Source organism: Aspergillus oryzae, chromosome 7 (genome assembly GCF_000184455.2).
Source record: "Aspergillus oryzae RIB40 DNA, chromosome 7".
Lineage (NCBI taxonomy): Eukaryota > Fungi > Ascomycota > Eurotiomycetes > Eurotiales > Aspergillaceae > Aspergillus > Aspergillus oryzae.
The window spans coordinates 523,556-578,253 of NC_036441.1; the positions used below are offsets into that span (position 1 = coordinate 523,556).

At 48.4% G+C, this 54,698-nt stretch overlaps 21 protein-coding genes across 21 annotated transcripts; 8 read left to right on the forward strand and 13 right to left on the reverse strand.

Moving 5' to 3' along the window:
* Positions 1 to 1,061: 1,061 nt before the first annotated feature.
* On the reverse strand, positions 1,062 to 2,312 carry fhpA (flavohemoprotein; the record flags this gene model as incomplete). The annotated part of the gene is made up of 1 exon (XM_001825822.3): positions 1,062 to 2,312. The coding sequence occupies one exon, from the start codon at positions 2,310 to 2,312 to the stop codon at positions 1,062 to 1,064; it is 1,251 nt and encodes a 416-aa protein (XP_001825874.1).
* A 1,481-nt stretch (positions 2,313 to 3,793) lies between these two features.
* AO090011000203 (aquaporin) lies at positions 3,794 to 4,627 on the forward strand (the record flags this gene model as incomplete). The annotated part of the gene is made up of 2 exons (XM_023232840.1): positions 3,794 to 4,138; positions 4,175 to 4,627. The coding sequence occupies 2 exons, from the start codon at positions 3,794 to 3,796 to the stop codon at positions 4,625 to 4,627; spliced, it is 798 nt and encodes a 265-aa protein (XP_023093407.1).
* A 1,605-nt stretch (positions 4,628 to 6,232) lies between these two features.
* AO090011000204 (putative GABA permease (Uga4)) lies at positions 6,233 to 8,273 on the forward strand (the record flags this gene model as incomplete). The annotated part of the gene is made up of 8 exons (XM_001825824.3): positions 6,233 to 6,323; positions 6,400 to 6,545; positions 6,604 to 6,651; positions 6,707 to 6,854; positions 6,903 to 7,435; positions 7,498 to 7,584; positions 7,644 to 8,028; positions 8,095 to 8,273. 8 exons carry the CDS (start codon positions 6,233 to 6,235, stop codon positions 8,271 to 8,273), a joined length of 1,617 nt encoding a protein of 538 aa, XP_001825876.1.
* A 365-nt stretch (positions 8,274 to 8,638) lies between these two features.
* On the reverse strand, positions 8,639 to 10,045 carry AO090011000205 (uncharacterized protein; the record flags this gene model as incomplete). The annotated part of the gene is made up of 1 exon (XM_001825825.1): positions 8,639 to 10,045. The coding sequence occupies one exon, from the start codon at positions 10,043 to 10,045 to the stop codon at positions 8,639 to 8,641; it is 1,407 nt and encodes a 468-aa protein (XP_001825877.1).
* A 519-nt stretch (positions 10,046 to 10,564) lies between these two features.
* On the forward strand, positions 10,565 to 12,835 carry AO090011000206 (uncharacterized protein; the record flags this gene model as incomplete). Its single annotated transcript, XM_023232841.1, has 4 exons — positions 10,565 to 10,609; positions 11,672 to 11,697; positions 12,312 to 12,347; positions 12,634 to 12,835. The coding sequence occupies 4 exons, from the start codon at positions 10,565 to 10,567 to the stop codon at positions 12,833 to 12,835; spliced, it is 309 nt and encodes a 102-aa protein (XP_023093408.1).
* Positions 12,836 to 17,935: 5,100 nt separating this feature from the next.
* On the forward strand, positions 17,936 to 18,548 carry AO090011000207 (uncharacterized protein; the record flags this gene model as incomplete). The annotated part of the gene is made up of 3 exons (XM_023232842.1): positions 17,936 to 18,336; positions 18,439 to 18,477; positions 18,500 to 18,548. 3 exons carry the CDS (start codon positions 17,936 to 17,938, stop codon positions 18,546 to 18,548), a joined length of 489 nt encoding a protein of 162 aa, XP_023093409.1.
* Positions 18,549 to 18,830: 282 nt separating this feature from the next.
* AO090011000208 (putative short-chain dehydrogenase/reductase family protein) lies at positions 18,831 to 19,802 on the reverse strand (the record flags this gene model as incomplete). The annotated part of the gene is made up of 1 exon (XM_001825828.3): positions 18,831 to 19,802. The coding sequence occupies one exon, from the start codon at positions 19,800 to 19,802 to the stop codon at positions 18,831 to 18,833; it is 972 nt and encodes a 323-aa protein (XP_001825880.1).
* A 900-nt stretch (positions 19,803 to 20,702) lies between these two features.
* Positions 20,703 to 21,614, reverse strand: AO090011000209 (SDR family oxidoreductase; the record flags this gene model as incomplete). Its single annotated transcript, XM_001825829.1, has 4 exons — positions 20,703 to 20,870; positions 20,922 to 21,078; positions 21,139 to 21,246; positions 21,307 to 21,614. 4 exons carry the CDS (start codon positions 21,612 to 21,614, stop codon positions 20,703 to 20,705), a joined length of 741 nt encoding a protein of 246 aa, XP_001825881.1.
* Positions 21,615 to 22,312: 698 nt separating this feature from the next.
* Positions 22,313 to 22,864, reverse strand: AO090011000210 (uncharacterized protein; the record flags this gene model as incomplete). Its single annotated transcript, XM_023232843.1, has 2 exons — positions 22,313 to 22,335; positions 22,483 to 22,864. 2 exons carry the CDS (start codon positions 22,862 to 22,864, stop codon positions 22,313 to 22,315), a joined length of 405 nt encoding a protein of 134 aa, XP_023093410.1.
* A 1,554-nt stretch (positions 22,865 to 24,418) lies between these two features.
* On the forward strand, positions 24,419 to 25,327 carry AO090011000211 (uncharacterized protein; the record flags this gene model as incomplete). The annotated part of the gene is made up of 3 exons (XM_023232844.1): positions 24,419 to 24,821; positions 24,877 to 25,184; positions 25,268 to 25,327. The coding sequence occupies 3 exons, from the start codon at positions 24,419 to 24,421 to the stop codon at positions 25,325 to 25,327; spliced, it is 771 nt and encodes a 256-aa protein (XP_023093411.1).
* Positions 25,328 to 28,020: 2,693 nt separating this feature from the next.
* AO090011000212 (uncharacterized protein) lies at positions 28,021 to 29,487 on the forward strand (the record flags this gene model as incomplete). Its single annotated transcript, XM_001825832.3, has 1 exon — positions 28,021 to 29,487. One exon carries the CDS (start codon positions 28,021 to 28,023, stop codon positions 29,485 to 29,487), a length of 1,467 nt encoding a protein of 488 aa, XP_001825884.1.
* A 1,407-nt stretch (positions 29,488 to 30,894) lies between these two features.
* AO090011000213 (uncharacterized protein) lies at positions 30,895 to 31,917 on the forward strand (the record flags this gene model as incomplete). Its single annotated transcript, XM_001825833.1, has 2 exons — positions 30,895 to 31,149; positions 31,216 to 31,917. 2 exons carry the CDS (start codon positions 30,895 to 30,897, stop codon positions 31,915 to 31,917), a joined length of 957 nt encoding a protein of 318 aa, XP_001825885.1.
* Positions 31,918 to 35,220: 3,303 nt separating this feature from the next.
* On the forward strand, positions 35,221 to 36,187 carry AO090011000215 (uncharacterized protein; the record flags this gene model as incomplete). Its single annotated transcript, XM_001825834.3, has 2 exons — positions 35,221 to 35,550; positions 35,609 to 36,187. 2 exons carry the CDS (start codon positions 35,221 to 35,223, stop codon positions 36,185 to 36,187), a joined length of 909 nt encoding a protein of 302 aa, XP_001825886.1.
* A 2,506-nt stretch (positions 36,188 to 38,693) lies between these two features.
* Positions 38,694 to 39,331, reverse strand: AO090011000217 (RidA family protein; the record flags this gene model as incomplete). The annotated part of the gene is made up of 2 exons (XM_023232846.1): positions 38,694 to 39,100; positions 39,325 to 39,331. The coding sequence occupies 2 exons, from the start codon at positions 39,329 to 39,331 to the stop codon at positions 38,694 to 38,696; spliced, it is 414 nt and encodes a 137-aa protein (XP_023093412.1).
* Positions 39,332 to 39,441: 110 nt separating this feature from the next.
* On the reverse strand, positions 39,442 to 40,239 carry AO090011000218 (fungal specific transcription factor domain-containing protein; the record flags this gene model as incomplete). Its single annotated transcript, XM_023232847.1, has 1 exon — positions 39,442 to 40,239. The coding sequence occupies one exon, from the start codon at positions 40,237 to 40,239 to the stop codon at positions 39,442 to 39,444; it is 798 nt and encodes a 265-aa protein (XP_023093413.1).
* A 156-nt stretch (positions 40,240 to 40,395) lies between these two features.
* Positions 40,396 to 41,291, reverse strand: AO090011000219 (fungal specific transcription factor domain-containing protein; the record flags this gene model as incomplete). Its single annotated transcript, XM_023232848.1, is given in 3 exon segments — positions 40,396 to 40,419; positions 40,434 to 40,643; positions 40,698 to 41,291. 3 exon segments carry the CDS (start codon positions 41,289 to 41,291, stop codon positions 40,396 to 40,398), a joined length of 828 nt encoding a protein of 275 aa, XP_023093414.1.
* Positions 41,292 to 42,601: 1,310 nt separating this feature from the next.
* On the reverse strand, positions 42,602 to 43,180 carry AO090011000220 (gamma-glutamylcyclotransferase family protein; the record flags this gene model as incomplete). Its single annotated transcript, XM_001825838.3, has 1 exon — positions 42,602 to 43,180. One exon carries the CDS (start codon positions 43,178 to 43,180, stop codon positions 42,602 to 42,604), a length of 579 nt encoding a protein of 192 aa, XP_001825890.1.
* A 301-nt stretch (positions 43,181 to 43,481) lies between these two features.
* On the reverse strand, positions 43,482 to 44,874 carry AO090011000221 (uncharacterized protein; the record flags this gene model as incomplete). The annotated part of the gene is given in 2 exon segments (XM_023232849.1): positions 43,482 to 44,221; positions 44,241 to 44,874. The coding sequence occupies 2 exon segments, from the start codon at positions 44,872 to 44,874 to the stop codon at positions 43,482 to 43,484; spliced, it is 1,374 nt and encodes a 457-aa protein (XP_023093415.1).
* A 142-nt stretch (positions 44,875 to 45,016) lies between these two features.
* AO090011000222 (uncharacterized protein) lies at positions 45,017 to 47,179 on the reverse strand (the record flags this gene model as incomplete). The annotated part of the gene is made up of 1 exon (XM_023232850.1): positions 45,017 to 47,179. The coding sequence occupies one exon, from the start codon at positions 47,177 to 47,179 to the stop codon at positions 45,017 to 45,019; it is 2,163 nt and encodes a 720-aa protein (XP_023093416.1).
* A 781-nt stretch (positions 47,180 to 47,960) lies between these two features.
* AO090011000223 (uncharacterized protein) lies at positions 47,961 to 49,607 on the reverse strand (the record flags this gene model as incomplete). The annotated part of the gene is made up of 5 exons (XM_023232851.1): positions 47,961 to 48,241; positions 48,299 to 48,467; positions 48,537 to 48,655; positions 48,717 to 49,309; positions 49,360 to 49,607. 5 exons carry the CDS (start codon positions 49,605 to 49,607, stop codon positions 47,961 to 47,963), a joined length of 1,410 nt encoding a protein of 469 aa, XP_023093417.1.
* Positions 49,608 to 51,098: 1,491 nt separating this feature from the next.
* Positions 51,099 to 51,880, reverse strand: AO090011000225 (chitin binding peritrophin-A domain-containing protein; the record flags this gene model as incomplete). The annotated part of the gene is made up of 2 exons (XM_023232853.1): positions 51,099 to 51,537; positions 51,774 to 51,880. The coding sequence occupies 2 exons, from the start codon at positions 51,878 to 51,880 to the stop codon at positions 51,099 to 51,101; spliced, it is 546 nt and encodes a 181-aa protein (XP_023093418.1).
* Positions 51,881 to 54,698: the final 2,818 nt, after the last annotated feature.

Here is a 54,698-nt window from a genome sequence, read left to right on the forward strand (position 1 = left end):
GAGATCGAAATTCAAAAGAAAGAAAGTGTTTCATTTATTTAGCAGAATTACCCCTGGTTCATGGGGTTTCTTTGTTGACAACACAGTTCTTTGATTTAGGCACTGATGATTCGTTATTTCCGATCCAACCAATTCTTTGGGATTGATTCTAATCGAACACAGGACAAAACATCTACATAGGAATATCTAGGTTCAGAAATATCGATTTATTGAGACTTGATTACTGTATTTATAATTTATACAAAGTATCTTTTTCCAGAAAAGTTAGATTATAGAGGATCAATTCTAGAATCTAAAATTATCAAAAGTTTGTTAAAACTCAAAAATACTCTCAATCATACTCTCTACACAGATTTCAGTATTTTCGTCAATAAGTTGGTCGCCTTTGGAAACGCAAGAGTTCCAATAGATAAAGGCAATTTTGTACATTCAATTACGCGCCAGTTTCTTTGACTTCAATATTTGTTGTCGTTGTCTCTCGTCGCTCGGGAATATATATTCAAGAGGATGTGAAGGAAGAAACCGAGGAAAAGTTTGACGAGGCCGACCCGAAGTGGCCAAGCGGACAACACCTCTGAGAAAAGTCAAAAAATAATTCAAAACATAATAATAATAAATAAATAAAATTGTAGTCACTCGCAGACATAATAACCACGAATTTGACATTGAGAAACCTGGAGCTTCCTGTCAATGCTGAGTCCATAATATGGGGCTTTTAGGGTCCTTAGCCGTGCAGATCGGCGAACACCCACTTCCATGGTACGAGCCCTGCGAGCTCTACTATTGTGAGGCTATTGACCTAGCACATACCATGAGAGATTCTTAAGAGCATTGTCGCTCTCAGAGAGATATTGTATAGTTTGACAGTATGTTTAGTAATCCGGATCACCTTATGATCATAATGACAGCGCTTCTAGTGTAATTGACAATAAAGATAAGTTGAATCGATATTGAAATTTGATTATGCTATATCGTAACTCATAACGGTAGGAGAGGAGAATCTAAACGATAGACAGATGGTCTAGGTATGGTCTAAATCTAGAAAAGAGAAGCGAACAAAACTAAGCAGGAACACCGCCGGTGCCGAAGAGCTCCAGCTTGATGCGATCCGGGCTGACGCCCTCAGCGGCCAACGCAGCACGCGTGGAGGTCATGAAACGGTCGGGACCACAGACGTAGTATTCCGTCTTGGGGTCGTCGAGGAACAGATCCTTGGACTTGTCCAGCTTGGAGAGATCGACACGGCCCTGGTGGTCGTAATCCTCGCCCTGCTTTTCCTCGGCTGCTGGGTGGGTTTCGAAGAACGTAGCGTGCAGGTTGGGGTACTTCTCGGCCAGGGAGTCAACATCCTTCTTGAAGGCACGAGTCGCTGCGGAGCGGGCGCCGTGGATGTAGTGAATCTTGCGCTGAGGGGCATCGGGGGGGTTCGAGGTGAGGGTCTTGAGGATGGAAGTGAGCGGGGTGAGACCCACACCGGCGGCGATGAGAACAATGGGGCTGGGGCTGTCTGCGTCCGAGAGGTAAAAGTCACCGAAGGGGTGGGAGACCTTGACGACGTCGCCTTCCTTGATATTGGCGTGGAGGATGTTGGACACGTATCCGGGGTGAGCTGGAGCGTTGGGCTCAGCGGTGTTGAGACCGGCCTCCCTCTTCACACTGATACGGTAGTAGTCTGACCGCGGGGCATCACTCAGAGAGTATTGGCGACATTGGGGGAACTTGAGCGAGTCCACGAAAACCTGCACGGAGATATACTGGCCGGGGCGGAACTTGGGGAGGGGCTTGCCATCAACGGGCTCGAGGTAGAACGAGGTGATCTCCGAGGACTCAGGGACCTTCTTGGCGACACGGAAGTGGCGGAAGTCCGTCCATCCGTCGGCCTGCTTGTACAGTTCGGCCTCACGACCGATCATGAGGTCGGCAAGCTGCCAGTATGCGGTGGCCCAGGCGTCCAGGATCTCGGGGGTCAGCGCATCACCGAGGACCTCGCCCATGGCCTCCAACAGAAACTTGCCCACGATCTGGTATTGCTCGGGTTGGATATACAGCGACGCGTGCTTGTTGCAGATTAACTCGACAGCGGGCCCAAGAGCTCCCAGGTCATCGATATGCGAGGCATAGGCAAAGAGGGCACCGGCCAGGGCGCGGGGCTGATGGCCGTTCACCTTGTTGGCGTTGTTGAAGACGGCGTTCAACTCGGGGTGGGCCGTCAGCATGTTATTGTAGAACACGGTGGTGATGGTGGTGCCATGCTGCTGGAGGACCGGCACGGTGGCCTTGATGAGCTGGATTTGTTCAGGGGAGAGCGGCATGGTGAAGGGATAGTCTGAAGACTTCAATTGATCAAACAAATGAGGGGTGGAGATGTGACGTTCTTAAGTAACTAGGACTACCCCTCCTGCAGACGTCAGTCTCGACCGTGGTATTTATACGGCTGATGAGCCCATGCCCCTGGACAACGTGTCGCCATATTTCGTGCCGCTATTTTTTTTTTTTTTTGGGTAACCTCTTTTGGTTCCTGGTCATCGGCCGAAGGTTGAACACCGGGGTGTGGATATTGGGTAAAATTTTCTCTCGAAGGCCGATAGTTGCCCTCTATCTCCGCGGCTCATCGCACATCTCCGCGGGGTATGAAAGACTGGAACGTCTGGAAGAGTGCAGAAGAATGTTTTGCTACAGGGAATCAGGGCCAAGACAATGATAAGCCACTATTCCTGATTGGTCGATGCCCTTCCACCTCATATCAACCCCATGACCAGCAGGGAAGATATTGCATGTTGAACAATCGCCAGGATCCCCCGTCCGTGGTCTTTCTTGTTCTCCGCATTGAGTGTCTTTGAACGACACTCGTGTTGTCTGGAAGCGAACTGAGGCCACGATCTTCGTAATTCTATCAGCCCATTCGTCGGAAATTTTCGGAAAAGTGGTCCGTGTTCGCTGAATTCTCGGCGTTTGAGAGAGTGGGAAGACTTTTCTACAGTGGCACCATCCAGCGACTACGGGGAAAGGAGTGGCCGAGCCGGAGCAAAAAGGAAGATAGTAAAGACAAATTGATCATCCTCATCGTTATGTGTATCACTGTAGGACCATACCCCAAAGGAGAAGGTGAACAAGTGGGGAGTCATGAGATCATAGGGTTTCTGGCGGGCAGCCCACATTTTTTGAACAATCTCGGTGGACCTTCACAACGACAGCTTGGCATGTCATCGATCTACTTCGTTGATCTAGTGACTCGGTTCTTAATCTTAGAGCCATGCTGTGATATACATGAACCCTTGAATAAGAGGTAAATAGTAACGATTCTATCTCGCATCCCCGTGAAGAATTTCTGATTGATAGCAACTTCACCTGCTTTGAAGGTCTATCTCTACAATACGCTCACCGCCGAGGGTCTAGACTTCGGCCAGTCCGACCAGTTCCCTCGGTCAGTGGGAGCAGGAAAGGACTTTCTGCCACAGAGCTCTTGATGAGGCAGGCTCTCCGGACTATAACCGTGGAAAGCCTCCTGCGGCTTGCCTTCCATCGCTTCCATTACTGGGAAATCTGGCCGTATGCGGTCATTTTCGGCCGGACAGAGTTCAATTGCAACAAAGACTCCGCTGAAGTCATGACGTGCTCATCTGTAACCAGATATGAGGCTGCCCAGCAGTATAAAAGCTAGCTTTACCAGGTGAAGCGGTGGGTGAGAGTATATCAATACGGAAGTTTCAGGCGGGAGCTGGTCGGTCGCAAGAATCGTGCTGTCCTCCACCACCAAGTGAATAAGTAGACTCGAGGCTATTCACACAGCAAGATGAAGTTTATGAATCATGGAGCTCGCGCTGATCGCGCCGAGCACTCTGGCTCGACCCCAGTGTACAGCTCCACGCAGAAGCAGCTCCCCATGTTGCATCTGAAGGACACCGCGCGGAACAATGTCATTGCCGTCATCGGAGAATTCGTCGGAACCTTCTTGTTCTTGTTTTTCTCGTTCGCGGGCACCCAGGTGTCCAATACGCCCAAGCCGGTGGACGGTGCGCCACCGAATACAGCAAACTTGCTCTATTCAGCCTTGTCGTTCGGGTTTTCCTTGATGGTCAATGTCTGGGCCTTTTACCGCGTGACGGGCGGTCTCTTCAATCCAGCGGTATTATGGCACGTTTGATATCTGCGATATCTAGGCTAACAGCAGCAGGTCACACTGGCGTTATGCCTCGTGGGAGGCCTGTCTCCCATCCGTGGAGTCCTCGTCTTCGCAGCTCAGATCGTGGCCGGCATTGCGTCGGCCGGTGTGGTCAGCGCATTGTTTCCGGGCGACTTGAATGTCGGAACCCGTCTAGGAGGAGGAGCCTCTATCTCCCAGGGGCTGTTCATTGAGATGTTCCTCACCGCGCAACTCGTCTTTGTGATCATCATGTTGGCGGTGGTGAAACACAAGTCAACCTTTCTGGCCCCGGTCGGAATTGGTCTCGTCTTCTTTGTCACGGAGATGATCGGTAAGTTCATCCTTTTCCGCTGTCATCGCACCATTTGTCTGACACGCATCAATGTAGGCGACTACTATACCGGCGGCTCCCTCAATCCCGCTCGCTCTCTCGGCCCGGACGTCATCAACCGCAGCTTCCCGGGCTACCATTGGATTTACTGAGTCGGCCCATTGCTTGGTTCCTTGCTGGCGTGCGGTTTCTTTGGTCTCCTGAAGATGATGGAATACACGACCGCCAATCCGGGACAGGATTATAACGAGTGGGAAGCCAAGAACGGCCCCGGATCCTATGATGTGTCGGGAAACCGGCCGTCGGTCCAACTCTCCGACACGTCCACATTAAACCGGGCGCATTCGCCAACTAATGGTCACGGCGTGCAACCGCAACATGTCAACGGTGCAGAGCAGGTTTAATCGCGGTCCGCCAGCCTAGCTGGAATCAACTCAGCCATAATCTTGTCATTGGACTCGACGACACTCTTATTGCTGATGTTGGTGCTAATCTACCTGGCTGTTTCCCATCTGCGACAGAGCCAGGGGGATGTGGAATCCTGTAGTCATTTTTATTGTTAATATGTGTTGTTACATCGCAAGCAAGGATTAATAATTCGGGGAGAGAGTCCTGGGTGGAAGGTTACATATTAGTTAATGGTGGTTGGGAAAGGTTTGAGGACAATCACGTTGGTCTCCTAACCCTTTTGGTCGATAGTTCGGTTGCATTAGTCCCAATTCAGATTAACTCCGTTCTCGCTGCATGAAAAGGAAAAGGAAATTGTTTCCAGCGTCGAAGAATCTCCATCGTGGCCACTTTCTCGAGGGGTCATTGACACCTTGAGACATTTTTCTTTCTCAACGTTGCATGACACGAAGACCATGGGATATGGATACATGTCGTTCTATTCGCTTAGCCCATGCTCCTGTGGACCGAGACCATGCAGCTATCCTTGTTCGTTGAACTGTCGACGTAAGGAGTGTCTAATCGTACAAAGGCATTGTGGGTAGGATCAGTGCGAAATTGCGATCAGAACGATCAATAGTCTTAGGTTAATTATTGGTGCAGTAGTGGCTGAACTCAACTGTGAACTAAAGGGGGAAAACTGGAGCCCTAATTCCCTTCGCCATTGTGAAGGATCGCAATATGATTTCTTTCCCGGGACACCTGGGCTATTAATCCATGATTTTCCTCAGATAAAGATAGCTCTAATCGACCAAGGACGACACTGAAGGAATGAATGTCATCATTCTAATATTCCTCAGCTTGACTGCACTGGATCGAGACTCATGGGATCGACAGACCCACGTCGGAAGGCCATGTGGAGCATCCCCGAACTCATTGGCCACCCGCCACAGCGCCATCTCTTCGTTTCCTGCAAGGTGTTGGCTGCCTGTCCGTCATGGAAAAAATTCGAGTGAATTTGAGTTTCATGGCTATCACAGCGTTGAATCAGGGGCGCGTTTTCCCACGCCGACGAGGTCCCAGAGACGTTCATCCCTACCCCATTGGGGATACCCGTCTCGTTCTCCACTGTGTTGCAACATTCCCGGAGCCGATAGGGGGATAGTTCCCTGAACTGGTGCATCTTAAACTTTGGCCTATCCACTAATCCACTCCGATAGTCTACGATCCGTTTCCTTCGTTAACTCATGCATATTCCTTAAAGACCCCACGCCTTCCGCAGGTCGGTGTTCGACTCATTCATCAAGCAAACGGCGATATCATTATCCATAGCCCTCCCTTTGGCACACCACTTGCACGGTTAAGGGAGCATGGCCAAGATGGAATCGCAGGCGGCCGTCCAGGCTCACGCCGGCGCCGATGAGGCCGGCCTGGCGGATCCTGGCGATATACAATTACTGGGTAGGTTCGTCCAATTCAGTTGCAACCTGAGGGGTGACAGGCGTCAAAAACGGTCGAGTATAGCTAACCGGCGCAGCGAAAATGGGTTACAAGCAGGAACTGCGCCGACAGTATTCGACCGTGCAGATTTTCGCCGTCGCGTTTAGTATCATGGGTCTGGTGCCGTCAATCGCCTCGACGCTCGCGTTTTCGTTGCCCGCCGGGCCGGCGGGTATGGTTTGGGTGTGTATCTCTTTGAGTCGCTCTATTGTCGCATGCAGACCAGATACTAATGATGTAGGGTTGGCTCACCGCGAGTATTTTCATTTTCACCGTCGGTCTTGCTATGGTAACCGCTACCCCGGATGCGACACTTCGATCGCGACAGAAACTAACGGTCGCAGGCCGATATGGCGTCCGCCATGCCCACTGCCGGAGGTCTTTATTGGTGGACGCATTACTTCGCCGGTGAGAAATACAAGAAGGTGTTGAGCTTTCTGGTTGGATATAGCAATACAATGGGGTTGATTGGAGGCATGTGCTCGGTGGATTGTAAGGAGACCATTTCCCTCGGTCATCAAGGCGCATGCTAATAAACAGACACACTCTCTCTGATGCTGCTGGCTTGTGTCTCTATCACTCGCGACGGGAACTGGTCGGCCTCGAACGGCACGATTTACGGCGTCTATGTCGGCCTCATCATCATCCACGCCCTCTGCGGTATCTATACGGGGAAAATCATGCCCAAGATCCAAACCTTCTGTATCTTTATCAACGTCGCCATCATCGTCGCGACCGTTATCGCTCTCCCTGTTGGAAAGGTCACTCGTGGCGAAAAGCTCAACTCGGGATCATTCGTCTATGGACACGTTGATAATCTTACCAGCTGGCCAACCGGCTGGGCCTTCGTCCTCTCCTTTTTGGCCCCTATCTGGTCCATTGGTTTCTTTGATTCTTGCGTGCATATGAGTGAGGAGGCGCTCCATGCCGCGAAGGCTGTGCCGCTGGGAATCATTTGGTCGGCTGGTTGTGCAACTGTGTTGGGCTTTTTCGTCCTGTCGATCATCGCAGCCTGCATGAACCCGGATGTGAGCGCGACAATGAACTCCGTGTACGGCCAACCTATGGCGCAGGTATGACTTCTTCCTTTTATGCTCATCTGACTCGGTAACCATATAGCTAATGCGAATATCAGGTCTACTTCGACGCACTGGGCAAGAAAGGAGCCCTCGGCTTCATGGGCGTGCTGATCGTCATCCAATTCCTTATCGGTCTCAGCCTGGTACGCACCCTCGAAACACAACAGTTATCTCAACCTTGAAACTAATAGGTATAACGCAGATCGTCGCCGCCTCCCGCCAAGTCTGGGCCTTCTCCCGTGACGGAGCCCTGCCCTTCTCTGGTTATTTCCGCCATGTCAGCAAACGCGTCCGCTACCAACCCGTCCGTGCCATCATCGGCCTGGTCGTCGTCTGCATCATCTTCGGCCTGCTGTGCCTGATCAACTCCGTTGCCGCGAACGCACTGTTCTCCTTGTTCGTAGCCTCCAATTACGTCGCATGGGGCACACCCATCCTCTGCCGCCTGATCTGGGGCAAGACGCGCTTCCGACCGGGCGAATTCTACACTGGAATCTTGAGTCGTCCGCTGGCCACGATTGCCGTCGTCTGGTTGGTGTTCGGTTTGATCTTGTCTATGTTCCCCAGCACGGGGCCGAATCCCAGTGGTATGTTTTCTTCTTTCACCTTGTCCATCATTATGGATTTCCAGCGGACGCTGACGGGATATTTAGCCCAGGATATGAACTACACAATCGTCATCAATGGCTTCGTGTGGATCGCCGCGATGACTTACTATGTTCTTTTCGCGAGGAGATGGTACACCGGACCCAAGATGACCATCGATGCGCCACCGAGTGCAACGGATTCTGCGTCCGGGGATGAGGGAAGAGTTGAGCAGAAGGCGGAGTAGAGTTGGAGTAATTGTTTAATTATTATTATACCTTGTCGTTGTATTTTCTCAAAGCGAGGCTTCACTTTTGTATACCTTTTTAGAATATTATATTAGTCTCTTTTCTCGATCATGGAGAGTACATCATTCCCGCCGCGTGTCTGATATGTTCATACATATTCGAGTCACAATCACATATAGGCAGTTCCATCATGATATATTACACTAAACCCTCCATGGCACCGTGTATGAAAGTGTTGAGCCTAGGTGTACTTCAAGGAGGAATATACCTTTACTGGGATAGGACTATTGCTTCTGAGATGGGAATGAATACGAACACAGTCATGAATCTATATCTAATCATCTATCCATCAAACATCATAAATCTAGTAATCATTACCCGTCGAGCCATAAAGATGCTCCCCACGCTCAAGAACCTCAATCTCATCCCCAACAGCGACGTATAACCCCTTCTCCTGCTCCTCCGCCATCCGCAGCGCCCGATCCTCAGGCACACAATGCATACCTATATACCCAAGAGCCGACTTATTCCCATCCTCGACCCTACGAAACTTAACCAACGTCGCGCTCGGCTGCGGCTTACCCCTTTTCTTCTCCGGCGGGGGATTATCCGTACTAGGCTTCCCAGTCTCCGGATCAACATTAGGCATCGTACACCTCGACGTCCGACAAACAACAGACACCGTCGGAGCTACATCAGCCCGTGGTCCTGCATCAGGACCCTTGGGTAAAATCCGGTAACGCTTCCAGCTCTCCTCGTCGAAGGCGGGGGCACCCGTGATCCAGAGATTGGCGCGGAAACGAAATGCATTGAGGGGTTGGTTTTCTTTTGGTAGGAGTGTTGATACAGCGTGGACGGAAGAAAGGCTGTTGATATTGATGGGTTGTTGGTCTGTATAGCCGTGTACAGAGGGTGTGCCGATGTGTTCGAGCGGTGCTAGGTTTTCATCTGTGCGCACGAGCGTATCGGGTGTGCATCTTAGTAGGGTGAGGCTCTGGTCGTTTGCAATTCGCAAGTATTTCTTTAGTTTTGGTAATGCTTCTGCGACGGAGGGGATGGTTCCCATGTCCAGACCCTTCGCGTCACGGCCGTGGATGCCGAATGTTTTGAATTGGATTTTATATTCGTTTATCATGGCGGGCGTGGGTTGGAGAGGTACGATAAACCGCACTTCTGGCTTTGCGACGGGGTTTCCTATATGGAAGAATTTCTCGAGATAATTGAAACAGCCAGGACCATCGGGGTCAGGGAATGATACCACGACACATCCACCTGCTTGGACAAGCGGGTCACGCTGATTGCTTTCCTTGTGCGGAAGCCATAGTTCCGTCTTGATCTGGGACATGGTCGGCTTTGTGCGCTGACTGATAAATCGCCATTTGGACTCCATGGCGGGATTATTCTTGCCCAGTTCCGTAGCGAAAGCGAAGCATCTGTCGTACTTGAATCCGGTCTTGGTGAGTAAGGCCCGATTTAACTCGATTCGCCCGCAGGACTTAATGGGATGAATGCAGATCGCTTTGATGCGTACTGGTCCCTTGCTCGTGGTTCCTTCTGGTTCGTTGTATTTGGAATCATATTGATCTGTCATGTTGCTGATCGATAGACCGAGCCTTTGCAATTGTTTGAGCTTGCGCGTTGTAGATGTGTTTCCATTTTGGACGACGAGGATGAAGACCAGGCTTAGTAGGAGCACGATGTTTATGACTCCATATGACACTGTGGAGGCCTTCAGCGTGTCCTGCAGACCTTGTAGGATATCTCGGAGCATTTTCCTAGTATCGTCCTGGATTCGAGGGTTTTAGATGGTATAGTGAAGGACTCGTTTGGTGAGATGTAGGTTTAACGGAAGATGTCTAGATTGTTAACAAATCCACCACCACTCGAGTCCCGCAGAGTATTACAAAGATATTCTATCCCGCATTGACAACTGAGATTTAGTCAATGGGATTTGAGGTTATTAATATTGTTGCACTGCAGATAAGGACGCCAAACGCGAGTTCCATTTCAGGAAGTTCGATGGAGTGGGTCCACCAGATCCACTGGAATGAAGAATCTTCAATTCTAACTGGATGATTCAGCAGAGCGCAAGAAGATTTTGTATTGGAATACGCTCATGCATCTGGAATCGGCTATTCAGACCTACGTTACAAACCAGAGAGAATCTAGAAGTTATGGGATGGTAACAACCCTAGTCTGTGACTGATAAGAACCCCTGTATTATCCGATTGGTAACATTTGTGTTCTATGCTTTAGAAATGGCTAGTATCTATCATCATTGAATGCAATAATGTTACCTAACTTTCCGCGCCCTAAGCGACCATTCCCTTGGCCTGTTCGTATTCCACTATCTAATACCCATTCAATCAATATATGACTCATAGTTTGATCGAGAATGAATCCTTTATGGAGTATTCACGGGTTCTCGGCACGATTGTGTATTAACTTCCCATAGAGGAGGTTATAACTCCTACTCCACATGCCCATATTCCTCTTCATAATCTATCCTCATCATAGCCGGATATATCCATCCTTATCTCGGGCTCTAGGATCTCTGTCCATCTTATCCCAGCAAAAATCGGCCCGTCACTCAATCTAATGGTTGTCTTCCCGCGAAATGTCATCGACATAGATCATAAGTCCGATGAACGGCCTACCATATCTGCCTAAACCCCGAATAGCTCAAGGTTACCGGGATTAAACCCAGCCATGAATGCATAAGAGGTGGCCCGCACGCACTTTACCAAAAGATGTCGTTGCCCGAGACATGGCTTGTGATATTGTCACTTCCGCGCGACCGCGGCTGATTTTGTTGAAAGCCCCGATATTGCGACGGGTGGCCTGCGAGTCGCTGGAGAGATTAAGACTCCATGGGTTATAGCGCATAGTTTGTCGCAAGCCATACAGCATACGCCATGTGAAGAGCTTCGACGTGTGCTAGGTTAGTCGGATTCACCACTACTGGTCATGATTGGTCTGGACAGTTTTGACGTCATTCTATAGGGCGGATAGCGATGGGCATGCAAGACAACCATGTAGGGTTGTAAAAATACTCCCCGAAAAAGTACGCTACGACTTGACATGCCTACTCAAGTGTCGAACTATGAGAGCAATGACGCCTTTGAGGTTCCTGACCGCACCTTGAATGACGATGATCTCAGCGAGCCCGAGGCCGTGGCCAAAGCCCAGGACCAGGAACTGAATAAACCGCAGACAATGATAGCCGGTGTGTTAGAGGCGGACGAGGTGGCCACAGCGAAGGCGCATGTAATGAAATTTATGACAGACGGCAAGAAGGAGATGGCACGGGTGAAAATCGAAAGACCACTCATGTCGCAGCCGGCACAAGAGACGCTGATCAACACGCTGGGCAATGCGCCCAAGATAAATGTTCTAGGCCTTCCGGGGTGATTGGGACGACAAGTACACAATCGCCAGGCCATACTTCGGATCCTAAGCTGGAAACAGCGATTCCAGCGAGCTTAGGATCATGCAGAGGATTGATGACGGCTCGGACATCGCGATATTGGATTGTCCCTCAATTTACAGGGCCTACCTATTCGTCTGCCCGGATCAAGCTCTAGCAGCTAGTCTTTTAAGCCAACGGGTCACGCGGGTGTTACATTGATCTGAATCTATCTACATCGTTACTGGTCCTGTGCGGCTGTTGTTCCCTACTTACCCCGTCTTATCTCTCCCTGGTGTTATCTCTCCCTGCGTCTTCTAGGGCTCAACCAGAAGCTGAACTCGTACAGCCCAGCAATATCAAAGAGTCTGATATTACAGTGTTGAATATACTATTCGATGAGAATCAGGCATCATGACTAAGACCATAAAGCCTTCGATAGTCAAATTCAACCACGTGGAGTTCAAGGTTACGGCAGGGGAAAATGAATACCAGGGAGTTTTGAAAGTCACGACAAACTAACCATGGAGATAGAAAAGGAGTGTCAACCATGGCTCTGTCGGGTCAAAATAGGGGAAGCCCAAGATGTCTAGAACTAGACACAGGACGCGCCTATTAAAGCTTTCTGCAGGTTTTCTGCCAGTGCCCATACGCAAACTGAGCCACTGTGCGTTCTCTGTATACAATGTCGAGTCTGTCCAAGGCCTTCCTTTCCTATATGGTCTTTTATTAATCAAAAATGGCATCATGATGGCATGGCGCATCTTTACCGCCCTGACACGGGGTGTCTTTTTCCCAGCAGTTGGAATTAGTCTATGCTCAAGGGTTGCCTCTCAACAATGCAGATGAATCGTGGTGGCCGCTAGGAGGGGGCTATGGTGGAGTGGGCAATGAAGCGGGGGGAAGGAGCAGCAGTGACAACAGCAGGAGGAGACCCACTTAAAATAATGTAGGTTCGACCGAGCTACCTGGATGGTCGAATACTACTTCTGCATCTTCTTCCTCTTGGTCACCATCACCGTCTCTATCTCCATCACCACCTCCACCGTCACCATCATCATCACCATGTCACGGAGGAATTGCAAGAAAAAGCGCACAAAGCCTCCAATTAATTCTAATCATAATGGCAAAACGCAGAGCGGCACAAGTACTTAGAAGCCGACCTATGATTTCGCAGAATGACTACCCAACTTGATACACGCTTTACCCGCCCTACAGATGCCAGCCGGGCATATTCACAGTGTCCATCGTATGCACAAGAATGCCTTGTATCCCTATCAAGTATCGCCACTCCTTCTGCAAGGACACAGCATTGGGAAGTTGGACACATGTTCATTTATTCAAAGGGAGGGGCCATTGCCACTCGCATTATATTACCGGGGTTGAGAACCATCAGCATCGAACAGGTTTCTATATAGGTGTGCGCAGCATATGCGTCTGGCTTAAAAACCTGCGCCTATGAAGACGAACGCTCCGTCATAAGTAACAATAATATACCATAGAATACGGAAACCCCAAACGTGATTGTTCGATAAGATGGTTTGTTGGCAGCGGAAGAAGCCGGTGTTGGATTCGAGCAAGAGGCTCGAGCTGCAGTCGAAGTAGCTCCACTGACTAGAAATACGCCAGTTATGTCGTGGGCAACCAGAGTGATCCATACGGATGCGAATATAAATGTCGAGCATGTTGCAGTGGGGGACGAGTTGGGGGTACAGGACCGTATGCAACAAAATATCGGACAAGTATTGAGCGCAGTATGCGAGTAAGGTGAAGGAAGGGTGGCTGTGACCGGTGCCCATACTTCTCTTTGAGAAAGATCTTGCTTGGTAATAAGATGACGAAGACGTTGGGGTTATCGGTAGCCGTAGGCCTAAATTATTGTCTTGGGCTGTATTAGGCGTGGGACGACAAGTTGCGACTGTACTGATGATCTAATGGCTCAGCAAATTCCTGTCTTATCCGTTAAGCAATGAGAATACCCTCCTCCTCTACCGGCCGCACGCCTTCTTTCCCACCCTACTATCTGTTACGGAATCGCCACATCGAAGACGACGGGAAAATGTCCTATCTTAGCCGTTTCTGTCATCCATTCCCCTTTATTGGAGAAGATAATGCTGAGGGACCCTATATCGGCCCATGGATAAGCATCGGACTGATCGTTCAGAACATTTGCAGACCCTCTTTTAGCGAGTCATATACACTATACAACATTTGGACTTGGCTACTACTGCCAATTCCAGAACGGGCATGAAAGATTAGAAAATGGTGGTGATACAGACCCCGCTTTTATCGAAAGAATGCTAAACAAAACATTCAAGATAATGACACAAAAGGGGCCGACAATGATAATGTTGATAGCCGTGCTACAAAGTAATTGCTGAGTCCTCTACATCCAACACTATCATGCACATTGTTCGAATACAGCAACTTCACGTTATTCCTTTCGCGGACAGAGTCTGGCCAGAAGGACAACTTTGTGATAATTGAATTCAACTTCGGTGCTTGACGCGAGGATTCTACGGTATTTCAACTTGCTTTGATATTACTCCAACCATGGGTACGCACACTACGTGAACAGCGCAAGCAGGCTCCTGGTATGACAATTCAGCACGTTAAAATACCAGTAACTTCAGGAAGAAAGCAAAATGTATCCTCTTTAGGTTCCTGTTGCGACTCTTGGGTTGGCGATGCTTGGTGCACCTTCGCCAAGGGAAACAGCAGAAGCTGGTCCCACTGCGGCGTTCCTCAATCTCTCCATCTCTCTCATCTCGCCCTCCCTCAACATTCGCCAAAAGGAACCAGTAGCAGGTGGCCCCACTACGGCTTTAGGACGAAATGTATCTCAATCTCTTTTTAGCAAAGCAAGCTCGATCGTTAGGCTCCTAGCTAAGTCTATCAGCTATCATGACTGGAAGAAGACATTGCGATGGCCCAACAGATCGCAACAGATATTGGGTATTTAATTCCCATGGCCAAACAGAAAGGACACCCAAACTATTGTAGGGGTGGGAATCGCTATAGTCACAAATATCTGGTGGCAGTGGCTTGTCGACGATGAACTTGGGCTGGCCTGCGCATTTTGGTCTAGCTCGTATGCAATCTAGGCTCCTTTGACCTGATCAAAATCCTACACTATGATCCCTCCTATTTCACTCCACACACACAGTCCACCACGCCGATCATAAGGACCACAAAAATGGTTACTCTCGATAGTGAGATAGCTACCATTGCAAAGGTATAATAAGACGCAAAAGCAAAGGGAGAGTCAGACGAGGAAAGTAGAAGAGGGGCTCAGCACATGAATGAGAGCGTCCTCGGCGACAGACGCAGGTACAAGAGCCATCTGGGGCTTCGGCCGACGTTGGGGCGTCGAAGAGTCCTGTTTTTCTGACCTACGAATCTCCTGCTCCAGCTACAGACGCTGACGTGAATACCGAGACGCTATAAAATTTCTCTTCAGTCCTCCCAGGGGAGCCCATTAAAATCACACAGATTAGTCACGATATTATCCTTGACAATAATACAGGATTAGCCCCGGCATAAACGTCAAAGGAAGCCAGCAACATCCTGAGAGAACTTAAACAGCTTGGTGAGCAACGGGAAACCTGAGCCGGTATGAAAACCCTTCTGGGGACTTCCTATCAATATACAAACGCGACGAGCTGCATAATATCAAGCTTGGTGTCAAGGTCTTGGGGGCTTAGTCGCTGGTAAATAGAAATTACAAGTAGTTATCGACCGACGTGAGAGCCAACAAGGGAAGACATCTAGCTGGCATTCACGGCGACGTGGATTCCTTTAGCCAGTGCATCTCGGAGCAAGCTCATATGATTGAGGAGATAAAACAGCAATTGGAGAAAGCGCAACAGCGCAACAAGAGATTGGAAGATGAACTACGAACCCGAATCTATATTTTATACCTAGCCCGACACAGATTAATGCTCTACAACCTGGGTATGCTTGGAAAGCGCAATAAACGCTGCTCACTGTACTGACAAAATAGGAAGCTTGTGGGGGAAAACAATTTGCCAGGGCCAGATATGATTGGAGATTAGGGAAGACCATGCACTGGTTGAACGCGTGGAGGCAGAGCTATCGAATTGCCTATATGGCCTGTATCGACTAGAGTCTGAAAGCTAGGCATGCTACTATTCGCATGGCTAGGACTAGGTATAATCAGGATATTCTAGCCACTACTCTTCACCCGTGGGTAGTACCAATACGATTGGCTGTTGGACGTGGACATATCTTTTCAAGAGTGCATGGACGTGTAATTCCGCCAAATACGGTTAGGACAGAAGAGATCAACAAGTGGACACGTGGTTTGCAAGAGCGTCCGAACGATATCACAAACTGGGCCAATTTCTCCACGGAGCCCGTGCCAAGCAACGCAGCCGAAGATGCGAGAGAGAAAGAAGCCACTATTGATGTCGATCACCTTGGAACCTGACCTGAATCCGGAGTACAGTTCATTGATCGTCAAGGACTCAGCTCCGCGTCATCAAAGAAGGAGCAATAGAATTCAATCAGGGTGTTCTGATGAAAGCATATTCTTAACGCCGCTAAACGGAACTCGCGTTCGAGTCTACACCATTCAAATGAGATAGTCTCATGGGTCGCTCGCTCAGTGTTTGATTCCTGGCAGAAACTGATAGCCGACAACAACGTCTGGATTATTTGGGATCCCCTTCTTTCTAATAGAAAAGAATATAAGAACAATCGGGTGACGGGCGTTTTGGAACCCTATCACCGCGGTACACTTAACCCCGCTTGTTCAATAAGTATCAATTCTCAGTACTCGGTGCGTGCTGGAGTGGACTCCGCTGCCCTAAGCACTATTGCTGTGGGCATTGAGTATCAGGGTATGCCCCCCTCCCGGAGCCCAGGCACTTGCCTTCTTCAGACAAGATTTCTACCCATTTGGCCCTTTGGGTCTAGTGCTTTCCAGGCGGAAATTGCAAGGTACGATAATCCTCAGGCAGTTATAAAGTGGGCCGAGCATGCGATTTTCCTTAAAATTAAAGGCTTGGCAACCCGAGCAATGCCGTTCTAAAGCGTCTCAACGTTGAACGCATTCAGGATATTGAAGCATTTTGCTAGATCTTGCCTTATCCTACGTGACCGTTTGGGCTCAGCAGATGGCGAACCCTCATTTGTATGATCTTACAGATACATCCGATGAGGCTTTCTTGGTAATGAGGGATTCTATATCTGGACGACGAGACGGCGGCGTTGCATAAGAGTAAAGTATCGACCTACTAAGGGAAGGGAAGGCAGGTAGTAAATCGCTGCATTTATCGGGTCTTAGAGATAACACGTCGTATTGTTTTGAATGACAACACAGACGCTAGGAACCAATTGCCAAGATGATCGACAAGACAGTGACACCCGACTGTGTGAGATATGCACTGTGTGGGCAGTGGCATCTAGCAATTTCTGAGCAGCTGACATTCCTTGACGAAACGGTAAATTCAATGCAACTGTGGAGGGGTCGCGCATTTATACAATGGCTAAAGCCGGATTGAAAGTAGTCAATATCTATAACTATCCGGGCGTTGCGGAGAGCTTGATCGAGGCGAAGTTGGCTTGATGGGATATGTGGCACTGCTTTGCTGGGAAAATCCCCTTCGTACAATGTATCAGACTTCTAATGTATATATAGATGGATATTCATCGGTTCTTGGTCGAATTTGTAGAATGTCGCTAAGGAATCTAAAAGGTGCCGATATATACGGGATTTTCTCCGCCGATCGACACCGCTGCCGGTAAAGAGAATGAAGTAGCGACACCGAATTTGGCCCACCTTGTACTAATACCATCAATACTTCAGGGCATCATCATGGATCCATGTCACGGGAAATGTCGCATACCATCACGGACCAATCAAAAACTATGTGCTTTTTGCCGAAGCTTAACCCTTTTCAATCGGACCTCCGATAAGACTGGGAGGGAACCCCGGGACAAGACAGTAGCATTCTACATTGTGGGCTATGTTAGGACGTTTCTATAAGAAGTTTTCTGAAGAGTGTTTTTAAGGCAAGTTTTCTTTGAAACGGCTGTGTTATATAGGCCACTGCCTCCGGTCTGTTCTTCAAACACCCCCAGAACCCAAAGAAAAAGTCCAACCTGCATGCTACGAAACAGCCCAGGTCAGTAGAGCGATATCAAATCGAAAATATTCGCTCAAAATCCACTCCTAACCTCCACACATCAGATATACCCCTCGAAGTCCTACACTCAAGCGCCATCAAAATCATGATCGAAGATCCCTCCGCGCCCATCCGTCCCCCCTCAGAAAACAAGCCTTCCGAAGATGGGGGATTCACAGTTCACTGCAAAGACCTCAAATGGCTACCACTCGCTCCGAAAGTATTCATCAAAATAATCAAGACTGTTCCAGAAACAGGCGAGTATTCAATTATGGTCCGGGCTGAGAAAGGCGGGGTGCTTCCTCGACATCGACACCTTGACAGTGCCGAGATATACGTTATGAAGGGAAGCGGCGCGCATCCTCAGACGGGTAGCTTTGCTGAAGGAGACTATGTTTCTGAAAGCAAAGGAGCAACTCATGACCCTCTTGTGTTTGAGAATGACACGGAGCTTTTGATGGTCAGTAGGGGGCCTTCAATGTTTCTGGATGATGACGGCTCGGATCTGTATATGATGGATGTGGCGATGTTAGAGAGGATGACTGCTGGTGCGAACTAGTTATGTGTACTGTATGTATGAGAAGGTATGTGATAGCGTGACTTTCTTAGAATCCCCGCTTCCTTATATGCCTTTTGTGTTCTGTGGACGTTAGCTAATTTGATGTCGTAGTCACTTTTACTGGGGCTCGTTAGGATGGCGCATCTGGTCTTGTCTATAGCTTTGATAGTGCATAGACTAGTGCTACTTCACACTTCTATCACCATGTCATCGACTGTACTTAGCAGATATAGCTTTTCTATTCAGCCTTCAATCAATGAATCTCTGAAGTATGACTGTTTTAACATATTAGAGTCTAGCAATCAAATATCTAACCGTACACGTAGTTGCAGGTAAAGTACAATTGAAGAAATCAAGAACAGCATTTCATCAATTATTTTCATATTATACAGGTAAATATAAGCAAAATATTCTGTAGGCTCATGGCATATACCAACTAAAATTACACAACCCGCGTACAACCCGGCTCAAGAGCTTCCAAGATCTCCACGAGCTCCGCCCACAGCTTCATCTGTGTCTTCTTCCCCTCCTCACTACGAACAAACGTAGACAAGGCACCATTATCCACCTTCCCATTCGTCATATACGCTCCATGACTCTCCTCGCCACTCGCAGCCCCAGCCACAAGCGTCCTACTCCCCACCTCCGTCGACCTAGCAAGCACCATCTGCAAGAGCGCAAACGCTAGTCCCATCTCCCGACCTAGTCGCGAATGACAAAACCCCGGATTCACCATATTTATAATCACCGAGTCCCCAGCTCCCTGCGCCACCATCTCGCGCAACAAGAGTACCTGCAACAGCTTCGACAACTCATACCTCTCCGGCATGTTCGCCTGCTCTTTATCATCCAAAGCCTTAAACACATTCTCGGCGCTCCGCTCCGCAAACTTAGCCCAGGCATGCACCTCACTAACAACCGTCGTCAACCGAGGCTTCGTACCAGGATGTAACCTGGCACTCTTCCGCAACGTCGGCAACACCAACAATTCCAATAGAATGGTATTAATCACATTCACTGTTATAGTCCGCTCATGGCCCTCTGCCAGTTGAAAGGTACCGGTTGCTATCGAGGCATTGGCGATGAATACATCCAGACGTGGGAGCTCGGCTACTTTCTTTGCGAATGCGAGCACCGATTCGTGGGATGCCAGGTCTAGATCCCATACTTCGCAGATGCCGGTGGTCCCGGTGGATCTCTCGATGGATTGCCGGGCTTCTTCGCCGGCGGAGCGGTTGCGGACGGCGAGGATGACTTTCGCTGCACCGAGGCGCGTGAAGTGTCTGGCTGCTTCTAGGCCGAGGCCGACGTTGGAGCCGGTGATTATGATTGTTTGGTTGGTGAATGATGTTGTCGGGTAGGCGGGTCTGATGAAGAGTTGGGAGTAGAGGAAGTCGTAGTCGAAGATACCCATTTTGGTTGTGGTTGAGCGAGCCTGTGAGGTGGTGAGTGAAGTGGTCTGGGGGAGAGAAGGTATGAGATTGATGGTACGCGGGATATATAGGCTATAGGTAGAGATTTATGTTCACATTGTGCCACTTTCATGGTATGGACGGACTTAGGGGGGATCAGGCTTGTATAAGTCCGGAAGTTATTCTATGTACTCGATTATGTATCCATATCGGTGGCTGGTGGAGGGCTACGACCCTAAAGGATAGATCATCGGTGGTGAGGGCCCACTCATACTCGGCCCCCGAGCGGAGTTTAGAGTGTAAAGGCGTACGGAGTAGTATGACGGAGATAAGAATAAAGCCGGCCACGATGGACTCCACATTAGAATTTAACATGAAGTTCTGCACGAATTCGGGCCACGCTCTGCTTCATATCTAGCTTGGTCAATCTAGTAGTCGCATTGTTACTGATCCTACTTGTAATCTGGTACCTTGGGGGTTGACATTCTTACCGACTTCTTGCACGATACCCGCGTAGTCACATCCTACGTGGACTCCCAGAGGAGCTAAACAATTGATATATTTACAATCCGTTGGGTTCATGGCCATGCCAATGGTTTTCACAAGAGTATAATCGTCGCAATACGAACAAGGTCAGAATGTGACACGATCACAACGAACACTCCAAGCAGTGTTTCCTTTATCCAATTCCGATCCCAAAAAAAGCAGCCAACGATTTCGTAGAACATAGGATGGCACCTATGTGTTCGTAAATCGAGGCTTGGCTCTTAGATCCTTGCAAGTAGATCTTATTATCACATAGGATATCTATTGACAGTATTCCAGTTTAATACCGACTATGTCACTCGATCCTATAACTCTTTATCCTTTCAACTATAAAGTCTTCTCTCGTCAATATTCCTCTACCAGGGAATATCCTTTCCATCATACATGTCCCAGCCAGGAGCATAAATATTTTTAAAACACCCGTTCGAGTCACTCTCCGCTTTGTCGACGACATTCAGAACTGCCTGTGCCCCCTCTTCCGCGGTGAGGTGAGCATCATCACCACCCATATCAGTTTTCAGCCACTACATCAGTTAGCAAGCAGAAAGGTCACTAAGTACATTTAGATAACTTACCCCGGGACTAACAGCCAGGAAGATAAATCCCTCATCCTTATAGGACATCGCATATTGAACAGTAAGTGCGTTGAGAGCAGCCTTGCTAATCTTGTAGGCCGGGCAGTTGGCAAAGCTAGACATCTCCGCTTGCGCCATTGAAGCATAAACCGTCGAGCTAGTTTAGTAGAGAAGCCGTCAGTCCAAAAGAATACCATTAGAGATGAACATAGCTCACATATTAGCAACCTTCTTCGACTTTCCTATTTTCAAAAGGGGTAGAAAAGCGCGCGTCACATTATGTGTTCCAACCACGTTCACGGAAAGTTGGTAATCAAGATCGGACCTTTAATGCTGATTAGATTTTCTTTGAATGAATTATGTTATCTCTAGATAGAATGCTCACATATTCGCAGTTTTCCCTTCCAACCAGGAATGAACACCAGCGCAGTTAATCAGAACGTCAACACCTTTCTGGCCCACGACTGATCCAGTCTTTTCAACACAACTCGAGATACTGGCCTCATTAGACACATCTAGCGGGATGAAAACAACACGACCAGAGTCCCGTGCGACGATCTCATCTAACGCGGTGCTGGACTTCCGAGTAGCAGCGATGACAAGACTGACATCCGTGGGTTCCCGAGATGCCAGTTCTTTGACCATTGCCAGTCCCAGTCCGCGGGCGCTTCCTGTCACGATGTAGGTCGCCATGTTAATATTGGGTGGAAATAGGTTTGCGGGATCGATAGATAGGTTTAGTTACTTTAGTATTCGGGCTGGTTTATATACATAGCACTAACGCTAGAAATTAGTCATGGGCCGATTCTCGACTGCTTTTCCAGCCTCCCCATATATGCCGGGGTGGATCCCGACTATCATCTTAGACCGGCAGTTATAAAACCCAGGAGGAGATACTACTATCCACTACGGAGTAGTAATCAAATGAGCTATAGCCAATTGATGGCTGGTTTCTGAAAAATTAAGATAGTTGAGGAGTCAGGGTTTGCTGCTCAGTCTCGGTTATCCAAGGGTCGGATATCCGAGCGAAAACGATTTAGCATCTTTAAGCAGATAATCTTGGAAATGGATACCTGAGGCGCTTAATGTCAAACTGCCAGATCCATCTGATTAGAGCATATAAATTGCCCGTGTGGAGATCTTGATATCTAGTTGTAATATGTAGGATCTCTATAATCTACAAATACCGAAAGGTAAGATATAATAAAATATGAAGGCATGGATTTGGCCATGCAATTGGTCGAAGGGCGCCAACGTGCGTTTATCGCAAACCATTTCTGGTCATCTATACCAGGGCTCTGGGACAATAGACAAAGAATCTCCGAGTACAAGATCTTGACAGGAGGCCTGTCAGATCCAGGATGTTTGGAGGCTAAGCCACTAAGCACAGCCTACAAGGTCATTTGGCCCCCACCTTGATAGATATTTAGTTGCTACCTTGTCTCCTTCGTATTCTTCGTCCTCTCAACTTCTTTGCAACGATCTAGCTGTCTATACCCCCACACTTTCTGTTCTATCCACACCGACCAGCATGTCTCTCAAGGTCATCATCTACGCCTACCGTAATCTCCCTCGAGGACTTCAAGAAGCACTCTGAGGCTCACGTCGACCTCATCAAGCAGCTCACCGGTGAAGACTTCCCTCTCTCTCACAAGCGCACTTAAGTCGCACGCAACACCGTCGAGGCCCCCGTCGAGGGTGCCAGCGACCGCAATCCCCTGACCCCGGCCACTGTGCTTGTCGGACAACAGACCGACTTTGACTTCGATGCTTATGCTGAGCTTACTTTCGCCGATCAGGCTGCTTTCCAAGCCTTCGGTGCGAAGCTCTATGCCCCTGATGCCGCTGCTCAGATTGCGGCCGATGAGGAGAAGTGGCTGGATAAGTCGAAGCTTGCAATGGCCATGCTTGGGGATGTTATTGAAACTACCAGATAAAGGCATTTCAGGAGGAAGAGTCTCTGTGAACGACTTGTTTTTTGACTCGTCCCCCTGCTATCTTGAGCATCTCTACAACCAATTTCGTTTTGTAACAAATTCTTCGCTGGCATTTGGGTGATTCCACTCGTATACGTACGAGTTGGATTCAAAAGATGAATCAGTACGTCTTCGGCTCTCAAGTGGGTGCCTCAGTAGGACCTTGGCAGTGAAGTATATATGAAGTGGCTTGGAGTATCAACATAAGTCTTCGTAGATTTAATCCCTGCCTAAGAGTCGAAGAATTGTGGCTTTAAAGTTCATCTTTACTTAGTGATACTTACAGCCTGCAGAGGCGAAAAGAACCCTCCATTCCGCTTCGGTGGTAGTATGAGGTGTAGAAAGTATCCACGGCTTATAATATGCCATCAGTTATAATCTCCGAGGAGGAGAGATCACTATGTCCGCTGTTGGTCAACCTAATGAGCTATAATCAATTGATCTGTCGTCTCTGAGAAGATCGAAATCGTCGAGAATTCGGGTTTACTGCTCGGTCGGCCTTCCGAGCAAAAACGGCTTAGCGTGTCTGGACTGGCCTCGGCTGGTCCGAGTAAGAGAATTTATACGTCCATTATTAATATTTCTTGGGAATATTGTAGCAGTACATGATTAACCTGCTTTTCCAGTGTAGATTGGTAACTCAGAAGGCTAGTAGGAAGTATTATGTGGAATATAGCATAAAGCTAAGATGTGAGATGCTGGTAAAGTCCTTTCCATAAGGCTTTCCGGTTCCTCATATAGACATGATTGCTCAGATGCTGCATAAGACATAGACGTAGGAAAGAGAGCTATGCATAGACACCATACAAAGTAGGTACAAAGTAAGAGGGATCGGCAAAACCAAAAAAAAAAAGGAAGAAAAAAAAATCATGAGAGGCAAAGTCAGGTGACACGACCATTGCGATGGCTTTTCCAGAGCGGGTACAACCAGAACATGACTGTTAATCGACGATGTTTCATATTAAACCATAAACCAACTCGAGTTTGATAACTAACAATTCATGGCAATCGAGGGTTTTCTGATTGAAGCTAGCACTTCTCAGCAAAGCCGAAAGAACTTGCATCGGGTAGAGTGACATCATGCCGGAGGATATTTTGCCTGCCGTGAGATTAGCCCCATCTCTATTTACCTTATATGATGCTGGCTCCTATTGCCTGAGATGCCAAAGCTGATGAGAATAGTGTGATTTATGTTATTCAAGAAAAGTTAAATGCAATAGACAGCACAATTGCGCCAATTGTGTCGATGCTGGGGTCGCATGTCAACGCCTTCGTCCCGGACGAGCTTCGAGGCCAAAGTTCTCACCAAGGTATGCATACTCCGAATGTTTCAATTGGTCCTCTTTTTTTCTATTTTTTAAGATTTTTTCTTTTAGTATCTTCTTTTCTCTGCTCCTTCTAGGGATTATCTCAGTGACTAACAATGTTCAGATTACCGGAAGAGAGTGTCTTTCGATTAGAGGGAGCCGCAGCAGACTTACAGAGGTATGAATCGTTCCTCACTGCCAGTCATTAGCCATTATGTTACTTACCTGTTCTAGCGAGAGCCCGAACGTCCTGGCGAGCATCTCTGAGCCAGAAGAAAATGCACCTGCGAAGCGAAGAAAGCTGGACAGTCATAGAAACACAGAAGTTCGTAATGAATGTAACCCGGCTGCTACCCCGGACAATTCAACCCACCATGCACAGCAGGCCAAACTTGTAATACAGATTGAGGTTGATGGTAGGCGACTGGGTAGGAGACATCTGAGCAATGAGCGGCGAAGAATCTTCGAGTCGGCTGTCAAGTTAGTTGACAGAATGTCACGGGGAGAGCACTTGGCTTTGCACGAATCCATCGCCCCAGGGGAATCTGCACGCGAACTGCTCGATATTGAGATTCCTCAAACTCCTCCAGCGGAAATTCTGTATATGCTCCTTCCAGGTAGGCATTCGTGCTCCTACCGTCTTTAGTGCGTACTAATACTATCTAGAGCCAGTTATGGGCGATGGACTCCATCATATCAGATGGCCCGACCATATATCCGACAAGGCTTTTGAAAGAATGATGAGCAGTCTTCTCGATGGTGACTGCAGGGGACGGCTTTTCTATCAATATAGTATTTGCGTCTATGTGAAAGCAATGTTTCACCTATATCAATTGGCGAGGCGATCGACAAACCCATCGGTAAAGAAGCAGCTTCAGAAGTCAAAACGAACATATGAGGCTGCTGCGCTTCAAGCACTCAAGCATATCAATCTGATGTCAACGCCCAGCTTGTCGCTAATTCAGGCTCTCCTATCAGCTGTAAGTGATGTTACTGAACGTAACAAGACCACAAACTAACAGGAATTATAGGCGTTACTAATGCAGCACACCACCAACATAAGTCAATGCTGGCTACTAAACTCATATGCTGCTCGCCAGGTCGTCTCTTTGAATTATCATAAGCCCTGTCCGCCATCTCAATCAGGCTGTAATGATGAGATTCAAAGTGCCGTATACTGGTGCTATTATCTCGATCGAACTACCAGTGCTCTTCTAATACGACATCCCTCGTTACCAGAATTGCATGCACCTCCTACGGACTTTATTACTACTGATATGTCATCACCCTATAACAGGTTATTATTCGTGCTTCTAGATCTAGCCAAAGTTCAAGGAACATTGTTGGATATCACCTTGAATGACGGCGACAAATCTAGGTCTCAGATCTTTGAGATCTTTCAAGGCGTCCAAGAGCGGATGGACAGAGTTTGTTCGAGTTTACAAGAAGTAAGCTGTGAATTCCAGTATCGTACAACAGCCAACTGATATTACCTTAGACTCGAAGCGCTATCTCTGGTCCAGCATTGTATGACTGGGTAGCGGCGGACTTTAGCTATTATGCGATTTATGCCGATATGCTTCGAACACGCCTTGGCTACGATGGTAGTCCAGCAACTCACTCCGACTGCTTAGTGTACTCGAGAAGAGCGCTCAGAGCATTTCAATACCTCCAAGAACATGTCGATCATATGCCAGGATTCAATGACCCCGAACCGTCTTTTCTGACATGGTTTGCAGTCTTTCTCCATCTTAATACACAGATGGAAAGCTAACGCCGTCGTGTTAGGACTATCGCCTTATACCCAGCAGCGCCCTTCTTCGTTGTCTTTTGTAATATAATCGCCACTTCGGATGAAACCGACTATCGCTTAGTACAACAGATAATCAAGGGGCTGTCACAATTCAAAGCTACCCCGTACCTAGCCAGATTGTTAAGTTTATTGACCTCTCTTCTACGCCTTTGTGATCCGTTATTCCAAAATATGAGTTATCAAACCCGACATTCGCATATCGCGGGAGAAGGTTCCTCATCTTCACATACACCGCACAACCATGTACCGAACCACGCAACAAGTATCCCGACTTTCGAAACTGAGCTCGCGGAAAGTTCGGGTACCCAGCTATCTTCAACCGCCTATGCCACGTATATGAGCGCAGATATCTCGAATCGTGGGGTGGGGGACACATCCTACCCAATGGCAGACGATCTCATGTGGCAGTTGGTCAATAGCCAATTTCCCTACAGTTTGCTGGAGGCGGATACTATCTTTGATATTTTCTAATAGGATTTTGTGGCTTGTCGCTTCTCGGAATACGGCAGAATCGCCGATGTACCCTTAGAGCATGTTGCGTAAGACAGTCACGACCCCTCTACCAGCGATAGTATCAATGAACGGCAGAAATGATTGACATTGTGTATTGTCGATTTAACTCTAGCGGTGAAGGAGATACATTATCATCGATTGGCTAGAAGACCAAGCGAATTCCCTCTATGTGTGGCAACCCCCATCCATCATCACGAGAAAAGTAACCCTAAATCCCTCAACAAGCACTTCTTCTCTCGAAATGCCCCAATAGAAGAAACCCCAAGAGATAAGCATCTTCCCATGATCCCAAAACAAACCCTCCATCAAGCATATCGCCAATAAACTCACCGACCCTAACTCGGTAGATCTAATCAAGACATAACTTCCCATGCTGATCAAAGGTTCGCGAAAGAACTTCTACGGTGAGACCCAACCTGCTCATATACACCCAGAACGCCAAGGTCCAGGCACGTTCCAGAAAACCACCATGGAAGGAAACTCTGCATATCACAACCGCATCCAGACTAACTTCATCTATCCACTTTAGGCACCCGTATTTCAGAAAAGCTTATCGATGGGCACGGACGTGCTGTTGTGTCACCCAATTTGGTAGAGCTGAAGTCTGGGTCTGCCGTACCAGACTTTGCATCTTTTTTTTTTTTTTTTTTACTGCTTGCTTTTTCCGCGGTGAGTCAGGGTTTTTCATGTCGTTGTCGTGGTTTAGGGATACTTTGTGCTCTTGATGGATTACTATGATGTATACTTGGTAGTTTTATGTTTGATATAGAATATGATATCGCACCATTATGACTCTTCTACTATCCAGGGAATGAAAACAGGAACAAAGGCCACAGTCAGTCAAACCACATAATCACACAAAGACAAGTGCCAAAGCATAATAAAATTAAATCAAAGTATTTTTATCCAAGACAAGCTTTCTGGTTAACCTTAATTGGAATTTTAAATCGCGCATGTCAGCCACGTGTGGCTCTCGCCTGAAGAAAACCCTCTCTATATATGCCGCATGAGTAACATAAAACCATCTACCCTCCTTTGCTTACCTTCTTCATATCAAGCACGAACAGATCCTCCTGCTCTAGGATTGATTCCCATCCTCAGTGTCCAACTCTACATCGATGAATAACCTCGTTGCAATCCATTGTCCGATCGTCCCTGTGCTGGTATGCCGTAACCGCAGACCGGGTGGTTGCTTGCTAGCATTTTTGGAAGAGCCTCGTCCTCCTTAAGACTGGCTTTGGGGTATACATGCCTTGAGAATACTCGGTGATGGGGTAATGGAATATATTGTTTGTTGTAGGTTGATGGTTGGGTTGGGCTTGGGATACTTACCTGTGCTGATCATGTTTTAGTAGTTTGATAGACTGACCACCGCTCGATTCGTTCGTTATTTCGTCGGTGCTGGTCCTGTTGCGCAAAATCGAAGAGATAAAAGAAGAAAAGAAAAAAGAAGACAAGAAAAGAAAATTCAGAGATCAACAACGGTTCAAATGGATCGCTTCATGAACATCCTGCGCAAACCAGGCGCCAAGCCTGAGATCCAGGGTGTCGCTCCCACCCAACATCTGGCCGGAAAAGAGACCCTCGACCATCCAAATGCCAAGGGCTATATACCCAAAAGCAAGCCGAAGATGCTTGATCGCTGGTTGGACTTCGTCGTCCGAGTGTCTGGCTCTGAGCCCGTCTTCTTCCTGATCCTCGCGGGACTCCTCACCTGGGCTCTACTCGGGATCAAGTACGGGTCGACCGATAGCTGGCAGGTCCTGATCTCTGACATTCAAGCCATCGTCAGCTACATATTTGACTCCTTCCTCGTGAGACAGCAGCTGAATGCATACGAGGAGGAGATGGTAGTAGCCGCTGAGCTGGAGTCCCGGATCCTCAGCCACAAAAGGATGCTCGCGAAGCTCCATCAAACGCTCGAAGCGCAAGACCAGGAGAAAACCACCCAGCTAGTCAATCTAGTCAAGAAGCACCAGAACGCCCTCGAGTTCGGCACAGAGCTCCCCACGGAAACCCGATTCGGACGGACCATCACCTGGATCTCGCATGTAATCGGCCACCTAGGCACCATCACGCTCTTCTGGGCGGGCGTGTTCACCTGGATCGCGCTCGGTCATCGCTCCCACTACAGCGACAAATGGCAGCTATACATGAACTCCGCCTCGTCGGCGCTCATGGTCTTCATCTTCGCCTTCCTCGCCAACATCCGGGAACGCCACGCCGCCTACACCCGCAGCTGCCTCGACGCCATCTTCCAAGTTGACGCCTCCCTCGAAGCCAAGCTCCGCCATCTCACCGACGACACTCTCCCCAACGACATCGTCATCATCCCAGCACCGCGCGTGAGCAAAATCCAACGGGCCATCTTCTACTACGCCGACTTCGTCGGCACCCTCGTCGGCATCGCCATCCTAGTCGCAGTGATTATCATCTGGATCGCCATCGGCCCCCTCCTGCACTTCGATTCCAACTGGTGGCTTCTCATCGGCACCTACGCAGGCCTAATCGGCATGAACGACGGCTTCGTGCTCCGCAACATGCAAGCCCGTCTGCGCTGCTACGTCGACGCCGAATTCGCCCGCATCACCGCCCAAGACGCGACTCTCTTCGCTACCGCCGGGATTCCCGCGCCCAGCGACGAGGTCGTCCGTGGTGCGTCGCTGACGCGGCGCGTGTCGGAGACGATGGGGCGCGTGTGCGCGCATGAAATCACGGTCGTGTTGGGGTTTCTGACGATCTTGGGCTTGATTGCCGGCGCTAGTGCCATGCGATGGACGATGACGGGTCAGTTGTTGTGTAATGTGCCGCCCAGCTTGATCGAGTCGTTTTTCATGATTGTGTTGGTGACGGGGCATAATTCGGCCGACGATCGGATACGGGTGGATCTGCGAAACACGTATGCGAGGCGGTTGCAGTTGCTGGGGTTTGTCCATGCTGTCCAGTCAGTTTGGTGAGTTAGGGCTCCGCTGGAGGATAGGGATGGGGATAGGGGGTTGATTTGGTAATTGCGAGTAGGCAGTGCAGCACAGTATCTACAGAGCGCTATTCAGGACCAAAAGTTTGCGTTTTCTGACTCCTATTTTATTCATTTATTTCTTTCTGAGTTTTAATTTATTTTCAATTTATTTTCCTAATTTTTCTTTCTTTTTGATTGATATTTTTTCCCCTTCAGCCAGCCGTTGTCCTCAACGCTTAATTACGAAGTCTTCCACGCGAGAACAGTAATCCACCCGCCAATCACCCACTCCCCTATAAAAAATAAATAAATAAATAAATTCCAAAGAAAACACCCACAAAAACCCTGATAGAAAAACTCCACCGTTCAGCTGTAGTGCGCGTTAGCAACCAATAACTCAGCAATTCTGCGACGTCATAGACAGGCCCCACTCAACGTTCCCTAATTAAAATTCTAGATTTACCGAGAATCTCTGGGACTCGGCCGGTGAACACGTCGTTCGAGAGTCCTAGACACTGTCGGTTTTGATCTCGTTTCGTGGGTAGCGTGGAGTGTTTGGTGGCGGGGACTAATTATTCTTGCTACTTTGGGGTGGTGATTTTGATTTAAGTAGAGGGTTGATATTGATGTTGATGGTTATGTTTGGGGTTGTTAGGGTATCATCCTCTGTAGGGAGAGTGTGTTTATATTCATATTATTGGAAATTGCGTAGTGTGTTTTTATTGTATAATAATTGGCGGAATTGATTACTCGAATTGAGGTTTACAGTGTTGTTGTCATCATTCTAGAGCTTAGTCTGATAGAGCTGCCATGTACTACGCTGCAAAATATATATCCGGCATGACAATCACCGTTGGGATTGACCGAAGCAAGGACTTGAATTATTCCAGACATAGCTTATTCTCTGTCTAGTAACTATAGACAGACATTCTAAATTGTCACCTAGAAGTGGATTTGGCTCAATAATATTCATTGTGCCTTGAGAAGTGATATTATTCTCTATTCAACCGACGTTGCACCAGTGAACCACTATAGTTGTACCCACCAAAAGGAACAATAACTGACACAACCATAACAAGACCTTGCAATCTCAATGACTGTTCTATTCTAATTCCTCAATACGATAGAAATACCTCGACTTACTCTGACCGGACTACATAGAAGACGACTGTTTATAATCCAACGGACATAGCGGACATAACATTTGTAAGCACTCAACTGCCAAGACCCATGAGCCAGTCATGATGGCATCAATAGTGATATTTGATCTCGCAATTATAGAATCTCAAGATATCCAAGGGATCATGATCAATTTCCATTAAATCAAATTCAATCGATTGATTGTTGTACATCATCACAGACCGCGAATCCAACCGTAGTCCAAGAACAAATCGCAACCGAGAAAATGACGGTCGGCATCTTCCCCGCGGCAGGCGGCCTGGGAACCAGCATCATCAACCACCTCGTGAAACGCATCCCCGCCGACCAACTCATCCTCATCGCTCGCAAACCCGACTCCCTAGCTCACCTGAGTCGTCTCGGTGCCCCAGTTCGACGCGCAGACTATGAAGACCCCTCGTCGCTGGAGCGCGTGTTTGATGGGGTGGACGTGTTGATGTTGATTTCGTATGCGTCGTTTGAGATTCAGTATCGCGTGGAGGTGATTCCTCTCTCTACATCTCCCTTCGATGACTGATAACCCGGGCAAGAACTAACGACGGCACAGGTCCATCGCAACGCCATCGACTGCGCGCGTCGCAGCGGCGTCAAGCATATCTTCTACTCGTCGCTCGCGTTTGCGGGCGATCTCACCGACTCGAGCGTGGCGCACGTGATGGGCGCCCATCTACGAACGGAGCAATACCTGGCCGATCTACAAGCGCAGAGCCACATTACCTACACAGCGATTCGCGAAGGTCTTTACTCGGAGTCGTTCCCGATCTACACCGCCTGGTTTGATCTGGCGCATCCCGTGGATGAAATTACGATCCCGCACGCTGGTTCCCCGCCGGGGGTCACGTGGGCCAAACGCGACGAACTCGGCGAAGCCACCGCCAACTTGATCGCCTCGTACGTGCAGGACCCGCGGTCCTTCCCGTATGTGAATCGGCGGTTGTTGCTCTCGGGACCGCGCGAATATTCGCTGCAGGAGACCGTGGAGATCCTGGGTCGTGCCGTCGGGCGGACGGTTCGGATTCGCGAAATCTCGCCGGACGAGTATGCGGCATTGTCCACGCATGGCACGAAGCATACCTATCATGGGATTAACCTGGCCAGGGAGTGGGCCACGGCGTGGGATGCGATCCGGCGCGGCGAGACGGCGGTGGTGACGCCGCTCTTGAGGGAGATCTTGGGGCGCGAGCCCGAGGACTACGAGACGACGATTCGGGGATTAGCCCGGGAGGTGAGAACGCAGGAAGCAAGTTAATTAGGGCTGATTTGGGGAGCCTCCGGTGTACTGACTAAGGGGTGTTGGGTGAGGGGGTTATATATAGCACCAGGTCATGTGACCCCGTCGCGGGGTTGCCCTCACCTGGAACCTCCCGACCAATACTACGAATCGCCACGAGCGCAAACACCACCACCACGCATCCTATACACCAAATAAAGGTAGTCGGCGATGGAGGACACTCGTGACATCGTCCGTAGCAGTTTTTCTGGCGATGTTCGAGGGGTCTCGGTCGCGTTGTAGATACACCGCTGGTTGGTCGGCACAGATCTCACCCGGCCGCCAGGGACCGGCGCATCTGAACCACGGCATCTAGCAGTAGCGCACCCGAGCTAGCTTAGCCAACGGCTGACCTCAACCTTGGATCCGGGGCAAGGTGCAGTTCCCCCCGCTGGTGGTCAGAGCTTCTGGAACTCAATCTGAGTTCGCAAAAAAAATGCCCCTCTCGTACCTGCACCTCCCAGAACCTGCACCACGACTGTAATCACCAGTCGGCCGTCGTACAGACCTTGCTGAACGTCACCCCGACCGCCGTTTCTCAGATCTCGCGTGGTTTCGCGTGTTCTTCAGCCTCTGCGTCCGGGATTTGGATCTGGGACAGGAGGGTGAAGATTACCCCGCGGCTCACAGGATTAGGGCTGCAGATTGGCCAGAGATCCACTTGGCTCTCCCCAGTGTTTTGGGTCACCACACCACGATCACTCTATGCATGCCATTATCCAGTGCAGGATAAAAGTATCATGGTGGCATGGCGGATAAGGTCTGTAACCCATCACGGCAGATATGCCTCTTCCGCCATGACATACTCATGGCAGCCAAGCCCTAAGTCCAAAGTCAGCGCTACCGCACCAAAAAAATCACCAAATTAAAATAATAATAAAAATAATAAAAAAAGAGGGGTAACAAGAATGGGTAGGGCTGAGCCCCTCCATCAACAAAGATACTGTACCTCAGATACCAACACGTTGACTCGGACCCCTCAATTCCGCCTCGCCAAACTCCTGAGACAGATCTCGTCCGAATGGAAAATTTTTCAGTGGCAGGTGACCACCTCGATTGATTCTCACCCGAATTGATGCATCTTCTCGGGCGATATCATCGGGAGTTTTCGAGACATGATCGAAATGACCAGTATCAGAATGGTTGGTGATGGATTGCCTAAGTGACGAATGACGCAACTGGGCGGGAGTGCAGCTCTGAGATGCCGGATCACACCACTGGGTATGACAGGAGAAGAAAGAGGAAAAAAAGAAAAAGACCCTCTCAGTCCGGCTTCCGAACGGGGGAGCCGAGGGGGTACTAGACTTAGTAGACTACCGTCTGCGGGTTAACTTTACTACGGGAGGTTAATTATTAGCATTTTTGCTGATCCACCCTGTCATCGTTTGCCTGGATTGGGTTAGTGTGGACGACCCAATCTTGGGATTTTGAGGTATGGAAGTAGTAGTAGTTGGTACTCGGGGGATTTCTTTTGGGAGTGGTCGTCTAGTGGACTGTGTGTGAGTGTGTTTGTGTGAGGACAGAGAGGTAGTATCGATATGTGCTATTCTTAGAGAAATCCCTGCGCCCAATAGCCTGAAGACTATTGGGAGAACTTTTCCCAGAGAAGAAAAGGCTGCGAAACATTCAGAGAAACCATCGACGTCGCAAGAGAACTTAATTTTCCGCAGTCACCTCGATTCATGGCCGAGGGGTATACTTCCCCTTGTGGAAGGGCGATGCGGACAGTTGAGCAGCAACACGTGTGAAGACCGTGGACGGTACATCTACGATCCGAAGTCATCTGTTGGGTCACGAGTCATGGTGGCAGCGTGGAGGAGAAAAATTCTCCGACAGAGGATGCAAGTGTCAAGAGAGAGAGAAAAAAAAAGAAAAAGAGAAATAAAAAAAAAATCCAGACTGGACACGTTCTTCGGATGAGTGAAAGCGAGGGAGTGATTGGTCGGGGAGGCAATCCTCCTTAAGGTATCCACAGCGGATGCCCGATCCCATCCCCTGGGACTGGACGGCCTGGTCCGTGTGTAAATAGGAGTAGACTTGAGTCTCTGACATGACACTAGTACAGTACAACAGCCTGTCGGTGGGAAGAGTATTACGCAGTGCCTATCCATATCGCAGAGTTGCTAATAAGGGAGTTCTGATTGGAGAATTCGTCACGTCGCAGGGGGTGCTGAAGGCGTGACGGAGGCCCTCTCATTGGACCATGGGACGCTGCACAGTACGTTACATCACTCGCCTGAAGAGGACCCGTCATCATCTTACATACGGTACGGAAATGACTGGTTGATATATCAGGATGATGCCAGTCAACTGTAGAACAAGGAAGGATCCCACCCGGATGAAGGGAACATGATTTGACGAGTGATCATGATTTATCTACACCAAGAAAAGAAAATACAAAAACCAGACAAAAAAAAAAAAAAAAAAGAAAAGGGAATAGGAAGCTGAATTGAACGAGATCAGCGTCATCACCAGAAGTGTAAATAATTAAGGGAGAGAATTAATCTGGGATGTACCCCGAGTCTAGCGAAAAGGACGACGGAGTACAAAGTGGTCAAGGTCTTGCTCAAACAGGAAATAATCACGCCTCAGGCTTTCCTCAACAGACGGGCAAAGTCGGGATAAAATCAATTCCGCCATGGTTTCACTACGGAGGACGCCAGGTAGGAAAGTGTCCCATAAAAAAAAAGTCCGATTCAAGGCCATGACACGGCCGGATGATCGGTCCCGAGACTCGGCCGGACTCCTCTTGGCAGTTGAGCCTTCCGTTTCTTCCCTTCAACGGTCGTGCATCGATCCCAAGTTGTCTCCACCTCTCTGGTCCCTTTCCTTTTTTATTATTATTTTTTATTTTTTTTTACTCCTGACTGGACATGGCAATGACGACTGTCATCGGAGCCGACCGAGTCTGGATGCTGATGATCCGGCTGGGGTGATCTCGGTTGTCCTTCACCGGGCAAATCACTTGTGCTGCATACTAAACTAATAATGATTTGGTGGAATTAAGTGCTTTTTCCACTATACCGGCCCTTAATTACATCACAGTGGTTAAAAAAAAACTTTCGTTTCCTTTATAAAGAAGCTTCACACTCGCCGCCGTTATTCTGATTTTCTCTACCAGATCCACGGTTCCAAGATTAAGAGCTTTTTCGTGATATTTATTTATATCCATTCCTCTTCCCCCCTGGTGATATCAGATTTCGATCTACATCTCTATCTACCACAACTATACTATCTTGTCGACTTTCGACTACTACAACATCAACGTCAACTACACCATCAATGGCATACACTAGAACTGATCCTTCGTTCACCTTGAGTGACGACGAACGCATGTATATGAGCCACCACAGTCCCATGCATCGTCCTTACGATACCTTCGCCGCCCCCAAGGGTCCCGATCCCTTATCGGCCAACTGGAACTATGATAGTGCTATTGATCTGTTCTCGCTCAACACCATGATGCCCGAGAACTTCGCTCTCGATGTGCCCAATGAGCCTATGGGAGTGGACCCCAAGGATTTCCCCGCGGATTTCTTCGCGCCCCCTCCTGATATCAGTGGATTCACCATCTCCAACCACTCGGGCGAAGATGCCGGTTCTATCACTTCGGTATGTTTCTACTCATCGGATAGAGATACTCTGGGAGCCACGACTAACGTTACAATAGGATCTTGAAAGTGATGATCAGTCGTGGTCTCCCACCTACGCTGCTCCCGCTGAGATGCTTCCTGCCCCCGGAAGACAATCCACCCGCCGCAAGACCACCCCAGCTGTGAAACGCGAGACGACATGGTCCTCGAGTCCAGAACTCGCACCCCAAGAATACCCCGCCCACACCTCCCCTCAGACGACTCCTACATCGCCTCCCGTCAACCGCAAGATGACCCGCACCACATCGGTGGACTCCAATGCCAGCACGGGCCAGACCACGACGGCCACAACGACCAGTGGGCGCAACGCCGCGAAGCGTGCCGCACACAACATCATTGAGAAGCGGTACCGTACCAACATGAACGCCAAGTTCGTGGCCTTGGAGAAGGCCATGTGTGGCGGAGTCCAGAAGTCGAACAAGAGCGGGTCAGCGTCGCTCAAGAAGTCGGAGATCCTGACCAACGCCATTGCCTACATGCAGGAGCTACAGGAAGAGAACAAGGCCCTCCAGAAGGAGCTGGCTTTGTTCAAACAGAACATGGTCCCCAGTGGGATGTGGCGACATACCAAAGGGGCTGAGACATTTCGCGCTTAATTTTTGATCTTCTCATGTCTCGCCCTGGTTATGACTGTCATGTTCTTGTACAATACATTACCCTAATGAGTCGAGTACTCTCCATTCGTTGATTGATCGAGTTGGTTGGCGAAAAGGTGTCTGGTCGTGATATACCCAAAAGTTGCTTTTTGTTTTAATTTTTACTATTTTTCTATCTCCTATGTCAACAGTTAGACAATACAAGCCCCCCCACTTCGAGACTACAGTTAAGATGCATTTGAGTAGAGAGTATCTGGTAGAGGAGAAGCAAGTAGAGCCAGAGGTCACATTGGACTTACCCCTCCTTTTCCAGTGTCCAGCCACAACCACCACTAAAATGACCCCACCCGCCAGTTGTTATGGCGATCAGCAAAAAAAATCTCCGACGATGCAGCCCCATCCCTGCACATCACACCCAACCCTAAATCCCCTGCCTCACCTTGCCCTAACAAAACTCCCTCACCTCCATTCCACCGCCGTCACCACCTTGCGACAGAACGAGTCGTCCCTCAGGGGACCACTTAGTCCCATACTCAGTAAAACAGGATAGACCGATCCACCATCCCCCTCCTACCAAAACTAACCTAGCCCCCAATCCCTCAGTGCCTATCCAACCCACTGTCAACCACCAAAGAAGACAATCCATCCAGTCTGCAGAAGTTCTAGACCAGAGCCAGAAGAAAATCTCCGACAATATCCATAAGGCACCCGCTAAGCTAAAACGAACTCCATTCACCCGGTCTAGACCCAGCGGGTCCGTCGCCTTGTTTGATTCCTTCCGCCTGTGATTGGCATCCCAACTCATTTCATGTTTTAAGATTAAAAGAAAAAAGAAAAAAAAAAAAAAAGAAAAATCTGATAATCATCTTTTCGAATTTCGCTGGCTCACAACGGCCCGGTTCCGCCTCGGAAATGAGACATTGGTCCTCCGCCTAAGTAGTCGATGCAGGGTCGAGTGGGTCTATGACATGATCTATTGTGATTTGGACTGTGCTTACATACATTCGCTCATATTCCTTTTGTAGATGGAAGGTAGTTATTGGGCTCTGCCTTCCTTTAGGTACATTGTTTATTACGTGGTGTATGTAGCGATCCTACTTGCTGACACCGATACTTGCGATCGAGCAGATCGTCGGACGTCTTTCGGCCGATGGGATTCGTGTTTACACTTGGTCTGGCGTGTCGGGTACCTTGACTGTGACTGGGGTTTGGTAGTCGATGACATTGTGATTTGTAGTCCTTGGTCTTTGACGGTGTGTTCCGGAAGTGTCTGGATTGAATGTGATAGTGATCGGTGTGATGATCGTGATCGTTACTTGAGGTTCCTTGTACCTTGGAAGAGTGAATCTCTTGAATATTTTGCTTTTTTCGGGGATGAGGTCTTTTCACCCATTGTGTAGGGTTGCAGGATTGTAGGATTGTAGGATCGAAGCATATAAATGGGTTATCGTAGACCCTGATGTATTCCGCCGTAGGACATTGACGTCAGATTAAGATTCGAGTGAGGTGTTACAATCCAGTCTATCTTGTCTCTATTGAAGATTAACAAAGAGAAAGAAAGAGAGAAATGTCCAAGACAACCTCTTCTTCGTACGTGACTAACCCCCCTACTTCCAAGTTTCGTCCTACCTATCCTAGTCTGGGACTAATACTCCAATCTACCAGAACTAAATCAAACCCCACAACCACTACAACAGCAACAACAGCAGCCACAGGAACAACCTCTACCACCAAGTCCACGAGTACCACATACCAGACTCCATGGAACCACACCGAGCTGGACAATATCTCCCGGTACCGGGAGAGTCCATCCTGGATGGAGCCGTACTATGCTACCGAGCGTATGAAGGATAGAGAGGGTCATCGGAGACGTATTGGGGATATCATAAAGGGGGTGGAGGGTATTCTGGGTCTGGAACCTAGACGGCCTTAGAGAGGTTCTGGGATGGTGTATTGGGATGGGGGTATAGGGGTTGTACACTTCTGTTAGAGTGGTGTAGGGAGATGGCGTTAGTTTGGGTTGGTTTTAGGGATTGGGATGGGATTGGATGGGTAGAATATTAGATGGGTTCTTGTATTTCTTTGTGAATGTGTCTACAACGCTCTATGGTAATCCCCGCCATCCTCCTTTTTTCTCTGATCCAGACACTGGGTAGTAATGTCTGAGGTGGTGAGCCAAGCAGAGGAGGATGGTCCTGAAGATGCTTTGAAGATTTGTTAGAGGGTTTGTGAGTCCAAGGCTTTAGACATGAACATGATGCGAACTCGAATGTTGTATTCCACTCACTAATGTGATATGATAGCTATTAAAACATGGAGTTGTCTAGTCACTCTAGGAATCTTAAAGGTTGTACCCATGTAAAAGGCGAGATACGCTTCTAATTACATTCTCGCAAAAGAGGGCGTCCAAGACTCACGAATCCTCTAGCCTGAGATTCTACCCCCCTCTAAAAACACAAAGTCCAGAAAACAAACCAAATCATAATTCATCCAATAAATCAACCCCCTATTTCGGATCATGCGCCACAACCTCAATCTCAACCCTCATATCATCCTCCCCCAACCTCGTGACCCCCACACAAGTCCACAACGGCTCATGATCCGGCATCCACTTCCTAAAATTCCTCACCATCGCCTCCAACGCCTCATTATTAATCGGCACATGATACGAGTTCACCCGATACACCTGCGCCCAGCCCTTCCCGCCGGCCGTCTTGAGCGCCAGATCCACGTTCGCGAACGCCTGGTCGATCTGCGCGTTGATTTCTTTGTGGAATTCGCCTGTCTCCGGGTCCCAGCCTCCTTTAATTCCCACCCATGTTAGTGGAACCAAACTATATGGTATGGATCCAGGGAGGAAAGGGCGAACCTTGACCAGAGCATTCGATGCGGTCGCTGATGCGGACGGCTTGACTGTATTTGAAGTTTTGGCGGTTGCGTTCGCCGACACCGGGATAGTTGTAGTAGGTGAGGTGAGACATTTTGGTTTGGCTCTTTATTATCTGGGGGTTGGAATTGAGTTTGGGTGGCTTTTGGATGGGTTTATATAGGGTTTGCGGTGCGGAATATATCTTCCGCTGATGAGGTCATAGCCCGGGAATGGAACTTTATCGAGCAGTAGAGATGCGTGGACTGACAAATCATTATTCGGTGTTGTTTCTTGGGTTATGCTTTAGGTGGGGTTTTATATGGTCGTATTATGTTGTGTCGCTCTTCTAGGTGTATGGTTGGTAGATTGTTGATAGATGTATACACTACCACATCCGCTCCCAATTGATCTGATTTAGGATATCGAAGAACCCGTAATCGACGGGCAGTGATTCCATCGGCACTGACAGTTCCAGTTGATTAGCCAGGGCGTTGCCCGGGTTGACGCTTGGGTTAGATTCAATCTCGTCGATGACGTTTGGGAGCTCGACGCCTAGGTCGAGTGGTGGACTGGGGTTAGTTTCGAACGGATAGAGTCCCTTTTCTATAGAGAATGTGTCATCCGAGATGACAGACTGGCAAAGCTTCCGTAGGTTATGTCCGATATGACCTGCCGGGTACCATGATTTAGATAGCTCGTCTAGTACTGTTAGACACAGGGCAAGTTTGTTCTTATGTGAGGGGGCGTTCAGATTCTCGGTTTCGTCGAGGAGGACTAGCGCTGCGGATAGTGTGCAGTGTGTTGCTGTGATTGGGCTCAGATGGTATCCTCCGAATGTGTGTCGGTATTTCTGGGCGACGAGGCAGATGGAACGGGCGGATTCGCGGCAGATTGAGTGAGCTAGATCGGTGGTTTCATTTTGGGCTTTTGGCGGTGGATTCTCTCTCATGATGAATGGCTTTGCTAGGAGGATTCTTGCCGTGTGGTACACCATGTGGAGTGTGTAGGCTTGGGGGATGTCGTTGGCACGGTCGATTCGTAACTCTGTAGGGAGGTCGTAGAACCAGGATCTTAGGTCTAAGAGACAGGACTTGAGGAAGGCCGGTCGTTGGTGCTCCTTGAGGAGGGGTTTGGGTGCCCATCTGATATCGTTAGCGGAGCCATAGAGGTGAGCATGGGCCATTTGTTACAATGATAAAGTGATTCGTTCCTGTATTCGACAGACGCTAATCATAGCTCGTTGTAGTGGTCTAAATGCTTTCTGCGCAGCACTCATCTCAATGTTAGGTACTGGATCGTCATCCGGTACTTTGACGGCTCCTTGGGAGTCCTATATCTGTCAGAATACTGTGCCAGCTACTACCTAGTCGCACTTACAAGCATAGAGCATATACGTCCCGTATAACTGGATGACAACTTATCATGACAATACAAGGTCCAGTATATCTGTCTTCTGAGTTGAATCTCCCGTGGAGTCATCGCATTCGTCTCTTCAAATCCAGCTGGGTCCAGATTCAAGCCCATATCGAGACTCAATCGGTTCGCCATCCCGTGGTGCAACCAGCCAGCGGCGTCAGCCCCCATCGCCTGTTATCATTAGCATGTAGTAATATCTGACAGACACAAACAATGCTGTCTTACAATATACACCATCCCAATCAGGCCGAGTGCTTGGATAGTAGTCAGGCTGGGCCTTTCCATCTCCCTGTGGAGCTGGGTTTTCGCTTCTTCGAGGAATGATTTCCCCGCTGTATTTGGATCATCTGGGTCCGATCGGACATCGACACGATCGGAATACCGTGACCCCAAAGCAAGAATGCAATTATGCAGCAGCGGAGTCCAGTACCGTCCACCATTATTCATACTTTCCCTGAAGAGCTCCTCATCGACCACAGCATACCATGGCTGCTCCCACCTGAAGTACAAATCAATCAGATGGTCCTGGACGTCCTTTGGAACCCCCATCCCAGCCGTGATTGGGTCAATGGGGTCGATATAGCCATAGCTATCGGACACTTGATCCGGTGGAGAGACCGAAAAAGCAGATCCATCAATACTAACTCGATTACTGGAAGAACCCTGAAACTGAAGTCGCCCACTCGTTGGCCCGAAATACCTCATCTCGCCGTCTTGGTCGAAATTCAGCGATTCATCCAGAGCAAGCCTGCCCTTGAAATTCTCGGCCAAGCTATCCATATCCGAAGACGCGTCGTCGTGTCGTATACTGCCATTCATACCAGACTTCTTATCTAACGGCAGTTGTTCGGGTACATTCGATTCCCTCGCATCAATCCCATGCCGTTCCAACAATCTTTCTAGCGACTCTATCCTCTGCCGCAAGAGAAGGACATATGTCTTGGACGCGGGTCTCCGACCATCCTCCGCGACAGAATACTGACACGGAACACGCCATTGCGAGCATCTAGAGCAGGATGGTCTGTTTCCATCGCACTGGTGGTCTCGTTAGTAATACAAACGCCCGTGTCGATTGACCTTCGCCCACTTGTTGATCATGTAGCCACCTGACTAACCTTCGCTCGACGCCGTCGACATTCTTCACATGCTCTAGTGGTGTATTTACCGCGCTGTCTACTTGCATTTCTACGGGAGTCGGAGGACATGGTGGTGAGGTGACATGTAGAGAGAGTTCGGGTCGATTAAATTGACTGGGGATCTTCAGTGGGACTGCGGCAAGACGTCAGGTCTTGGCGCTTGTGGATCCACCGCAGGATCTATGGATCTGCTTTGCTGGTGACGGGTTATGGAAGCTTTTGCCTTTTACGGGGATTTGTCGAAGAATTCTATTGAGGTTTAGTAGGGACATATCTGTTGGATGTTGAAAGGGGTCATTCTGTAATGCATTGTGTTCTTTGGTTCCAGAAGTTAGGGCTTTACAGATTACATAGTGAGGACCTCATTCCGAATAAGATCCTTGATGTGCACCAAGACTTTGTTACTTTGTATCCAAATTAAGTTCAGATCCTCCACTTCCGTTTCCGGGAGAATACAAGATCTAGACTGTCGGAGTTCTTTGGATAGGATCCGCAGAGTTCCGTATAATCTAACTCTGTCTTATCAGAGACCCGCAGTGATGGCTTTTACTGGTAGGAGCTCTTGTGCAGCTCCAGATAGGATAGGTCGGGTATTTAACCCGCGTTGTGTTAGTTAGTTTGCTCCGGATAGTCGCAGAGGCATATGGCTACTTGTTGAGGGGCTCTTCAAATGAGATTTGGTATTAATTAAGTAGTAATTCTACTCAGCTTGGTCTGCTCGTCTTCAGGCCGGGGCTTCAGTCTCCGTGTTAACATGTATAAACCTATCACTCTTGGCTGCTTTCCCCCCCCTTAGACTTGAGAATAATAACATGACCACAGACTATGAATTTCCGAACGTGGTACTGATAGTGGTAGTCAGAGATGATATCAATACCGAATGTGAACGCCGAACCACGTAGACTCTATCAACATCAACAAAAACCGCATTCGCAACAACCCACCAACACCATATCCTGCCAAACCAAATATGATAACACCCCAAGACCAAAATCAAACAAAAGAAACCCTATCATCCAACTTCTCCACCGCATCCTCCCTGCCCATCAACTTCAACCAAGCCCTCAACTCAAATCTCCCCTCATGCAAATCCCTCAGATTCCCCACAAACTTAAACGTATATCCAACTTCTTCAGCCGGCTCCTTACCATCCATGTATTTGATAATACAAGACTCCGAGCGATAGTTATTCGTTTCATACGCGGCGAGCTTCATCCCATCTTCTGCGGTTTGGACATGGTACACAGCACCTTCAACGATGGTATCAGAGCCGTCGACTAAGGCCGGGTATTGGCCCCACATTTTACATTCGTAACCTTGAATTATCGCCGGTCGGAACTTGGGCTCGTGATCTAGGTTGAGGATCTCGGCCACCATGTTTGGGTCGGTTAATGTACCGTAGAAGAAGTAGGGGCCTGTGGGGGTGGTGGATTGGTTGATTGTTGGATGTGGGTTTGGTGGTTGGTAGAAATGCTTGGGAGGAGTGCTCCGTAGTTTTAGGACGATGGGGGGGATTTTGGAGAGAGGATTCTCGGGTGGAGGTGGTGGGGGAGGTCCTGGTGGGGTGGGCATGATGTTGAATAGTTAGATTTATGAGTAGAATAGTGGGATACAATGGGACTGAGGTTTTGAATGAATCGGAGATACAAATGAGGTGTTATACGACTGGTTTAATGGTAGATGTAAGGGTACGATATTGTTTTCTAGAGTTGCTCTGCAGTAGGATTACATAAACATAGATGCCTTTCATGCCAAGATTTGATACAAAAGTGAGATGGACTTATGACATTCATTGTTATATAGTCCACGGTATCTTTGATATATCATATAGTGTCTTGAAACAGCCAGACAGTGATACTATAGAACCGTCCATTCATTCCTGGACCTTACTCGACACACCACTACCGAACAATAAATCTGTCCTCGTCTCCCGATCCCATACCTTCACTCCATCACTCTTCCTCTTGAAGTACAGAATCCGATGCATGGGGATAAACGCTTCATCCGTCAGATCAGCCTTCCACTGCCCCACCGGCATCTCCCTCTCTCCAAGGAAGCGATCATCATAACCAACAATGTAATTCTCAATATCGAATTCTGCATCCCAGCGAAGTCGGTTTAGGACATCACTAGCGGATCGTAGCTTTGCCCCTTCGGGCATCGCGACGGCCTTTGTGCCACGGATAGGCATGGTCCGCAGACGTGCTTGCACTAATTCTTCATCTTCTTCATCCTCAAGCTCAATCTCATCTTCATCATCGTCGAATGACGCTTCATCGTAAGCTCCATTTCCCCAGTTCGAAATATCGACCCGAAGACCGCTGAGTGCAGAAGGCTGGACTAGGCTAACATCAACCCAGCTAGAGGAGCTGTCGAAGTAGTTCTCGTCTTCACGGATTTGCTCTGCAAAGCTATTCAGCACGGCCAAGAGGGAGATATGGGCCGATTGTCGGTCGGCATCGCTTAATGGCGTTGCCCCGGGCGTACTCTCCCTAGTCAGACCAATCAAATAGCAACCTTGATATTCCTTGGTAGTCTCGCCAACTTCTTCCATATCTGTAAACCGAGCCGGCCAGATCCGGGCGTGGATATCAGGGAACTTTCGATGGATATCTATCAATGGTTAGCTTACGGCGCTGAAAAGTGGGTAATGGGTGTAATCTACCAACGAGAAGCGATACGCATCGCCACTCCAACCACCCGACAAGCATCCTGCCCTTGGTCGCTGCACCGCCCCAGTATTGGACGTTAACCTTTGCGTAGCTTCGATATGATTTGAGGAACTCGTCTGCACCTGTGGAGTTTTCAATAGACCCAGCCAACTGCTCCCAGGTAACATCCTGTTGTGACAGCAGCTTATCTGCCCGTTGAAATTCTTGCACAAGTGTTCTCGTTGAAGGAATGGAGGCCGCACGCGCAACGTTGACTTTCGGTTGGTGCTGGCTAAGGATCACCAAAGGCTCCCTTTGAGGTCGGAAGTATCGCGGTGGCGACTTGTAAAAGCTGGGATCATAGACGACCTGTTTTTCCCAGTTGAACTGTGCATAGTGTTTGAAGAACGTGGTGATGATGTCCGCTGCTGAGATGGTGCCGGCCTGGCGGAATGAGAGTGTACAAATACGCGCCAAGAGCAAGGTAATGTGAATTCCACCTAGATAGCCCAGCTTGGACGAGTAGATCCCGCGTCTCTGGGCCCAGATCTTGATAAACCGATAAGCAAGACGGAATGACGCTAGGTCTGGGATTGTTCGTTGCAGATAATGCATGTCCCGCAGGGAGTTGAGCTTGAGCAAGGATTGCATAGGAAGGTCAAAAGTGGAGTGATCTGCAGGGAGCTCTAGGGCTTGTGGCCAGCTACAAACTGCGTTAGCTATCGTGATTTTGAGGGAATGTATGTGCTAATAGAAATTACCTTTCAACGACACGGGTTGCTGCACAGTACTGTAAATCAACGCGTACGCCACGAACCTCCAACTCCAGCATTATTCCGGATGCTGCCTTCACCTTGCGGAGAAGCACAACATCGCTGTCCGTTGCTCGCCGTAGCTTCGCAATCATAAGGGCGAAGAATGTTCGTGGGCTGACTTGTCCGATAACCAGAATATCCATATCGGACGAGCTGTTCCACACACCGAAGCCATATGAGCCAACAGGTACGACTTCAAACAACAAATCTAACCTAGTACCGGCTGGCAGATTAGCATCACGTCGGTTGACGAGCTCTTTGATCAACTCGAAAGCCTCTTGCCGCTGTGTGATTTCTTCATTGGACGGAAAGGCTAGATAACCCTTCAGCCATCCCTTCAAGCCATCGATACCTCCAAGATTCAACGGCGCCTTTTCAACGGTGATTAGGGCTTTTTCGCTTTCCAGGCCTCCAGACCTTGGACCATTCAACTTGACTGTCGCTCTCACTCCCCAATGATCACTTGCGAGCTGGCTCTCATCTCCACTGGGAATTCCGAATAGGTTATATGAAAGAACTTCGAATTCCACCCCACGCACTAGGATGCGATCGTATCGTTGAGGACGACTATGAAAGCTTTGTCCTGCGATCCGTGCAGCGTGTTCGTTTTCTGTCGGGTCATATGTTGCGCCCTCCTCTCCTTCGTACGACGCCCCGAGATCTAACCTACCCTGAGGATTTCCCAGGCCACTACTGGCGGCACGACTAGCGTAGTAACAATCCAAGAGACCGGCATCAGTCAACATGCCATCCAGAGATGCCAACACCGATGCGCCTTGCGCCGAGATCGACTTCCGCTTTAAGGCAGTATCAATAGTGTAAGACGAGGTCGTAATGTTGAAATCTCCCGCAACAACCCAGTGGTTATTGGGGTAGATTCCAGACAGATACTTGAGTACCGTTTGAAGTTGGGATCGTTTAGCCATAATAGAACTGTCAATGAGACCACAACTAAGGTGTACGCCGGTCACAACAAGAGGGAGGAATTTAGAATCGTGGAAGGTCCCCAAGTGCTCTAGCTGAAGTACGACCGCGCCTTTATGCCGTTTGTCAAACGGTAGCCATTCCCACCGGAACTGCCAACGGCTGAGGACCACGATGTTTCGGAGGCTGTTTAGCGGACCGATTTCAGCTTGATCGGGTGGTCCATGGGTTGCGAATGGGTAACGGAGGCGGATTTTCTTGTCTCGGAGAAGGAAGGACAAGAAGTCATCAGCTACCTCCTGTAGGATGAGAATATTGGCACTTGCAGCGTCGGAGAGTAGATTCTGCAGGAGTAGGGGATACCTTTCCGTGGGAGGCGGATGAAGAGATTCGACGAGGACATTGTACGACGCAACAGTCACCGGTGAATCTACCAGCTTGCCTCCTGTTGGCGCAGGAGACTTTGGGATAGCGTTCCATTTTCCTTCTTCGCTATCATCCTGAGAAGGCGAGAACTGAAATGTCGTCTCCGAGCGGGCTGGCAACGAGGATGGCGATAAATATTCCAGAGCTTTAGGGTTAGGCGACGGTGTACCAGACAGTGAAACAGCCCCCCAAACTACCATTGGGCTGGAAGCAGTGTCCAGTCCCTGCGATCGATCACGGATCAGAATCACTAGTTCTTCCACTTCCCACTCAACAGCGGGAATCAAGCCGACTTTCTCCAGGAGGAATTGCCTCTCGGCCAGATCATCTGCCTCACTCTGACCAACTGTGAGATGCAGTCGGCCAGAGGACCGCGATTGGCCACCGAAAGCATCTGTAATATCGTGTTGCAGCTGTGCTAGGGCTTTTAATCCATCGCTTCCACTATCAGTGAGATAAACTGTGTTACTGCGCTTGTGGGCGAAGAAGTCTGATTTATCCAACCGCAGACGGATAGGGTCGACTTCTCTCCTGTTGCTTAGCACAGATTGTAGCAGTTTTGAAGCTTGGGGTAGTGCCTCCGGAGCCACAAATGGGTAAATCAGATTGGCATGTGGTGGCCATCTTCCATGTGCTTTGTCATATAATGCTCGTAGCCGGTCAATATCTCCGGTTAAATGCGACGGAGGAACCACACATAGGGCGGTTTCGTATGACGTCAAGGGTATAGCTCGAGTTTCTTCGGTAGACGCCATGGGTATCGTAGATTATCCTAAAACACGCTCAAAGATGCCAAGAAGAATGCTAAATTAGATCGCTAAACTGAACTGCTAAGCCAAAAGTACAGTATCACAATAGATTTGCTTGAGAACTAAGGCAAGAAATTATCCCCCGTGAATAAGTAAATATTTAAACTCATTTGAAGCTCTGTTTTCGTGGAGCAGAATTGGTCTGGAAGCAAGTCTCCACCGAAGACCCAGAGACTGACTGAGGATGAGTGAACGTGACTCACGGCAGTGGCGGTGCGCTAATACGAGTGACCCCACATTGAGTCACGACGCAGATCCTACCCTAACTTATACCGTAAACAGTACACTGCTGCAAGCTGGCATTCTCTTCATGTAAGATTAGAGAATGTCAATCCTTAAGCAGTCCTACTGACATCTCCAGCATCTTCACTGCTCCAAGCACTTACATGTACAAACTTTTAGAGGTTTGGAATTGGGCCCCACCAATAGGGTGGATCTTAAAAGTATAACCAAAGATATTGTTGGGAACCCCTGTTATACTAGCACTCACGGTCGCATTTGCCGGGGTCCAAGTAGCAATGCGTATGTAGGAGAGAAATGTCATCTTAATACTAGAGATTCCCTTTTCTTACTTTTCCCGCTGATTTATGTCGCGGACCACCTTTCTTGCTATCGTGGGCCAGATCCAGTATGTAATGGCTTCTTGTGTAGCTATCCAACGGCTCAATTTAACCTCCCTCAAAGGTTCTTTCATTAGCCACAGCTCCTAGTACGTGTGTGATCATTATTATTGGGTTCGTATACTTGTATGCATCGTTTCATAGGAACCTTCAATTCTTTCCACCTTTAACCACTCGATAGCGTCATGATCTGACCCATTCATGCTGAAGCAACTCTGCCGCTGAACTCCGGTGCTCAGGATCAATCGTAAGCATGCCCTCAGGAAGTTAATAAAAATAGGAACTTCGGCATCTGGCATATCATCAGGTTTTAGGAAAGGCTTTGTCGTGCCGTTAAGAAGCCTTTCAAGGCTTGTGGATTTCATGTTCGGGATTCGAAGCAGGTCACCTAGGAACAACCCTCGTCAGAAAGGAACAAAAGCATATCAAGTTGATGAATATTTACCTTTCTCATCGAAGAGGTCCGGTGTACGGCTGCCTTTCCTGAGAAGCTCCAGAGGAAAGGGGCCAAGGATTTCGATGGTCCTTGCCAAACGGTCGTCTTCAGCTGTCCAGGTTCCTCTCTCTGATGCCTCCCCAGAGAATGGAACTATTCCTTGAACCAGCTCCATGATCTATAGACGATTGCAACAGACGTCAGCAATTTCTGCAGTAATTTCAGAGTCACATTGAGGGTTACTTACAAGACATCCGAGACTCCATATATCAACCCCGGTATCCCATGGCGCACCAATGGTCACTTCAGGTGCTCTCAGAGCTGACGATTGAATTTGTTCTGACAGATGATTGTCCCTCCAGGATGCTATGGTACCATAAGCTTTCTAGTTCAGGACAACAGATATCATGGACCATGGTCTACCTACCTACGCCAAAATCGATGATCCTGATGCGGGGTGCCTCCATTTCTGAGATGAGTGGTGTTGTGATAACTTCACGAAGCGGCACTTCGGCATTACCTTGGGTATCCATTAGTGGAGGTACCTTCTCCAGATACCGAGAAATAACCCTATCTGGATTCTCCAGTTCCAGAAGTATGTTTGTTGGCTTAAGATCTATCGGGAATATCCGCCCTGTGAGAAAATACAGAACAAATGTATTAGAAACTATACCCATACCTGTATGAATGACTCCACACTCTCTGTGGAGGAAGTCCAGCCCAAGCAGAAGCTGTCGCGCAATTAGTTTTACTGCTCTGACTGGCAACCTCCCATCTTCGTACTTCGCACATTGGAAGTCAAGATGATGCCCCAAGACATCGAATACAAGACAGACGTGATCCCCATTCGGCCCCGTATGCGTGAAATCACCGATAAGAGGTAGTATATGACGGGCACCATCATGTGTGCTATTCCTAGACATGTCCGATATTTTGGACAGAATTTCCCGTTCAAAAATGTCATGAGGGCCGCCATAACAATCGGCCCTCAACAGTTTGAGTGTCACATATTTCTTATGCCTAGCTTGTCAATAAGATTGATGTACCGCAAAGGTATGGACCTGTCTTACTTGAAGTCTTGGGCTAGCCAGACTGTAGAGTACTGTCCGTAACCAAGCTTCCTCAGTATGGCGTATCTCCCATGATCGAACGTGTCGCCCAGAGAAACACGATGGAACCCCCCGGTTGTATACAGATCCGGCTCTTCTGTATTGCGAAAGTGATTGAGACGACATAATGGTGCTTTCTGCGAAGGATTTCCTAATATACTTGCTAGTCTTGACCAAGACTTCAGTAATGTCGCTTTTAATGTGTCCATTGTCTTGGCAGAAGACACTCAATCAGTGACGCGCGCTCCCAGCACGCGCCATCCCGTTGTTTTGTGTTTGGGGTTATGCGGGGGTTGATGAGTAATACCATTATTGTGGCCAAGAGAACATGAGATGATAGAAAAGATATGTGAGATGTGCTGCACCTAGTAAACCCTCAAAACGAGAACTTTGCATTTGAAAATAGCTATATGATTGATTGACCTCCATAGAGATATCCAGGAAGGAAATGTTCATGTAATGCCGAAGCTGATCTCCTAGGCCCATACTGTCTACGGACATTCAAATCTAAATTATATATTGGTGGATAAAGTTTTCAAGGCGCGACCTGAATGTCCATGGCAGTTTGGTTGGTGGCTGCGGGTGTCACTTCTTCAGTAAGTAAGCAGAATTATATAGTAGGAAACAGAGGGCTTGTCTGCCTCGAAATGACACAGGGAATAATGAGTGTTTCTGGGTGTTGCGACAATCCTTTCTCGCTCAGCCAGCTTTATGGTTGATTTATAATTACACACAGATCAAAAGAGGAGTTTTGACAAGCCTGACTGGCCGGCTGGATCATATCTCCCGCTTCTAGAGGGCACTTGCATAGTGTATTACTGTCACGAAGCCTTGTGTTGGCCAGGCAGCTCCAACCGACGCTTTTTTCCGTTGGGTGACCAGGCTCCAGCCAGGATTCCTATCACCTGGGGCAGGGATCGGTAAAATCAGGTGTCGGAACAAGACAGCAACCAGCGTCATATAATGCAGCCATTCATGGGTCTTCCTGGTAGGACAGAAACAATCGGGCCCGCGTCGGATGTCGCCGGTTCCGCGAGTGTATCTCACGTCTTCATCTGGCAAACTGGAGTAGAAATTTAGTACCAGGGAAGACCTCCATTCCTCTAGCCCGAATGGGCGATCGCCATATGGATTGATTATGATTGCATCTGTTCTAGATGTTCTAAAGTAAGCCGAGTTGTCCCCTGCCTTGTTGAATGACTAGTCCTTAGACGATAGCCTTCCCAATCTCCTCAGCTGAATACAACCGGTAAGCAATGGTACACTCTAAGGGGGGGGAAGAGATGATCCTATCAAAAATAGCGTAAACGAATGGTTCCACACTTCCTTTCATTCGTTCGATCTGTGTGCTGATATATGAGTCGAATATATAGGTCCTCCCAACTTGCTAACAATCCACCCATACATGCTTCGGACCGAAGGTTTAAGGTGGCATAGAATCTTTAAGAGATGAAGCACTAGTGAGAACAACTCTAGGGCTCTTATATTACGATGTCATGTGATGGCTATTGCGTCAAATTGGGTCTAGTGGTCCGAGAGGCCAGGTCCTAGTGATGTCGCCAGATCGAGAGTTTGGAGAAGAGATATCATTGTGTCACTTTCTTGTATTCAATTATAATTAATGGTTCGAGCCACGAGCCGCAAGAGAAATAATATTAAAACATGACAGCTATGCGTGAATTAACAGTCCCTAGGCGAAACTAATGACTTCCTTCACTGTGCTCCTGCTCGCCACTGCCGTGTTCCTGCGTTCCCTGACCGTGGCCCTCTGACGACTGGCCCTTGCTGTCCTTCTTTCCTTCCTGACCATGACCCTCTGACTGGCCATTGCCATGGTCCTTCCATTGATGCCCATGGCCCTCCGACGACTCGTCATGGCCCACAGGACCATGGCCGTGGCAGGACCGAACCTTCTCCTCATAATCACAGATCCCAAACCTAGAGTTGTATGCCGTTCCGGGGCCGCAAGTCTTGCGGACGGGAATGCCGCCAGCAGCGCATTCGAAGAAGCTGTGGCAGTCGTGCGGGTCGGCCCAAACAGCCCCTGTCTCACAGCTGGGGTGAGCAGCAGCGCTGAATGCAAAGAAGGAAGCTGCAAAGATAGCCAGAGCCTTGAAGGAGGTGAACTGCATCTTGATGCTGTTTGGAACCGAGCTGTTAGTAATTGCACTGAATTGGGGAGGATGATTCGGTCTTGACCATGCAGAAGTACGTACATTAATTGTGGGACTGGGCTGTCATGATTGAATAGATGGCCTCTGGAATGATGAGGTGTGAATGGGAGATGAGGTCAGGGTTGGCGTGGGCGTCCTGTTGTCGTGTCGAAGTGACTTGATGTTGTCGATGGATAATTCATTTCGAGATAGAGATTATACCGGCTTTTATAGATTCGTGGCTCTATACAAGTTCTGCTCTTGCAAGGGGTGCACAAGAAATGCATTCCTGGATCATCCCCTGAATACCAGTATGCCTTCCCTGCCATTGAAGGGGGAGCACTTTACCACACCCTTTAACTAGAATGTTATACTCCGTAGAGATGGTAAAGGATTATTGGATATCAGGAATTAAGGAGTACAGTGTGAAAGCGGGTTGTGAACATTTTGATGCTCCACTTCCCCAGTTCTACGGGTTGACACTTCCGCATTTCGGTACAGGGCTATCTATCCCTTGCCATACTCTCTTCCTCCAAACAATGCCTACTGTGTAGCCATTCCGTAGGTATTCTGCAATGTGATTAAACTCATTAAGAGGAATTCACGCCATGACCCTGCTTTCTTCAAAGAAGCCCATAATGACCCTCGCTAGTATTTCAGAGGGAGTCCATAGGTCTTCGAAAGCTGCACACCGCACAAGAGCTCTTTAATTTAGTTCGTTCCGCCCTGAATATCAGGGATAGGATTCCAGAACGCGAGATGAAGCCAAAGAGCGCTCCTCGGGATACTGCACTCGAAACTGAAAACAAGCACGGGAGACCGAAGTGGGCTGCGGGCACTATTGAAAGAATGTAGGCTGTTCCAATGCTACATAAACCTTGTTTTTCGCTTATGTCCCTGTCATCCCTTGACTCCTTTGCAACCACATCGCTTATTTCCAATTGAGTTTTCTCCCTTGCTTTCATTTGTCAATTGTTGCCAAGTTTCAGCTTGTTCAAGTTTTGCCGCAAACAGAGAGAGCTGAAAAAGGCTATACAGTTCGAATGTTATTGTTATGCAGTTGAGATTCTAAAGTCACTACTTTCTACGGCAGTTGTGCAACGCTGCAGGCTCTTGGCTTTAACATCCTGCAGGCTCTTTGTCGTGTCGCAGGTGTACGCGCTTCATGCTCCCTATTCCGAATGACAGGAGTGATCGTGTATCCTGGATTCCACCCTTTCTTCGAAAATTCGATTGCTACACCCTGAAGTACAAATCCAGCTTAGTGCGACTTGTCATTAGGGTTCTAGTGCAGGTCCAAATTCAATCCAACAGCAGATCATTCCGAGATATTATCTGTTGTTTTTAAAATCGCGCCGCGCGGAATGCGAAACAGGCGCTCTCTGGCTGGGTAAAAGATCCGGGGTATTTTCCATCATTAGGTGATATCCGGTAATATCTGGTATCCTATGCCTGAGGCTAGAAGAGCACAACTGGTGTAACTGAGTCTGATTCTTCCTATCTACTCCGTGGTGGCCCACGTAAACCAAGTACTGGAGTCCATTTTGGTTTTAGGATCAATGATCTAGATCGCAGGAGATCATCAATTCAGCTCTCCTCTACATTGTTCAAGCATATGCTGGACCCTCTGGAGGCAGGGGATGAAGCATACCAGCAACCATAGCCTGGTTAGTATTTCTTCCATTCATGGAGACATCGTGCCAGCTCCGTCGACCGAGGACGGCCACCGATACACTCAACTTGCCCGTGAGTCTCAGTGCTATACTGAGTCATGCCGTGGGTCCTGTAGCCACCCATGAGCATGGGCATGGAATTAAATCTCCAAAGATTCGATCCAACCGACCTTTAACTCTTGAAAATCAACGTCGGCCATATGCTGACGCGCAGAATTCTCATAGAGAAACGACTTCTCGCAAGTCCTACATAATAAATAAACAGCCCAGATCCTTTTCTCATTAATGTATTAATTATAGAGACATAGGTTTAGAAATATCTTCCTCTAAGTCTCATAAGCTTATCCCTAGTTATCCGTAGCTAGATTTTCTTCATGGTCATTCTAATAGCGAGAGGAGACTCCATCATGTTCACAGTCATACATTTTAGAGATTTTACTATAAAGCACATAGTTAATGGAGTGACCTTATGATAATGGATGCCAATGTTACACTATGTAAGAAGCAAGTAAAGAAACGTTGAGCGCAATCTGTTAGACTAGTTTTTCATCAGGGTTGAGAAGACAGCTGCGTGATCGCTTTCTTTGTATATGCCGAAGCAATGTTAAAGAGCTACTAAGTTCTATCTGCAGTGCAGCATATTGATACTAGCGTAATGTCGGATGTCTTCTTTTTGGACTGTAAGTACAGAAAAGCTCTATTTCAAGTCACGGCTTAGACAAAACGGAATATCGGGTAGTGTAGGACAAGTTAGTCGCGTGCTGGTCTATCTACGTCTGAGAATATATATTCATCGCTTCTGGAAGCTTTGGAAGGATAAAGGAATCACCGAGGTCAGCGAAGTAGCCCTGGGCGACCACAAAATATATAGCTAACCCAATTAACTTAGATATATTCCTTGAGCATAGGCTATATCACGGTACATGTTAAAAGAAGAAACTTCATGGCAATCAGCATCATTGCAGAAGATGCCCACCCAGCGGCTTCAAATGATATAGCAGCAATCCCAAAGTAATGCACAATATTAGAACGAGATACGAATGGCCTGCCTGAGCCCCCTTCCACATTTAAGCCTAACCATACAAAGCCCGGACTACACCTTACGGAGGATCGAGAGATCTAACGCGGCCGGGACAAATTAGGTAGCTCATATCCCGTTCCACCCTTGATCACTCCTGAGTCCGTGCGCTCTCATCGCAACCACGTGATTAAAGGATGGTGATTGGAGTAGGCGTTGAAATTCTGCGGGTATGATTTAACGACATCAAATCTCAGCATTAAGCCTTGGCAGAGATTAAGTGATTGATTTGTTCAAAGAAATATGCAAAAAGGTATGATGGGGTACCTCGCCTACGTGGCAATGTCGCCTAAGTTGCACCTGTGGCCAATGACAAAACTACTCGAGTCCGCTCCTATGGCCTACACCTCACAATATAGAGCGAGGCTGGCTGAGAAGTTACAGTGGGGAGCGGGA